Genomic DNA, 72089 nt, shown 5'->3' with positions numbered 1-72089 from the left:
TTTTTGGCTTGACTGTTTCAAATTGCCTCGATAGCGCCCCCTACAAATATTCAAATACGCAGCCCCAGTGCTACGTTTGACCTACATTTATGAAATTTGGTAGGCCCATGTATCACATGGATACTTAAAAAAAGTTTTTTGGGACCATGCTCTAAAATTAACAGGAAGTCGGCCATTTTGATTTTTGTGTGAATTTTCCCTTGATTTCTAGTTGTTATACTTTAACAAACTCCTCCTAGGGAATTAATCAGATCGACTTCAAATTTGGTCAGTACAGTCTGAAGACCCTTGTGATGAAAAGTTACTCAAAGATTGTTATTTCGTAAAAGGCCGTTGCCGTAGCGATGCATTATTCGCCATGAAAAACGAAGATGTTTTTGAGCAACTTAACATGCTCCAACCAGAACCAAACATGGCAAACACATTTAAAATCATGAATGTAGTTTTCTAATGTGATTTTAATGTTTCAGATTGGCAAGTTGGCTCAACAGCGCCCCCTACAAAATTTTGCCGATGCAGCCCTCGAAATACGTTTGACCTAGATGTATGAAATTTAATAGGCACATGTATCACATATAGACTTAAAAAAAAGGCTCTTGGGACCATACTCTAAAATCAACCGGAAGTCGGCCATTTTGATTTGTGTGAATTTTCCCTTGATTTCTATTCGTTATACTTTAACGAACTCCTCCTAGGGACTTTGTCAAATCCACTTCAAATTTGGTCTGTACAATCTAAAGATCTTTGCAATTAAAAGTTACTCAAAGCTTTACGTTTGATGGAATGACATAGCCGTGGTGTGGCGGCCATTTTACGCTATTCGCCATTAAACAACAAGCTGATGTAACTCCACTGGACTTGCTTAAATCTGTCCCAAACTTGCCATACTTGATAACAGTCACTGCCTGAGGATGTCTACAAGCCAATTTTCACTCAAAGTCATAGCGCCACCTACTGGCAACAGGAAGTCAGCGTTATTTGACAGACGGAATCCGATTTACATGACATTGACATGTGGTCTGCACTTGATGTAGAGCAACGTAATGCATGTTTGCGTGTGTTCTGTAGCGCCACATAGTGGATGCAGAAACTGGTGGAATATTTGCACTACATAATTTCCAGCATCGCAGAGTCCAGCGGGAAAAATATGTTAAACTCCGGGACGCGTTGTCCGATGATCAAAGACATTTGTGGCCACGTCTGCGGCGTCCCGCCAGTACCCCCGAGACGCGGGAAGGTGCGAGGGCCCGTCCATCGCTGCTTGCAGCTTTAATTTCTTTTTGAATTTCAATTATCTTGCAACTTTATTGTTTTAATTTTAAAAGCTTAAATTTGACACTTTGGCTTAGTTGCTAAAGTTAGTTCTGATTTGACATCTTAACTACCATTGATACATTTAATTGTAATTCAACTTTAATTCAGCAGGTGTTAAGTTTAATTGTAATTCAATATTTAACTTCCATTGATAGTTTTGATTTTGCTTCTTCAATTGTTACATTAAAATGAATCCAGCATTTTAATTTTGATTTTGATTGACATAGATTATTGAGATTTCGATTCAGTGTTTGAATTTTTTTGATTTTTCATCTTGGATTTAGTTTTGATTTTAATTTTGATTTTTGGTTTTACTTTTGGATTTCGATTTCGTTTGGTTTTGATTTTTGATTGGAAAGAGAAAAAAAAGAAAAAAAAGGAAATTTTAGTTACAGAATTGTTAATATTCACTATAGATTGATTTTCATTAGACATTTTGAAATTTCCATTGTTTTATACATTTTCATTATATAGATTTTTTATACAGTGAGAGCAAAAAAGTACAGAGAAGTAGAAAGCCAATGGAGAAAGAATTGACATGGAACAGTCCATGTGGGAAGGAATGGAAAAGAATGAAGAAAGATTTGAAGAGAAGGGAAAGAGACAAGTTGGTAGATGGGAAGAGGTACGATGACGATTACAAGAGGCGAGATAGAGAGGACAAGCATGTAAGGGAGAAGGACAAGGAGAGACACAGAGATAAGGAGAAAGAGAGGGAAAAGGATAAAGAGAGACGCAGTGAGGAAGACAGGGACAAAAGAAGGAAAGAGAGGGAGAGACGGAGAAACAAGGAAAGTGGAGAAGGAGAACAAGATCGGATGGAAAAGCATGTAGAGAGAGAGATGTAGAGAGAGAGAGAGATAGAGGTAGCGAGAGAGGTAGAGAGAGAGGACACAAAGATGAGTATGAGGACAAGAGGAACGACAAAGAAAGACGAGAGAGAGACAGAGACAGAAAGCATTCGGAAGTGAAGAACGAGAGAAGACATAAAGAGGATGCCAGAAAGGGGGGTATGGAAGACCCAGAGGTGAAGATGACTGTTACAATTGCGGGCAGAGAGGACAATGGGCAAGAAACTGCCCACGTAGCAGCGAAGGAATGCAGTCCAGTGCGCCATTGTGTTGCACTCCATCCCCACCCAAATATCAGCAGTACTTAGAGGCAGGTCCATCAGGACCATCTGCATCTCCCCTCAAAATCAATAGATGCTCATTCTGTCGCTAGGACTATGGGACGATGCTGGCCAACAAGGTCAGTACTGAAGAGATCCAGAAGAATTTCAATTAGAAAAATTAGAATAATTTAGAACTATAGTTACTTATTGTATTCATATTACTTATAGCACTAACTGTTTTTCTTGTTTCTGCACTGTACTTTGGTTCTGAGTTATGCTCTGCTTCATGCTCTTAGATGCTTGTTTGGAAAAGGAATTGTACTTATGACTTCTGGTGACTAGTAGTTCTTTTGATTACCAATGTTGAATGCACTTATTGTAAGTCGCTTTGGATAAAAGCGTCTGCTAAATGACTGTAATGTAATGTAATAGTTACACTATTTCGATTTTTGGCTGAAAACGGTAATAAAACTACCCGTCCAAATTGTAATGTGCTCTCGATAAAGTTTCACATCTGGGACATGTGATCACAGCAGAGGGTAAAACCCTCCCTCCCAAAAGAATATAGACATTTCAAAATGTGCCTAAACCACAAATAAGAAACAATTTATGAGCTCTATAGCAATGACGTCACATCATAGACAATGGATCCAAATTACTCAGAAAGAGAGGTATTCCTCTCTTCCATGATCATGGTAAATATCTTTATGCTCAGGACAATCTGACCCGGACTGAGACATGAGAGAAAGGTTGGTTGGGTTTTGGGCAGCGATAAGTAGCCATTCACATTTTCTGCTCAAAGCTGCAGAATTTGTGGCTCTTACCTAAGTTTGTAAGCTCGCTGCCAATAAAACAGTTAACATGTACACAATTTCTTGCTATACTTAGACGTATTGCACGACTTTGATGCCCTGTGAAAACACAGAGCCTTTCTGACATCATCCTACAAACCCATTTCTCACCACCGTCTCGTGGCTGACTTGCTGGAAGCCAGACTCCTCCCTAAACTGTATGTGATATGGTATGAAATGTGACGCTCATACTGATGCTTTTGATCCCGTTTCTAAAGGAAATACTGCATCTGAGGCGGCAACTAAGCAGGCGATTTTAGATTACTCTTTTCAGCTCAATAAAATTATTAGGTGTTCCTACAGACATATTCCTCACATAAAGTGTTTGATTATTGCAGACATTGACTATCCCTGCAGAGAGAAAGTGTTGTACCACATCTGGTACAGTTTAAAGTAATTAAGTATGAATGAACTTAGATAATTGCCATATGATCTTTTCCATAGTTATGTTAAATTGGTTCACAGCAGAGAGAGCGTTGCAAAGGGGGGATAGGTAATGTGTAATTTGGTTGTAGAGATAGATGTACTTTTAGTACATATGTTATCCACATTTTGTATTAGTTTTTAGGAACGTCATAAAAGACCACAACAGTTTTCAAAATCCTAATCCTGTAACTTTTAAGATTAAATCTCATTCTTTCACTTTGGTAACTGTACCATTCAGGTTATAATTAATTGTTTCAACAGGTTAATAAAATATCGATGTATCACCAAATAGAAGAACAGAACTCAAATACCATTAGTATAGTATACATGTTTTAGAACATTTTACCTTTTATGCTAAATCAGAATCTAATTTCTCACGCACACAGTTCAATAAAAGATACAAAAAGGATGTCCAGACTAGAGGGTCATTGGACGACCATGTTTGCATAGATGCCATAGAGGTACCAAGGGGGGTGCCTAATGAGTTTAAATCCTGAAACTAAATATCAGCAGGTTTTGAATCTGCTTTCTTCTGATGGGTGTCAATCAAGAAAAATGTCAATTGGATCAATTACATATAGTATAACCAGCCGCGTTTTGTAAACTTAATTTATGATGTCATAGCAGGACTCCATGAGCAGTTAGATAGAACTAGATTAATAACCTGGCAAAATAGAATGACATTAGATGTGATTTACCAGAAATAGACCTGCCTGTAGTACTTTCATTCCAAACAACACAGCCTCAGATGGATCGGAGACCAAAGCTCTGGCTGGATTGACAGCACTCAGCCAAGAGCTAGCAGAGAACTCTGGTGTTGATGAACCGTTCACCAGTTGGTTAGATGGTATGTTTGGCAAATACATAAATGCATTTTTGTCAATTTTAATCTTTCTTTGTGTTGTCGCCACAGTCCTGATCCTCTGTGGATGCTGTTGCATCCCTTGCATCCGTGGACTCCTACAGAGGTTAAGTGGTACTACGCTTAGTGAGACAAACAAACAGGGCAATCAGTTATGTGTAGATGATGACGATGGACTTGAAATATTGTTGGCTATGAGTGTTTAGTTAGGGAAAAGTACCCTCGGACTATTAAGTGAAATAAAGGCCTCTGCGGTTGAGATACCCATGCAAGCTTTTTACGAAGGGGGATTGCTTTTCCAGGGATTTGGTAAACTCACTGTGAACAGTGAGTTAGGGGGGAATTGTGAAGTATTTAAAGTTAAAAAGCAATGTTAGTGTGTTTCATAAGCACTCCTAGTGGTGGATATAATGTTATAACATGTTTGTTTGGAAAAGTGTTAAATCATAAAAGTATAATCATTCTATGTATCAAACTATAAAATACAGTTACTGAATGTTTTGAGGGAAAGACCTTTGAGACAGGCTTTTCAGATCCGAAAACGACTGTATGGTAATGAGTTGAGTTTGGTGAGCCGACTTCAGGAATGTGAGGTGTAAACAGTGGGGGAAGGAGATGTATTGATCAAGCAGAGATGTTGATGGAGACAGCCCTAAGAAAACATGGGGGTCGGGAACATGCTGTTTTACGAGGAGGACAGGTCGAACCAGCGGATACTATTCAGACATTATGCGGATCACTTAGACCAATGGAGAGCATTGTCAGAGGACAGGAGGAGACAATCGGATTTCAGCCAATCACAAAGCTGATAATGGACTTTTGAAAGTAAACTACTGACTTTTGGGTATAGAAACATTGTTCGGAGAGATGTTATTGAGTTCTTGGCGATCTTCTTTACTGTAAACTAGCATTTGTCGGGTTCTTGGCAATCTTCTTTACTGTAAACTAGCGTTTGTCGGCCGGGGGGGGGGGGGGGGGGTGTTTGAACTCGGTTTCGCGATTCCTTACTGTCAACAGTGTAATTCAGTTTGGGATTGTCTTTTAGCATTTGTAAATTATTAATACTTTTTCATTGTAAGCCGGATCCAGCTGATTTTTCTTGGTATGACTTCGTTGCTCAAACAACAACGAAAGAGCGAGAGGTCCGCGGCCTCCTGCGAGCAGAGGTCTCACTCCACCACAACTTCAAGTGGCAAACTTCTGAGCAAATAAAATCTGATTTAAATACTGGTGGTCAGCAAGCAACACAATCCCAAGGCAATCCTCATGTACCTGGAGATCTCTACAGTCTGTTACAAAGACAAAATTAAGTAACAGCACTCCTTATAAAGACACAGAACTCTCATTTCTTACCACACAGAGAAATTCCTATTTTTGAGGGAGATCCTCTCAAATTTAGATCATTCATCAGAGCATTTAAACATTGTGTGGAAGCTAAAACTAACCACAAAGGAGATTGTTTGTATTATTTTGAGCAATTCACTAGGGGTCAGCCTAGAGATCTGGTGCGTAGCTGCCAGCACATGGCTCCAGAAAGAGGTTATGCTGTGGCCAAAGACCTTCTTGGAAAACATTTTGGAAATGAAATAAAGGTCACAGCTGCCTATGTGGATAAAATCATTGGATGGCCTGCTGTTAAGGCAGAAGATGTTAAAGGGCTACAGGCATATGCATTGTGTTTACGAGAGTGTTGCAATGCTATGGAGGAATTGCAATATTTAGATGAACTCAATATGCCAGCAAACATGAAAATAATAATGCAGAAACTTCCTTACAAGCTCAGAGAGAAATGGAGAGCGACGGCGTGTGACATCTCTGAAAACCAAGGTCGCAGATCTGGCTTTAGAGACATTATAAAGTTCATCGAGTACCAGGTCAAGATTGTTTCTGATCCAATCTTTGGCAACATTCAAGACACTCAAGGTGGTGTAAATAAAGGAGGCAACAAGGCGAACAAGGCGAAGTCAGAACAAAAATCACAGATCAAAAGAAACAGCTTTGCAACTGCTGTGTTTATGAAACAGCTGTGAATGCAACCAAGAAAAGCATTCAGACTCAAACGCAGAGTCTGTCACCTAAAATTTTAAATGTTGGTTCCTGTTTGTATTTTAAGCATGGACACGCATTGGAGCATTGTCCACAATTGCAAAAAAGAACGCATCGGGAAAAATTGGACTTTCTGAAAGAGAAAAGAGTTTGCTTTGGTTGCCTGCGCATGGCACACATGAGCAAGGATTGCAATAAACGCATATCTTGCAAACTTTGCAACCAAAGTCATCCCAGCATTCTTCACATTGAGAAAAAGGAAAGAAGCAAAGGCGAAGATCAGCCAAAGGAACTGTCAGTGAGTGGCACAGCTGTCTCTACTTGTGGTTATACAGGGGCCGGGGGCAGGAACGGCATCCTTTCAATCTTACCTGTCAATGTTAAGTGTACAGAAGGAAACAAAATCGTACAAACTTATACATTTCTGGATCCAGGAAGTATGGACACTTTCTGTTTTGAAAGTGTAATGGAAAGGCTGAACATCAAAGGAAGAAAAACAAAGATTAATCTACGTACAATGGGTCACAGTACTGCTGTTCCAAGTTGTATTGTCAAAGGTTTGGAAATCTCTGAATTTGCTGACAAGCAGTATTTTGAGCTTCCTAGTATGTTCACTCAGAAGGAAATGCCAGTGTCGACAAACAATATCATTCCTGAAGAAGAGTTGTCGAAGTGGACTTACCTGAAAGATGTACATATTCCCTATTAACGCTGATGTTGATTTGTTGATTGGCACAAACGCCTCAAAGTTAATCGAACCGTGGGAAGTGATCAACAGCCGAGGAGAGGGACCGTATGCAATAAGAACTCTACTGGGCTGGGTGATTAATGGACCTCTTCATGGAAACAGTGCAAAGCAGTGGGAGAGTGGCTACCCTGCTGTTACTGTTAATCGGATTGGTGTTGACAAATTGGAACTGAGGACCTGGAAGTTAAAAGGAACTTCACAGTAAATGCAATTGCCACTGAAGATGATTCAAGTCCCACGCATAAACTGATTACTCACTTTTCCAGTTGGAAAAGATTGAAATTTGCAGTAGGTTGGATTCTCATGTTGAAGATGATTTTGCTGACTTTAAGTAAGAATAGGAAGCAGCTGATTACTGCAAATGCCAGTGGCGATGGTCGTCAACTAATGGATGTTAATTTGGAGATGCAAAATTTCAAAGCCACATTAGGAGGACAAAGGTTGTCTGTAGATGACCTCTTCGAAGCTGAAACTTCTATTGTTCGCTACAGCCAATGGGAAAGATTTCACAACAAAATTGTTGCACTAGCATCTGGGAAATCTAAAGTGAAAAAAGACAGCACCATCTACAAACTGAACCCAATTCATGAAGGAGGTCTTTTGAGAGTTGGAGGAAGACTAAACAAAGCTTCCATGCCTGAAGAAAGAAAACACCCACTCATTCTAGCCAAGGACCAACATATCTCGACTCTTATACTCCGTCATATTCATGAACAACTGGGCCATGGAGGCAGAAATCATATACTCTCCAAACTAAGGAAAAGGTATTGGATTACAAGCACCAATTCAGCAGTGAGAAGGGTAATAACGAAATGCTACTTCTGTAAGCGTCACAGAGGAAAGGTGGGGGAGCAAAAAATGGCAGATTTACCCTCTGAGAGAGTTGTTCCTGATCTCCCACCATTCACAAATGTTGGTGTGGATTATTTTGGTCCAATTGATGTGAAGAGAGGTCGTATCATCCTAAAGCGCTATGGAGTACTTTTCACTTGCATAGCAAGTAGAGCAGTCCATCTGGAAGTTGCTTACTCGCTTGATATAGACTCATGTGTCAATGCGTTGAGAAGATTCATCTGCAGGAGAGGACAAGTTTCTACGATGCGATCAGACAACGGAACTAACTTTGTGGGAGCTAAAAGAGAGCTCAGAGAAGCTTTAGCTTCATTAGATCACAGTAAAATATAAAATACTATGGTACAGGAAGGAATTGGGTGGAGTTTCAACCCTCCTGCTGGATCCCATCATGGTGGAGTTTGAGAACGCATCATACGTATGGTGAGGAGGATTCTAAACACTGTTCTTCGTCAGCAATGTTTGGATGAGGAAGGATTTCACACTGTCTTATGTGAAGTGGAGGCCATACTAAATGATCGGCCTATTACACAGTTATCTAATGATCCTAATGACCTTGAGCCATTGACGCCAAATCACATTCTCTTGATGAAAGGAAACCCAGTTTTGCCTCCTGGACTTTTTTGAAAAAAGGGATCTGTATATAAAAAGGAGATGGAGACACTCAGTATTTGGCTGATCTGTTTTGGAAAAGATAGACATAAGAATACATACCATTGCTGCAAGAAAGACTAAGATGGAATGAGGAAAAGAGAGATTTTTTTTTTTACCTGGAGATATCGTTGTTGTTGTTGATTCAACAGCGCCTCGTGGATCCTGGATACTTGGAAAGATACTACAGACATTTCCTGATAGGAAAGGACTAGTTCGTTCTGTTCGTCTTCAAACCAAGACCAGCATAATTGAAAGACCAGTGACAAAGATTTGTCTGCTTTGTGAAGCAACTGACGTATAAAGAATAATGGTGAAAACCCATAACCATGTTTTCAAGACATGGAAATCCTTATGTAAAACTTATAGATAATTGTTTTTGTCTGCTGCCAGAACCAATTAGGGGCCGGTGTGTAAGAGCCATTTTGTTGTTTTTTGTTTTTGTACAACCTCCCACCACTTGGGGGCGTAGTGCCGGTGTGAACCAGGCACAGGTAATATAATCAGTGGGGTTATTGGTTACAGGTGTTGCTGAACAGGAGGAAGCAAACTATTTTTGACCGTGCTACGTGTAACGTGCGACAAGCCATGAATATGAATGTTAGGTTTTTTGGTTCTTTGCAGAGAAAATGGATAATGACAGATAAAGTGGTTGGCCTCTGTTTATGTGAGAAATAAAATGGCTATATTAGAAACTGGACTTCGTTATTTAGCACACGTCTCAACAAACATTTCAGCAAACGTGGTGACTTTTTTGGGAAGCAACGGGGTCACTACAATACTCTTGGATTGAATCTTGTATTTGTGGAGCTTTTATTTTGAAAGGGTGGGACCGGGTGGGTGAGAGAGGGGGAGAGGAGACAGAATCATGTTTGACACACACAAACAGAAGTTATTTAATGACAGGGTCTTTTGTGCGTGCGTGCATTTGTGAGAGAGCACAAACTGAATTCTTTTTTTTTTAAAACTGCTTTTACAGAGAAGCTGTGTGTGTCAGGTATCACAAAACGACAGACAAGAACCCAATAGCACGACACAGAAAACAGTTCAGGTGTAGAAACCGGGTTTAATAACCAGCAGATGTCAAACCAGGTAGTAACCCGCGTGGCAAACAAATCCAGTGGGAGCAGGCAAAAGAGAAGGTCCAAAGTCCAAAAAGGCAGGTCAATACATGGATAATCAGGATCAGAATCGGAATGACAGGTTGCTGGATAGCAAGGGAAACACACTAGACAATCTGGCAGAGAACTGAGGGAAATGGGCCGGTACATATACACTGAGGGGCTGATTGCTGATGAGGAGCAGGTGAGTATGGAGGTGGGGCAGGCCAGGTGAAATGAAATCAGCAATTAGTGCAGAGCGGGGGGGAGTGGCAGATTCTGAAATGACATGAGAGTTAGTGTGGCAAAACAGGAGACAGACAAATGAAAAACTAAAGCCTGGCTGAAGTTGTGACAGAACCTCCCCTTCTAGGGACGGCTCCTGACGTCCCACCGGGCTGGTCAGGATGGTCCCTATGGAAAGCTGAGATGAGGTCAGGGTCCAAGATGTTACGAGCTGGAACCCATGAGCGCTCCTCAGGGCCATAACCCTCCCAATCGACCAGGTATTGAAAACCCCTTCCCCGCGGTCGTGACTTGATGAGACGATGGACAGAGTAAGCAGGACCCCCGTCAATGAGCCGGGGGGGGTGGCGGGGGTCTGGAGGAGGGCTGGAGCTGGCTCTCCTTTACGGGTTTGATCTTGGAGACATGAAAGGTGGGATGAATTCTCATGGAGCGAGGAAGGCGGAGACGGACTGCAGCAGGGTTGATGACCTTAGTGATGGAGAACGGGCCCACAAACCTTGGGGCCAACTTCCTAGACTCTACCCGGAGTGGGAGGTCATGTGTGGACAGCCAAACCTTCTGACCAGGAGTGTAGCAGGGTGCAGGGATCCGACGGCGGTTGGCATTTCTCTGGTACCGGTTGGACGAACGCAGGAGAGCAGAACGGGCCCGCCACCAGGTGCGCCGACAGCGCTGGATGAACGCCTGGACAGATGGGACCCTGGCCTCTCGCTCCTGCTCCGGGAACAGTGGAGGTTGATATCCCCGAGAGCACTGGAAAGGAGAAAGCCCTGTTGCTGAGCTTGGAAGCGTATTGTGAGCATACTCCACCCACAGAAGCTGTTTGGACCAGGAGGTCGGTGTCTGGGATGCAATGCAACGCAAGGCAGTCTCCATTTCCTGGTTCATCCGTTCCGTCTGTCCGTTGGATTGAGGATGGAACCCAGAGGATAGGCTGACCGTGGCCCCCAACAGCTGGCAAAACTCTGTCCAGAAACGAGAAGTGAACTGTGGCCCCCGGTCTGAGACAATATCACAGGGGAGGCCGTGCAGACGGAAAACATGATGTAACATAAGTTCAGCTGTTTCTTTGGCAGATGGTAATTTTGGCAACGGAACAAACTGAGCAGACTTAGAAAATCTGTCCACAATAGTCAGAATGGTGGTGTTACCCTCTGAGGGAGGCAGTCCGGTGACAAAGTCAAGTGAGACATGGGACCATGGACGATGAGGAATAGGCAGTGGCTGAAGAAGACCAGAAGGGGCATGGCGAGCAGTCTTATGCTGAGCACAAATCTGGCAAGCGGCGATAAACTCCTTGGTGTCCTCTTCAATGGAAGCCCACCAGAAACGTTGCTTTAGCAGAGCTAGGGTGCGCCTAACCCCTGGGTGACAGGCAAGGCGAGAAGAATGTCCCCACTGGAGGACCTGAGAGCGGAGACTCACAGGCACATACAGACGATCATCAGGGCAGGCACTGGGAGCCGGGTGGTCGGCCTGGGACTGTTTTACCTTGTCCACAATGTCCCAGGTAACTGCACCGATGACCACCTTAGTGGGGAGGATACTCTCAGGCTGTGTGGGACAGTTGTCTGACTGGAACTGACGGGACAGGGCATCTGGTTTGACGTTCCTTGTACCTGGGCGATAAGACAGGGTAAAATCAAAGCGATTAAAGAATAATGCCCATCTGGCCTGACGGGAGTTCAACCGTTTGGCTGACCGGATGTACTCCAGGTTTTTGTGGTCCGTCCACACCACAAACGGATGCTTTGCCCCCTCCAACCAGTGCCTCCACTCCTCGAGAGCCAGTTTGACAGCCAGTAACTCCCGGTTTCCGACGTCGTAATTCCTTTCTGCTGGGGACAACTTGCGGGAGAAAAAAGCACATGGGTGTAACTTTTGGTCCTCAGCTGACCGCTGAGACAGGACTGCCCCCACCCCGGAGTCTGACGCATCCACTTCCACAACAAACTGGTGTTCAGGATCTGGAAAGATGAGAATGGGAGCAGAAGAGAACCGTGATTTTAACTCCTTGAACCTCCTTTCTGCAGCAGGGGACCATTGGAAGGCTATCTTCTGGGAGGTGAGGGCTGTCAGGGGAGCTGCCACAGAACTATAGTTGCGGATAAACCTACGATAGAAATTGGCAAACCCAAGGAACTGTTGAAGCTTCTTCCGAGTGGTGGGAACCGGCCAATCCGCCACCGCTTTAACCTTGGTGGGATCCATATGAATACGTCCAACTGAAATGATGTATCCCAGGAACGACACCTCAGTGGCATGGAACTCAGACTTCTCCACTTTCACAAACAGCTGGTTCTCTAGGAGTCTCTGGAGAACACTGCGGACATGCTGCACATGTTCCCGTTCAGTCTTTGAAAAGATGAGGATATCGTCAAGATATACAAACACAAACACATTGAGAAAATCCCGGAGCACATCGTTCACTAAGGCTTGGAATATTGCAGGAGCATTAGTGAGTCCGAAAGGCATAACCAGGTACTCATAGTGGCCTCTAGGGGTGTTGAACGCCGTCTTCCACTCATCCCCCTCCCGGATGCGAACAAGGTGATAGGCATTCCTGAGATCAAGCTTGGTAAACACAGAAGACCCTTGTAACAGTTCAAATGCAGAAGAGATGAGTGGGAGGGGGTACCGGTTTTTAATGGTGACATCATTCAGACCGCGGTAATCGATGCAGGGTCGGAGGGATTTGTCCTTCTTATCCACAAAGAAAAATCCGGCTCCAGCAGGGGATGAAGAGGGACGGATGATGCCTGCTGCCAGTGAGTTGTTAATGTAGTCGTCCATGGCCTTGGTTTCAGGGGCTGACAGAGAAAAGAGTCTCCCCCTTGGCGGTGATGAGCCAGGGAGGAGGTCAATGGCACAATCGTACGGGCGGTGTGGGGGAAGCGATGTGGCCCGTACTTTGTTGAACACCTCCCTTAAGTCATAGTACTCGGATGGGACACCTGAGAGATCTGGGAGCTCATTAGAGGAAGAGGTGTTGAAGGCAGGTAGCAAAGCAGATTTCAGACAGACCGCATGACAATGTTCACTCCATTGTAGAATGGAACCAGTCCCCCAGTCAATATGTGGATTATGTTTTATTAACCAAGGAAACCCCAGGATGATTGGGTGCTGAGGAGTATTTATCAGGTGAAAGGTAAGTGATTCAGTGTGGTTACCAGATATGCCCAGATGAAGAGGAACAGTGCGGTGGGTTACTGTGCAGAGGAGGCGCCCATCCAGAGCAGTCGCCTTGATAGGCTCGACCAAGGGTTCCTGGTTAATACCCAGTTGCATGGCAAGACCACGATCCAGAAGGTTGGCATCGGCCCCGGAGTCAATGAGGACAGAGACAGCGTGTGATTGTCCATTACAGTTGAGCTGGGCGTGAAGTAGTGGACGAGAGGGCATTTCAGAGTTCATGATATGGCTCACCAGCGCCCTCTGGATTCCTGGTGAGCCCTGTCTTTTACTGGACAGGAAGACACATAATGACCTCCCTGCCCACAGTACATGCAGCAGTTCTCCCTTTGGCGCCGCTGTCGTTCAGCCGCTGACAGCCTGGTCCAGCCAAGTTGCATGGGTTCAACCGGGTCGCCAGAGGCACCGGTGGGAGGAGAAAACATTGAAGTGGGAGGCGACGATGGAGGACGTGGAAGGCTCCGGGGAGTACTGATCAGCGCTCTCTCTCGTCTCCTTTCTTGGAGACGCCCGTCAATGCGGATGGCCGTGGCGACGAGCGTGTCCAAATCAGTCGGAGGATCCCGAGCCGCCAGCTCATCCTTGATGCCATCAGAAAGGCCGTTGTAGAAAGCGTCAGTCAGGGAGGAAGCGTTCCAGTCACTCTCCGCAGCAAGTGTCCGGAACTCAATGGAATAATCAGTCACTCTCCGGTTCCCCTGAACCAGGTTTAACAGTCCACGAGCAGCCTCTCGACCAGGGGTAGCGTGATCGAACACCTTCCGAAGACCCTCAGAGAAGGCAGTCACAGAAGAACAGAAAGCCGACTGCTTCTCCCACTCAGCGGTGCCCCAGTCCCGAGCCCGCCCAGTAAGCTGGGTGATCATGAAAGCCACTCTTGACCTCTCAGTGGGATATGTGAGAGGCTGAAGTTCAAAAGTCAATTTGCACAAAGTCAGAAAAGAGCGGCAGGTACCTGGAGCTCCAGAAAAGCGCTCCAGAGCACTTAAGCGGGGTTCTGGACCCAGAACAGTGGGAACAGAAGGACTGGTGGGTGGTGAAACCGCTGGCGTTTGTCTGGGCTGTATGAGCTGCTGAAGCTGATTGCTCAGAGCCTCCAAATGTTGGTTGTGGCGTGCAGAAGTCTCCTGGAGAGCCGTCGCCATAGCGGTGAATTGCTTCTCATGATGGTGTAGGGCAGCAGCTTGTGCTGCCATTTCCTGCCTTATTTTCTCCATGTCGGCTGGGTTCATTTTTGGCCAGATTGTACTGTCAGGTATCACAAAACGACAGACAAGAACCCAATAGCACGACACAGAAAACAGTTCAGGTGTAGAAACCGGGTTTAATAACCAGCAGATGTCAAACCAGGTAGTAACCCGCGTGGCAAACAAATCCAGTGGGAGCAGGCAAAAGAGAAGGTCCAAAGTCCAAAAAGGCAGGTCAATACACGGATAATCAGGATCAGAATCGGAATGACAGGTTGCTGGATAGCAAGGGAAACACACTAGACAATCTGGCAGAGAACTGAGGGAAATGGGCCGGTACATATACACTGAGGGGCTGATTGCTGATGAGGAGCAGGTGAGTATGGAGGTGGGGCAGGCCAGGTGAAATGAAATCAGCAATTAGTGCAGAGCGGGGGGGAGTGGCAGATTCTGAAATGACATGAGAGTTAGTGTGGCAAAACAGGAGACAGACAAATGAAAAACTAAAGCCTGGCTGAAGTTGTGACAGTGTGTGACACACACACACACACACACACACACACACACACACACACACACACACAATGTGTGTGATATATATACATAGCTTCACAGAGTCTTGAACCATAGAAAAGCCAGGAAGACTTTTAAAGAAGTCATATTTTTTAAGTGTTTTTAAATTATATTTTGTTGAATTGTGAGGTTAGTTAGAGTTGTAATTGTTACAGTTTTAGATGTATTAGTTGTAAAGCATTTACATGAAACTCACTTTATTAAAGAAATTAATTAGAACCCAACTTCTGCTAATATCTTCCAGTCAAAAACATAACAAAACTTATAATAAATCTTAGCCTACAGAGATTTAGGCTACAGCCTGCTACTGAGGGATGTTTTTGAGATACATTCAAAGGTGTATAAGGCAGATAGTTCCCCTGAGTTATATCTGTGCCACTACCCTTCACATCACCCCTGGAGATACTCATCCTCTCTGGAAGTAAATTAAGAAAAGTAAGGACAAAAGTTGTTCCCAGAACGTACACAGAGTCCGCTCCACACCGGGGACGCGTCGCCCTGCTGCGGCTTGTGCTGGCCCCGGACCCAGCTAATGCCAACGGCTCCCAGGACGATGCTCGCCACACCGAGGCCCACCTCCACCACGGACAGCAGGAGCAGACTCCACAGGATCTTGCGGCTGGAGCACATCCTGCCCCGGGCATCGCTCCAGCTCCAGCAGGAGGCGGACAGGGGGCGAGACGGGAGTCCGCTTCCCGGTGCTCCGAGGGCGGCGCGGCTCTACTGCTTCATATGCACGGCTGGAAAAAGAGGGATTATCCAAACAAGTAGGTCCGAAATAGAGAAGAAAGGTTAAAGTACACAAAACTGGAGGAGGAAAGCTGGCTCTGCGGTTGGATGTTGTTTGTAAAAAGAAAGCGCTTCGCTGAAGTTCCTCCGCTTGCTCAAGTGTGTCTGTGTCGCCTGGCGCTGTCCAAGGTACTCAAGCACCACTGCAAACACACACACACACACACACACACACGCGCGCGCAACGCACGAATTCGCGCGCACGCATATACACGTTGGCGATCCAGGGCCGTAGCCAAGAGACCACGAGTCGCAGCCTCCGCCCACATGTGGAAACAATCAAACACCATAAAGCCGACAGTCTTCAGGCTCATTGTGCTGCTCGTTAAATGGACTTGATCACTGATTCTTGACCAGTTGATTAAACTGTGTGACTTAAAACAAGGTACGTTTAGCACGAAGAAAGGTTAGAAAACTAATATAAAACCTAAACAGGGTTTAAAGGAGAATCAAATAAGAGAGGATAAGGAAACAAGCTTAAATAGAGTATAAATACAATAAACAGAAGAATTAAAATGACAAAAAAGACCAACATTTGATTTAATAGAAAGGGTGAAACAGAAAAGCCTCAACCTTTTGTGCTAGAAAATTAATGGAGTAATGATGTTAAAACTCCAAGCAACTGCAAAAGTCGCATGCAGCTTTTACAGATCAGGACTGCTCATAGAATGTTGTCGTAATTACAGCAACTAAGACATGTTATTCAATAAGTTTCAATTGTGAAATCTAAACTGAATTACATATTGAGTCCTTTACAGACTCATGGAAAAGGAAGGATCCAGCCTGGACATCTTCAGTGGTATCTACAGCCCTTAATAGCATTTAACATGATATAAATACAAATAGAATATATATGAAAAGGTGTACAGCTTAGCTGCGTAACCAATACCCCCTCCCAACTCCCAGTGGAGCGCCGGAAGACGGCTTGTTCAATAATCTCTGACCTAGGTAACGAACGCACGCCCCAAAATCTATACGCAAGACCGTCCTAGTCTGCTTAGGGAGGAGAAAACTAGGATAACTTAATACCACAAGCCACCGTTGTATCTCTTATTTCAGGCTAAAAAACGTCGGCCTTCCCGACTGCCAAATAACAACGGATTTAAGTGTGTGTGTGTGTAATAGGTGTGGGAGGACTGGATGGACCCCAGGATGGACCCGCTCTAAAGGGCCACCGCTGGGGGAGGAACCCCGTGTGGTTGGGAACCTTGCTTGGTTATGAAGGGCAGCTTCAGGACTCTGGCACTAAGCCCTCTGATTAGATACCAATATGATCCCTATTACCCCTTTATACAAAACAGTTATTGCATAATCGCTATAATCACACTGCAATGTTATCACCACACTGCAACATCACTTATGACTATATCAACAGAGCAATTAACATAAAGCTGAGTCCTTCATCCTTCATCTTCGTCCGCTTATCCGGGATCGGGTCGCGGGGGCAACAGCTCCAGCAGGGGACCCCAAACTTCCCTTTCCCGGGCCACATCAGCCAGCTCTGACTGGGGGATCCCGAGGCGCTCCCAGGCCAGTTTGGAGATATAGTCCCTCCACCTGGTCCTGGGCCTCCCTCGGGGTCTCCTCCCAGCTGGTCGTGCCTGGAACACCTCCCTAGGGAGGCGCCCAGGTGGCATCCGAACCAGATGCCCGAACCACCTCAACTGGCTCCGTTCCACACAAAGAAGCAGCGGCTCTACTCCGAGTCCCTCACGGATGACCAAACTTCTCACCCTATCTCTAAGGGAGATGCCAGCCACCCTCCTGAGGAAACCCATTTCGACCGCTTGTACCCGCGATCTAATTCTTTCGGTCATGATAGTCATAAAGCTGAGTCAACTAAATTAATTAAGCATAACAAAACCTTTTTCAACACTATTCTAGTCTTAGCTTACAAAAGGAATGTCATACAACATTAAACATCAACATTTATTGACTACTGTCAGCCTATCCCAGGAGAAGAGCTCTCTTACCTTCTAGGAGACTACGAGGGCACCAGCAGAGATGAGTGACACTGGACTTTGGTAGGACTGTACAACATACAACCCAGTTTTATTTGGTTTTACAAAAAGTTTTAAAAAGCTTACAAAAAGGAATAATAAAAGTTCAGAAATAAAAGATCATTCAAAATCACCAAGTTCTCATGGAACCAGGAACCCCAAAAACCCAAAGACCTCAAGCCTAAAAGCTCAAAGATTGAAGACCTAAAACCTCGATCCTTTGTTGTCTCCCCCTATTTGTACCCCCCTCCTTCGTGCTCTCTTCCACCTCTGCTCATGGCACCTCCGGGTCCATATAAGATAAACATCAGATCATTCTTAAAATCATTCGACTAAATAGTTCTCATACACAGTAAATTTTGCAGTGTTAAAGTAACACTTAAAGAGTCAAATTTAACACTATTGCAGAGTGTATATGTTCCCAACCGGAATTGGTGTTAAATTAACTCTTGCCCAAGTGTTAAAATTTTAGAGTTAAATTAACTCTAAACAGAGTAAACATTTAACACTACCTTACACTGTATAGTGTTATTCAAATTTAACACTACAGGTTAAATAACTCTGGAGAGTGTAAATATCATTCTCATTAGTTTTGATAATTAACTCTTCTGTGATAACAAATCTACTCTAATTGAGTTAAATGTAATACTGCATGGAGTTATAAAAAGTTAACACTGGAAGGTCATATAACTCTGGTAAGTGTTGATTTTACACACTACTGTGTTGATCATTTACTCTATTACTGTGAAAACACAGCACTGATAGTATAACATTCTAAAATCCATTAACACTGCACAGTGTCACTGAAACTTAACACTATTTATAATTTTACAATTAATTTACTCATTTGTAGTGTCAAATTACATCTAAGTTGTTTTCTATATAGGTGTTTGCAAACATACCATTAATTGACAAGAAAAATTACCAGTTACCACAAAACAATGCATCTCACAACTTTATTGTGCAGGGCAAAAATACAAAACATTTCATGGAGAAACCAAACATTGACCTTAGATCTGCATAAAATGGCAATAAGGAACAATGTACAAGGAGGAATCTGCCATTCCATACTGCATTTGAACATCAAATGGTTTTAAGTACAACAGCTCATTTATGTGCAACACCTTTACAATCCTGTCAGGATGCAGCCTGACCTTAAAGGCATGTAAAGCTGCATCTTTAACCTGACTATGAATCTCAAAAAACACTTCTTCCATGGGTGAGACAATACTATTTACAGTAGACTGACCTAATCCAGCTGCCTTAAGTTGTGCGACTGCAGAGGCACACATATCTATTGGACATTCTCAATTGTTCAGATGTTGTGGCCGTCTCATCTACATTAGCCGTCATCAACTCTCCTGCACTGCTTAAATTAACACCAGTGTGAACTTCTTGGTCAATATACTCAGTATGTTTGGTGTTTAAATGTTTCCTAAAACCTGAAAAAGTACCAAACACACAGCCACATCCAGTCTGAGCACATTTAAGGCGAAGATTTTTTCCAGGCACGCAACCATGAACCAATCGTAAATGCCTAACAAGCGTATTTGAACTAGTTAACTCTGACAAACAGAACACTTCATGATGTTGGAGTAACTTCAAGCACTAATGAAGCAACCTCGCCCTAACTTCAGCAACACGAGGACTCTCTTTGACTTTGCCAACATCAATGTTGTACACAGTGTTTTGGATGAACGTGTACATGTTGTGGAGCATGGTGTTGTATGATGTGCCAAACACAAAATGTGCCTTCAACAGTTCATCAAAAGCACCAAGAGAAGAGGTTGACCAGCAAGGTATGGCATTCTTGTCAAGGATGATGAAGAACTGGTGGATCACATTCTTCCTAGCTCCAACAGCCAGGAGGTAGGGTTGAGTGCTGGTAGTGATGGCATCAAGGTGCTGTTGGATGTTCGTTCCAGTCTGAGAAGACAAACACACAGGGAGAGACATTAGAATTACATAGTTGTAATATTATCAGTATTGGGCAAGTTATTGTAATTAGTTACTTGTCTCAAAAGTCAGTAAATTACTTTACCAAGTACTGCATATAAAAGTAATTAGTTACTAAGGAGAAGAAGAAACTTTTATTGCCTGTGGTTTACTCAGTAGGATTTTGATAGAAGTTGTTGGATTTACATTAACCAAGTGTTTCTACAGTAGTTAATAATCATATGATAAACAGTTTATATTACACTACCCTATGGTTGGGTGACATTGGGCCCATTTAAATTTCTGCGTTATTAATTTGATCAAGTCATTATTTACATGTCTAGTTACCACTAGGGCTGCAACTAATGATTATTTTCATAGTCTATTATTTTTTTCAATTAATCAATAATAGTTTGTTTAAAAAATGTCAGCGTTTCCCAAAACCTAATATGACGTCCTCAAATATTTTGTTTTACTCACAAGCCAAAGATATTCAGTTTACTGTCAGAGAAGAGTAAAGAAACCAGAAAATATTCACTTTCTTTCTTAAAGAATTACTAAAAAAAAAGTATCAAAATAGTTGGTGATTCATTTAATAGTCAATTAATCATTGCAGTTCTAGTTACCACCAAAAACAGTGGAATTATAGTGACATTAATCCCACCACTAATCATAATTAAAAATTCTTGTCATAAATTAGAAAAAAATACTAACCTTCTTGAATGCCACAAGATGCTTCTCTGCTTGGGATGACGACACCTTTCCTGGTTTCTTCCGACCCTGAGCAGAAGGTGGAATCAGGTGCAGCAACAGTAACACTGAAGACAGGTCACTGTCCCAACCTGTAACACAAGTTTGTTGTTAACACACTTCAGCATATCTGCAATGTCAAAAAACTGAGCCAAACACTTACAGTATACACCATGTCATCTTATATTTTTCAAATACATTATTTTTTATATCTCAATCCAGCTTTACATATTATGCTGATATGCAATTGTTTACACATGTTGATATATTTAAAGTCTGAGTGCAATAAAACAACAAACAGCTTACCAAAGTCAACATCCACTTCAGTCCCATCCTCAGGAGGATCAGCTGCCAGCAGGTGTTCCTCAAGCTCACTGACGGATGGAAGCTTTCTGCATTGTTGGATGATCTTTTTCTTGAATGCGGTTGGCCACCTCTCCAGAAGCTTGCCCGATACATCCTCTCCAAACATCAGAACGAAATCCTGTTCCACCTAGGGTGGGGATGTTGGGGGACAGTTTCAGGATAGCCAACCAAATGTAATTGTTACTTGTTGTTTGAGTGTCACTACAATGCCCATTTACTGTCTGTCTAAAATGTCAGATATTTACCAAGCCTTTGACATCTTTGAAACGTGGAAAGTCGGACAGTATGTCACTTGACTGCTGGGGGTCAAGGATCATGTTGCGGCGATAGACAAATGTCAGTTTCATCTTCTTCTTGATTGTGTCCTCATCAGCTGAATGTTTCATCAGTGAAATGGCTTCTTTGCATTCATCGTCACTCAGGGCAGTCTCTGAAACAAACTCGGACTCTCGTCTGACAGTTGGTCCTCCAGACATGTCATCACCAGATGGTCCTTTGGCTGATTCTACACAATATAAAAAATACCTTATCAATACTGATCACAACCATGTGCATTTTTAAAACACTTTAGGTAACTTAGATTTGACCTAACTTTTAAGAAAAACATATTGTTTAGTATTGCCTGGAGAAACACATGCAACAAAAAGCAATCACTGATCTTGTGACTGCTTTGTTCTACATACATTTTTCCAGTATTACTACAGGATTACCTCCAAATGATGATCGTCTGTCTTTAGCAGTGCATCTCTGAATAATTTTAATCCTCCAGGCAAGGTACCCAGTCCCACTCTCGCCATCATAATAATGCTCCTTGGAGAATGAACGGACAACAAAACAGACACTTCATTAGTAACATTTAAAATTGAAAAACATGCTCTGGTAGAATTCAAAATGTTTCAATACAGCATTTCACATAACCACAACCATTACTGTGTGTAACTCACATAGCCATTCTTAGAGTACGGGTCACCGAGGTAGGGGAATAAGGCCACAATTCCTTTGGCATACATTTCTTTCACCTGTCTGGGTGGTGATGTACTGCAAGATTAAAAGAAGAAATTATTTTTCAGTCTTATTTCTAGGATTTAATGAGAGAGATTGAGAACACAAGGGCTAACTAAAAACAATTAGTAAATTACCCATTTTTCTCTGTCATGTCAGCTGATAGTAGGTTCACCATTTTCCTTCTGCTTTCATCCACCAAGGACTTGGTTCGGTTGTATTCCTTTATTATAAGTTCCCCACCAGATTTCTTGGTAAGAATGGATTCCACCAACTTAAAACACAATGAAAAACAATTCACTATGTTAGGAATATATCCTTTGCAATTCATAGTTGGCTTGAAGTCACTAGAAACCCAAATCCACAATAGCCAAACAATGTAATTTAGGGACTTCTGTACATTACAATCTGTACATTAGTAAGCATAAAAGTATTTCAAATTAGTTTTGGATATCTAAAATACTTTTTAGATGCCTACTATTATGTACAAGATACCCTAAATGACATGATTAGAAGGCTATTGTGGATTTGAGTTTCCAGAGGCTTTAAATGCTGGAAATAAAGAAACATGACTTCAGCAATGCCTTCAGACCATGTAATATAAAATCTCCAATTATGCCATCTTCATCAGGAATAGATTTCAATGTGTCATAATGAAGTATTGGTGTGTCAACTCTCACATGCTTAGCCTCTGTATCCAGCCTCTGGCGTTTTCCAGAAGGGCTTACTGAAATGATGGCTGTATCCTGCGAGTCTGAGGAATCAAGGGATGATGGTTGGGACTGCTCAAAAGATGCTGCCGTGGAGACAGATTCTAGCCATGATTGGAGAAGCAAGAAGAAGATGAAAACGTTATACACAGTCCCCACAAATTTGTCCCTTATCTAATTAACAAATAAACATAAGCTTCACATGACAAAGAACTAACGTATCTATTAAATAATATGCATTACAAACTTAACTGAAACAAACCTGTATCATATTTGATGGTTAGCACACCAGTTGATGGATCCTATACTATGTCCTCAAAAACATCGTCATCCAACTCAGTTCCCGAACGGTCAACAACTTTCACCCCTTTGGTTACGACTGGGACACCAAACTTTGCAAATGCTAGGAAACAGGCACAAAAGCTTGTATTATCATAAAGGTCATTAGATATGGAACATTAGTATATATTAATATATATATATATATATATTTTTTTTTTACTCCTATCACAGTAAACTGAATATCTTTAGGTTGTGAGTACAACAAAACATTTGAGGACGTAATCTTAGGCTTTAGGAAACACTGATCAACATTTTTCACCATTTTAAAAACAACTATTAAATCAATTCATCAAGAAAATTATTTACAGATTAATTAACAATGAAAATAATTGTTAGTTGCACCCCAAGCAGTGTCATAACTATATCTTAAGCAATGCATCCATAGTTAAGGGGTTAGAGAAGGGAACCATAGAAGACGTTAATACATAAAAGATTCATCATACTTTTTTTTTTTAAACTGAGGACTTTAAAAATGTATCATAATTTTACAGATATTCCAGTATATAAATAGCTAAATTCTATTACGATTATAACTTAACGCTCTGTGAAAATCTTGATTCCACAATTTCAATTTCTTACCTGCAGCCAAGAACTCTGTCAGATTTGGTTCTGTTATTCGGACAAATTTTTGGACACCACCAAGTTTTGCTTTCAGCAGCATGGTTCCTGTAAAGAGTATCAGCACATTATTTCTCAGTTAAAAGTCTCACTAGTTAAATACACACCGCTTGCACTGTTAGCGCTGAACACGGTTCTCTAATGTACTGACTTAAGCCCGCTGTACTGTGCGCTGTTAACTTGACTGTAAATATTAGCTGCTAGCACTATTTTGAAGGCCAAAACGTTAACTTCCCTCCTGCTGTTCCCTTCAGCCATGATGCTGCTCTGAACAAATGGAGGCGTGAGTGTCAGCAGACCTAAGACCAGCTAACTTGAATCAACAGATAACTGCATAAAATAATAAATGAATGCAGGACGATGAATATATTAAAACGTAACGGATTAAACGTAAACAGTTTCTCTTAAAATTACCAAGTAAGAGTAAAAAAAAAAAAATGCTGCAGCAATACCACTCTGACAAGCACAATTTCTAAGTAAAGTAGATGTATGTCACTTCTTACTACCCACCTCTGCTATCTTCCCCTATATCTATTTTCATCCCAGTGCCGCCTTGGCCGCAATTTAGCTAATTAAATAAATTAAAACGTCATTGTGTGCGGCTGCAAAAATAAATGAACAGTAACGCTACTTTGAGTAGTAACAACATGATATGAAACTAACTTGCTCCTGTCCTGGCGTTATATCCTGTGGTGTTAGGTAGGCTTTCCCGCCCGCACAAACCTACCTTAGCCATTAGTTAAGCTAACATTAGCTAATTTAACGTTAGCAAACTCCCCACACATACAGTCTTAGCTATTTTAGTCTACCCATGGACGTTGCAAAGAATAAAAATCACCCCTCCACACTGTATTGACAACGTTGCATCTTGCTGTTGAGTTTGAGCTAGCTAACGTCAGCTTGTTAGCCTTAATTGCCTGCCTTAGCCAGGAATAATTAGTTAAGCTAACATTAGCTAATTTAGCAAACTCCCCACACATACAGTCTTAGCTATTTTAGTCTACTCATGGACGTTACAAAGAATAAAAACCACCCCTCCACACTGTATTAACATTAACATTGCATATTTCTGTCGAGTTTGAGCTAGCTAACGTTAGCTTGTTAGTCTTAATTAGCTTAATGTTGACCTCACATAAGCTAGTCCCCAACTCGGTCATGTTTGCCCTTTGTAATTTGGCATTTTAAAATGCAAAGACAAAGAAAATGGCGCTTTGAAAAATCCAGATCGGTTAGAAATGGGGCGAGGAGGTGGGCGGGGCTTTTCAGAGTACTTCTGACACCACCTGTTTTAACGATGTAAATTATCACCAACACTAGGGGGCAGCTTACTCAAGCTGTTGTTGAAATAACTCTGAAAGAGTCCATGGACTTTGACACTGCATATTTAACACTGTGGATTTTACTGTGTAGTCTTATCAGTTCTATCATTTAAGTTTATTACACTTTTCTTGCTGGCTCCCCCCCCTCGTGGAAGGTGTCTCTGTAGCTCTCACTGAACAGGATGTTCCCTATCTAATATAATAGTTAGTCTCTGACTTTACTACCTTTATCCTCTGCTGTCTAGCATTCATCCTGTCAGAATGGGTTTATCTCAAAGTTCACTTATTCCTTTAGATTCAACATACAATTTATACTTCAATTACATATGATTACATTTACATAAAATGATAAACAGGTCACACATTAAAGCACTTTTAATATTTGAACCATCTCTAAGCAATATGGGATTATATGAAACGAGTATATGGTTCTTTAAAAATAAAACACTCTTAGCTCAATACAAAAAAATAGATTGTAATTCATCATTGACAACAGAAATAAAGAAAAAGAACAGCCTTCATAAGATACTAATGACATCTTGATATAGGACCTCCGGTCTAGCTAGAGGTCACAACGGTCATGTCTCGTACATGTCCGTTAGGTGTTAACCACAAATGCGCTTTGAAGACTTCTATGTATAAGAGTCAGCCAGATGCTCAAATCACAAGATGTTGTCTCAACGCTTTTTGAGGTCTTGCCTCTTGCTCCACTACCAGGGGTTTTAGACAACATCAAAGCCTACCCGCATAGGAGTTTTAGTAGTACCAAAGTTCCTCTGCAGTGTGCAGTAAACCACAGTTTCCCCTTGTTACATGTATCCGCTTAATCATTTAATCAAAATCGTATCAATTATTTTAATAGAGAAATAGAAAGTGGGTTGCTGGGGTGTAGTGTGTCTCGGACATTATTGTTGCATACCTCAACACATATAGAATACATATACAATGTTTCATAGGTTTAATAACTTTAATTTCAATGCATTAGCAGTGACATATTATTCCACTATAAGTATTATCATCATGCCCGCAACCACATACACATTATTAGTGACACCCTGTTGTTTAAAATGGAGAGAACTCATTTTGTAAATTGTCGGTATTAACCCATTAGAACCCACAGTGACACAGTGGTCACAGACACTTTAAATATTCCAGAAAGTTCCTTATACAGTATTATCCTTGATTTTAACTCTCAAAGTCCCTAAGTGACACATACTGAACATCCTGGTGAGGTCATGTGACAGTGAGTTAATTTGTGTGCTAATGACATCACTTCCAAAATGGCTGCCTGGCTGGTCAGCACATTTGACAGAACTAGCTAATTTAAAAAATATTCTGGAAGAATTTTTGCATATTAGTAAATAAAACACACAAACAAACAAGATTTAACTATCCTATTTTGGTCCTATTTTAAAGAAATGTCATTATTTTTTGCAGTATGGATTAGAATGAAAAGTTATACTTTTGATACGTGTTGTTGAAATACAAACAAAAAGGCATAACTGTGTTACTAAGCAAAGTCCAAGTTATTTTCCAATGAGTAATACATGTATGCATAAATGCCTAGTGTGACATTTACGTAACATTTCAGATCTTTGCCTCTAGGGGGTAGTATTTAGAAATACTTTCCGAAATGTATTCCATGTGGTCCATTTAGTCTGTTTTATATTCCCTATAAGTTTCCTTTAAGGAACAAATTGGTTTAGGTTATTGTATGACAACATTAAAACATCTGAATTAAGGTAGGTGTATTATATCACCAGGTGTAACATATATAGTACATAACATGACGAATGTTTGTAAAATCAAGATATATTTTTTTCTGTTGTTGATTAACCAAATTAACATTTATAGGTGTCATCTACCACACCAATCGTCCAAATATTGTGATTTGGATGTTTTGAGGTAAACTAAAGGATTATGTGCTACTTTATGGGCTGAGAAAAGTCTCTTACACTTTTTGAGCTAAATAAACAATTTTTATAGCCCTGTTGGATTATCTGAATGAACAAAAATAAACGCAGGGCTGTTTTCTTTGTCATGAAAAGCTCTGGAGGCAAGGCAAGGCAAGTTTATTTGTTTAGCACATTTCAACAACAAGGTAATTCAAAGTGCTTCACATAAAACCATTAAAAGCATCAAAACATAATGCAAAAGAAAGGAGATTTAAAAACAATTAAGCACATTCATTGAAACAATAAAAACAGTCATTAAAACACTAAAAAGCAGTGTAAGAAAATAAAATACAGTAGTAAAATGCAGAAATGCAGGAAATTGATTAATATCCTTGAATGTGGTTCAATCAAAGGCAGCAGCAAACAGAAAAGTCTTCAGTCTTGATTTAAAGGAGCTGAGGGTCTCAGCAGACCTGCAGCTTTCTGGGACTTTGTTCCAGATATGTGGAGCAGAAAAACTGAATGCTGCATCTTCATGTTTAGTTCTGACCCTGAGAACAGAAAGTAGACCGGTCCCAGATGACCTAAGGGGTCGGGATGGTTCATAAGGTAGCAGCAGATCAGAAATGTATTTGGGCCCTAAACCATTCAGTGCTTTATAAACCAACAGCAGGATTTTAAAGTCAATTCTTTGTTGGACAGGAAGCCAGTGCAAAGACCTCAGAACTGGAGTGATGTGATCCACTTTCTTGGTCTTAGTGAGGACTCAAGCTGCAGCGTTCTGAATCAGCTGCAGCTTTCTGATTGACTTTTTACAGAGACCTGTAAATACTTTTAACAATGAGCGGAGCCAAAAGTTGCAAAGATTTACATTTTTTTGAGGGTAACTTAATTGATAAGAATGTAGGATAGGCATATATAAGCAATATGCTTCTGCCTATGCCTTTTGTTTACTATATTGTATATAGGCTTTATTTATTGTGTTGTGTGTGATGGCTGAATAAAACACTACTACTACTACTACTACTACTACTTTATAGATGACAAGTATTTCTCTGAACAGATTCTATTTGTGTTTTTAACCAGTTCAGAGGAACAGTGCATCAATAACAGCATTACAATAACAACCACTTGTACAGATCAGGTACAACTCTGTACTCCTTGTACAAGCCAACGTGACGACAGGCCTGGCAGATAGCGTGTGCAAACTCATGCTTCTCCTCAGTAAGATGACGCCTCACAGTAAAGAATTGCCGCCAATTAAAGTATCTCATATAAGCCTCATTATCCTTATCCAGCCCCAGGAGGAACTGAGCCAGTGCTAAGGCATCAGGAAAGTCGTTTACATGTATGAAGGAAGTACCTGGGGCAAAATCCTCATAGTTCTTTCTCGGTGGGCCCAAAACTATTGGCACAGTGCCGACCGCAAGAGGTCCATTAAACGTTTCTGTAATGTAATCTCTGTGAATTGACTTCTCAAAGGAAAGGTAGAATTTGCAGCTGCTGATAGTCAGGAAATAGTTCTCGCCGTTGGTAGAGGAGCTGTGAAAAACCTCCACCTTGATGTGTTTTATAAGCTCTCTGTAATAGCTGTATCCCTCCCCTGATTTTGTGTGGAGGTCGTTGCTATCCACAATCCAACAAAGCAATCGTTCCTTCTTGGGAAGAACAAAATCTTCACCTGAATTCTTCTTGAGAGTAGGTCGCCAGCGAACGTGGATATCTGCATCCTTCCTGTAGCTCAAGGTTAAGTTAAAAAGGCCTTGAATGCCTTCTATCCTGCGCGTGTTGTTAGGCAAGTCTGTGTTGAACCAGATCCACCTCTGAATCCTGGCTCTAGGAGAGGTGGGAAGGTTGGAGAGGTCATCCTGGATAGCTCTGTGAAACACCAAAACTTCATGAGCTCTGGAGTATAAAGATCTATCATCTGTGAGGGTGCAGCCGTCGATTTTGAAAAGCGTCTTACAGTCTTGAAGATCAAACCTTTTGTTTTCAGGCCAAAACCAGAGCAGCATTAAAGGCTTGTCTGTCTGTTGTTTCACTGCCACTGTCATCGTGTTGGAAAAATTTGCCTGCTTTGTCAGCCGCCCTGACTGAGCCGGGGGAGGATGGCAATTTGGAGATGGCGATGACAGACAAAACATCAAAACCAGGACTATGATTCCAGCCAGCAGGAGAATCCCTTTCAGGGAGGCTCGTGAAACAGAAAAAAGAGAGGCCATATTAAACCTGCAAGGAGAGAGGAATTGTCATAATCATTGGCAATATATTCACAGTCATTTGTTAAATTCTCAAAGTAGTAAGAGAGTAACAGAGTTTAAAGTCGAAACGGGTAAATCAGAAGCAGTAAGTCATTTAAGAATGTACTCGAGTAAATGTACTGTTGCTTTGAAAAACATATAGTCATCAAAATAATACCGTGAGAGTATAAAAGTATTTACTGAAAAAAAAATACTTGAGTAGCAAGTAACTTCAGAAATAATAATAATCCTAAAACACTGACACACTAGTGTACTGGGATGAATTCCTCAGGTAAAGTCAAAGAAGTTAACATACAGCTGCATTTATTCATGATGAAATGACAAGTCATCATCTCCTGATTGGATTACCTGCCACATGTACACTAGACAATATTTCTCAAGTATGATCACTAAATATTACGTTAATATTATACTGTATTAAGTACATCAACAGATAAAGATAGTTCTTAAATTACATTTACTTTATATTATAGGTTAGGGGGCAAATAAATCAGCAAACCACATACAAAATAGACCATATTTTTGTTGTGTCAAAAAGTAGATATAAAAAGTGCCAACATGTTGCAGTGTCCGTAAACTTTCATCATTCCAGTTTAGATGTTTTAAGTCCCAGTTCACATCACAGACAGACACAGATAACATCCAAGAAAAGACAATAAGATTAGAGAAGTGGACAATTTAGTCTCTTATCTTTCTTAAAATGTCTGATTTCAGATGACTCATTCAGGCTAATTAGGAGATTATGCTATGATGTTTCATCATTGACTGTCTATTAAATACAGGTGTGTTCATATTATCACTTTGACCTGAGGAAGACCATCTATTTGGTTGAAACATAAGCGCCTAACGGTCAGTAAACATGAAATAACAGCAATTTTTTGAGTGCATAATTTGGTCTCTACCTTTCAGTTTCTCTTCATCAGGCTACATCAATGAACATGACTAGTTACCTTAAATGCACATGGCTTGCACCATTTTAATATTTACATTACGACAGAAAGCAGTAGTAGAAGTAGTTTTGAAGCATGCTATATTATGTGTATATGTATTTAAATGTATTAGCATTAACACAACAGACTCACTGGCTGTCGGCACAGTTCTCTGATTCTCTTCTCTGACTGACTTCAGACCAGCGTTAACAACCGCAGTGCGCGCTGTTAATTGTTCTGTAAATATGTGCTGCTGCTGTAGCGCTATTTGAAAGCTATGACGTTAATGTATGGGGTGGTTCACTGGGTGGTCTAACAACGCCTGGAAAATGCCAGCCATGTTGTTGCAGCTTCAGTCATGTTGATTTGAACAGAGTCATGTGAGCCGTGGTCAACAGAGTGCCAGCAGACCTGAGACCAACTAGTCTCCCATAATGGACCTCCATAGCACGGAGTCAGCGGTGGAGGGGACGAGCTCACCAACTGCCTCTTAACAGATCATGGAAATATTAAATAGTAAATAATTTTTTTTTTTTTTTTAAAGTAACGAGATAAATGTAAACAAATGTAAAAGAGCAAACGTAATATTTTTACTCTAAAAATCTGCTTGAGTAAGAGTAAAAAGTATGTTGCATTAAAAGTACTCTGATAAGTTAAATTTACTAGAGTACCCTTCATTAAACAGAGTACATTTAAGTCGTCACTACCCACAGCTGATAAACTACATGTAGCATGTGAAGACAATTGGATGGTTCTACAATTCACAAGTTTGTTTGGATCCAAATCAGCATAATTTTACTGCCAACTGTCCCTCAAATAAAAAATGTAAAGCAGGTGGAAAATTTGGTCAAAATACTTGCTTGTCCCTTTAGAGCTGATGGTGAGTGTGTAGATATTCTGCAGGACCCAGACTGAAGCTTCACAGCAGCACAGGTCAGGTTTGACTTTAAAATAATTTATTTTCATCAAAGTTAAATATTTACTTGCAATGCGTTTTGCATCGATGATTACATTACGGGTGACCGTGGCTAAGTGGAGAGCCTTTCAATTAGAGGGTCGGTGGTTCGATCCCCGGCTCCTGCTCCACTAGTCTCATGTCAATGTGTCCTTGAGCAAGACACTTAACCCCAAAATTGCTCCCTGTGCCTACGATGTGTAGATAGATAGTGAATTGTAAGTCGGTTTGGATAAAAGCGTCTGCTAAATGACTGTAATGTAATGTAATTACATGACAGGGTTGAGAAACTCAGAGTTTAAAGGAGATTATCAAAATTGATACATTAATAACATTAACAAAATCAGCCTACCAGCACCTCTAAAGCTCACCAATTATTTTATTTATTTTATTTATTTATTTTATTTGTTTATTTATTTTGCAGGGACAATGCACACCAATCAACAGCGAAACTGTAGGTGAGCCAGAGTTAGCCAGAGAGGCTAGTTTTCATCTGCTGTCCCCGGCCAGATGTTCGAAGGCTGCCTAAAAATGACAAAATTTCAAATAAAATGGAATTAAAATTCATAGATAGACAGTAACGTATAGACAAAACTAATACACATATAAGCAAAAGAAAAGTGTACGACACTAGAGCAGAGCAGAACAAACCCACCTACAGTACAAGCACATATATAACACTGAGACACATGACACACATCAAACTTGGAAGATAGCAACGCTGAACAAGACAAATGCACATATAGGCAAAACAAGCAGGCAGGACAGACAGTACATCAATGCTTTCACACCTGATTGGCATTCCTTAATTATTAATTAACATGTTATAACTTGTTTAAAAAAACACAAAGAATTTCAAGCTGTGACTATAGGGGCTTGTCAAACAATCAGTTCTGACAATTATTTAGCATTTAAAATAATCTCTTAAAGCAACACATCAGCTATTAATCATTGTTGTGAGCAACAGGCAGAACAACAGCTGTGTATTGTTATTGTCCCAAAAATAATTATTTTGTAATGCTAAAGATTTAGACATTCAACATTACAGTCGACATTCTCATTCAGTTAAGATTATCTCCACTGAATAAACATTCTGTTCTCACCTTTCCACAGAGTATAAGGAGTAGATGTTTCTTTCTGGTAGTCAGTGGGCCAACTGTGGCAGCCGTTTGACACGTTAACACACATGTTATTGTACTTTTAACTTCACGCAAGCTTCTGTGGACTAAAGGTTGTGATCATATTCACAGTGACGTACACGCAAACAGAATCAATGAACAAACAGCTTTCAAACCGACGTTGACGCTGTGTATTCAGAGCATTTAAAACATGTGGAAAACCCAGCCCAGAAAAACAAATAAGAGGCAGCAAAAAAAAAAAGTTTACAAAGTTGACTTGCTGGTTCAAGAAGTCAAATGCACTTTATTGTCAGCTTTTGGAAGAAAAAGTAGCTAATTAATTAGATAGTTAAAATTATTGAGTAAAACAAATCATTGGTCACCTTGCATTGATGATTACATGATGGGGTAGAGAAACTAAGAGTTTAAAGGAGATTATCAAAATTGATACATTAACAATGTTAAACAAAATCAGCCTACCAGCATCTCTAAAGCTCACCAATTAACATGTTATATCTTGTTTATTTAGCCTGTAGAAAGTAGTAAAAACAGGGTTATGTGCTGGGCTATTATTATTTGTAGACAGTCTAGTTGGTTCTCATGTGTGAGCCACTATCAAAGGACGTTCTCATTGACGTTTTCATGTAAAGTACCAGTCATAGAGGTCATGAACTACACTGAAATCTTTGTCTCTTGACATGTGGTCGCAGGCAAGGCAGACAGGGTGAATGAATTCATTGTTGGTTGACTGCAGATGAGGAGCAGCTGTGTAGAACTTCCTCCACTCAAAGTAACGTGCGTACGCCTCATCCTTCATGTCCAGTAGAAAGTCTGCCAGGGACTTTGCATCAGGGAAATCATTTATGTGGATGAAGGCGTCGGCAGGAAGGAACTGTTCGTAGTTTTCTCTTGGCGGACCCAAAACTACAGGGACCGTCCCCGCCACGAGGGGCCCGTTAACCTTCTCTGTGATGTAGTCTCTGTGGATCGAGTTCTCGAATGAGAGGTAAAACTTACAGCTGGCAATGGTTGAGTAATGGTCCTCATAACTCAAATGTTGCCCTCCATAGGCCTTACCAAAGACGTGGATCTTAATGTGTTTGGATAGTTCACGGTAATATTGTTCTCTCACAGCTGTTCCAGTTGTGGGGCTGTGGTTACTGACGATCCAGCACACTAGTTTGTCTTTCATGGGCAGGACAAAGTCATCTTTCATTTCTGTCTTTCTGATCGTGAGCTCATTCCTCACGGTGATGTCAGCATCTCTTCTGTAGCTCAGCGTTAAGTTGAACAAGTGTTCCAGACCCGGTATCTTCCCTGTGTTCTTCGGCGATTCCACATGGAACCAAATCCACTTCTGAAAAGCTGGACGTGGCTCCCGCGGCATGTTTTGCAAATGCCAGTTTATGTCTTTGTGGAAGAAGATCACTCCCTGTGCTTTGCTGTAGAGCGCTCTATTATCTGTCAGAACACAACTATCAATGTTGAAGTAAGTAAAGCAGATTTTGAAATCAAACTTCACACCGAGAGGCCAGAACCACAGCAGGACAATGGGCTTTCCATTTGGGTCCATGCCTTGACGATTTCCCTCATGAGCTAATGTAGGGGGGCAAACAGGAGATGGAGGCTCAGAATACAGAAAAAATGCCAGAATAGAGCCGATGAGGCAGATAGCAGTTATTATTGATAAGTACAATGTTTTCTTGGAAGCTGGTGTCGTCATCTGTGGAAGTAGAGAGTGAAGCATACACTTAGATAACTTCCTCAGGAGTTGCAACAAATAGAGTTAAATTGAAATTGAAGGTAGTATAAGCAGGAAGTATAAAGACCTCAAAAGCTCACACGGTGGGGGGGGGGGGGGGGGGGGGGGGGGGGGACTATATCATGCAAACCGTTATATGAGGATACGTTGAACTTAACGTTTACTACAACTCCTATTGTGCATTTCAACATGAAAAGTCCAATCACCGCTTACAATTTTTTCACATGCTTTGCTAACGACGGGCGGGAGCTAAAGATTACAGTGTTGAAAAACTGCGTAAATCTGTTCATTTTTAATTTCTGTGTTCATTTTGCAGGAATACAGCAATTATAACACCACGTTTTGTGGCAACAGCAAAGCATTTTTAATTCATTCTGATTCACGCTTCTGCCTCTGGCTTATGGGTGTTGTAGTTTTAATTAAGACTCGTCTGCCATGTTAAAATTACAAATAAAACATAATTTCTCAGAGAGAAAGGTGAAATATTTACAACTGGTGTCCATAAACATAAAGCTACAGGTGCATTACATTATCCAGGATATTGACGATATGATTTAACAAAACATTTGGTGAATGGTGAAAAACAGAGCAGCCCCTCCCACAAGGTTTTTTTTTAGCCAGCTAGCCAGAGCTGTTAAAATCTGCCAGGGACAATTGTCATTTCAGCCAAAACAATTGTGTTTTGTCGGGCCCTCTGAAATTAAAGACTCATTGCTTTAAAAAAAACAACTAAGATTTTCAAGCTGTGACTATAGGGGCTTGTCAAAAAATCAATTCTGACAATTATTTAGCATTTAAAATAATCTCTTAAAGCAACACATCAGCTATTAATAATTATTGTGAGCAACAGGCAGAACAACAGCTGTAGATTGCAATTGTACCAAAAATAATTATTTTGTAATGCTAATGATTTAGACATTCAACATTACAGTCGACATTCTCATTCAATTAAGATTATCTCCACTGAATAAAACATTCTGTTCTCACCTTTCCACAGAGTATAAGGAGTAGATGTCTCTGTCTGGTAGTCAGTGGGCCAACTGTGGCAGCCATTTGACACGTTAACACATGTTATTGTACTTTTAACTTCACGCAAGCTTCTGTGGACTAAAGGTTGTGATCATATTCACAGTGTTGTACACGCAAACAGAATCAATGAACAAACAGCTTTCAAACCGACGTTGAAGTTGTGTATTCAGAGCATTTAAAACATGTGGAAAACCCAGCCCAGAAAAACAAATAAGAGGCAGCAAAATGTTTACAAAGTTGACTTGCTGTTTCAACAAATCAAATGCACTTTATTGTTTGCTATTGTAAAAAAATGTTTGTATGACTTGTGGACAATGTAAGAGCAATGACTTAGAGGGACAGTGACACCACAAAGACCACACAATGGATCGCTTTTAGCAGTGAGCAAACCCTGCTTTAAAAATGAACTGTGGTGAGCACACACCCTCTGACACATGCTTTGGAGTGACGAATGTGATAAATAATTTAAATAATTTCATCCCTTGAGAGTTGCTCTCAAGGTCACTCACTTTGCTGTAAGTAGTCACTTGATAAATGTGTAGACCGTTCTGTTGAATACTTGATTCTGATTAGTCAATGACGGCATTCTACGGTGTTTCTGTATGACAGTTCACTTCTATGAATAACAGACCGTTGCTATGGACGCAGTTCTGACTCTGGAGGAAGTAATACATCATCTTTCAATCAATATTTTGCGTAAAATTATTTATGTCTTTGGTAAATAGCCATGTAATAAGTGGGGCTAATGTGTCAGGGTCCTGCATCGCTCTAAAACAAGCTAGCCTGCCCCCTGATCTTCTGGTAAACTTCTACAGAAGCGTGATTGAAAGCATCCTCTGTCAGTGCTGTACTGTGGGGTAATTTTAATTTGCTTAAAATCAGAAATGTCTTATCTTAATGTTTTTATAGATTTTTTACCTTGTTGCTGCTGTGCTGACTGATGAGTCGCCAACTTAATTTCATTGTATGTTTTTACGATGACAATAAACATCCGTCGGGAGAGAATTTCAAAGGGTTTTCTGGGCTACCAAACTAGCATCTTCTCTATACTGTATATGGAGACACTGTATCTTAAATAAAGATCCCCACTAAAAGCATGCCTTTCCCAGCCCTCTCTAAGAAAAGCTAGAAAGTTCAATAATCCCACATACGGTAGATTCCTCTCAGCCTTAAATAAAAGCGTTTGAACCGTCTGCGGCAAACACAACCCAATAAACACGCATCAACTAATTCAGGCTTTCTACGTGCGTGCGTGTGTGGGTGAGGTTTTTAACTGATCAGTGATCAATAGAATCGCTACAGAGTAAAAGCGGCTACCGCAGGATAGAAAATCATCCAGTTGTGTGTTACAACAAGCTGTACTGTTTAATGGGTGTGTTTACATCTGGAGTTCATGTTTTCAGCACCAGTTCAAGATTCTTAAAAAAACTCTTTGGGTGACTCCAGAATAAAAAGAAGCGATGACACACCAGATTAAAACCAACAAGGCTTTATTTGAACACATGGGTTAATGCCTGTTTTGTTACTCTTTCTCCTGTATGAATGATCAAATTATCACATTAGATACATTTTATTCAGCACTTCTCTGGAACGGTTTTAACATTATAACCTGCTTAATTTATTGCAGGACTGTTGTATTTGTCTACATTCGTTTTTGATGGTTTTACCTCATAAACTGGCAACTGAGTGTATCTCTGACAATGGATGACATACAGCGTTTACTTTCCAAGGTTTTACTGGAACAGCAGTGTGCTTTGTTGAGCTGCTGTGGTCTAACAAAGGCTTTAAATTACACTAGTGTTGTTTACATATGTAGGCTATAGCATGTAATGGCAGATGGATTAAGACAGATTGGCTTGCAGGGTGTGAGAATCTGTTAGCAAGGTACTTTGCATCTTTGTTTCCACTTAATGTAAAACAGGTCAAACGAACATCCACATTACTCCGTTTTCGTTTGGAAACGGAGTTTTCAAACGAAAACGATCTCCATACACACGGCGTTTCAGCCATCGTTTCCGAAGTGATCTCCGTCCATATTACACGCCTGGAAACGAATATCACGTGACTCTTCACATTCACTGGGCATGCGCTGATGTAAACAGGAAGTAGATTGTCGTATTTTGTAACTAAGCAACCAGAGTAATAAAGTAGTCTTTAATGATCGTAAGTATGTGTTTGATACTTAATATCTTCTCTCAAATCTTCCTCTATAAACTCAAACAGATACAGTTCATGGAAAGTTTAATACGTTTTATGTCTCCAGACTTAACGTTAGTTACAGCGCTGCGGGTCGGTCTCTCTCTCTCTCTCTCTCTCTCTGCTCACTGATCTCTCTCTCGCCGCTCACCGATCGCTACAATAACAGCTGTTTCCTCCGCAGACATGCAGACTTTAACTGGACAACAGCTGCTAGTAAAGACAACAAGGTCAGCAATGCCTGTAATCAGTTGTCAGTTAACCTGGTAGTCGATCGCGGGTGTTACGTCATCGTTTCCAAACGTATGCGTTTCCGTCCGTCCACACGAATACGCTACCCGGAGTTTCCAAAGTTATCCGGCTTCGGATCGTATCTAAACTCCTCCGTTTACGGTGCTCCAAAACGCCGGCGTAGTGTGGACGCTCAGTGTAACCGTAGCAAAACATGTGTTTCCAAACGAAAACGGAGTAGTGTGGATGTACTCAGTCTCTCATTGATGCCTGCAGAAGGATTCTTCTTGGTCCATGTTTGTTAATGTAAAGCAGCCCATGCATAATGGAAATCCTTTGATTTGTATGTTTGTTGTTGGTTTTATGACACAACAAGGCATCTAAGTGCTGCAGAGATGCTGTATTTTTTCTCACACTAGTTTCCTCAACAAAAAATCAATGGGATTATTCCACTGGATTTTGGATTATTGCGGAAAATCTGTGTCAAAGATAATCTTCATACTTGTTAGCAACCGCCTTTTTTCAGACGTCAAAGCTTCAAAATTCACGGCAGGGGTATCTACTGACATATTTTAGATTGTAGATCTCATACGTTAAAATCTGTTAAGCTTGTGTTAACCACAGACCTTATTTCAGTCATCTAACCAAAACACAGTAAAAAAAACAGCAGTGACTTTCTAGACTAGGGAACTTGAAGTGCAAAAATGGTAACTAATTTCCGTTTAAAGACATTAAAAAAGACATTCTTGCAGCACTCTGTAATGATGTAGAAGAGTCACAGGTTAGACGAAGAGGATGATAGATATAAGAGGTGTCGGGCTGATTTTATGTCATGCTATGTGCCATCACAGGGATTTAAAGCAAGAGCAGGAGAGATTCTAATAGTAAGAGCTGTTACAGATACTCGTTTATCTAGATGGATCGTAAACCTCAGGAACATATTTCCCTTTGCCAGAAAACTCTCAATGAGAGATTGCATTAAGTCTCTTCTGGCTACTTTGGAATAAGTCGTCAGGCGATCGGCTCTCTGTCACGTTTCTGGAACGGTTACATAATCATGTTTTATAGCAGCAGCTTCAATAGCAAGTTGCTGTTCACTTGGCCAACAGGGCTTTTATTAGTCAGGGATGAGATGCAGCTTTTGGCCCGTTGCCTGAACCGTACAGTAGCTTCTAATCAATGGCAGACTTGATGACACACTGAATTTCTCTCTCTCCATTACTGCCTTTCAAACCAACACCCATTCACCTCCTCTGTCTCCAGCATCTTAGCCCCATTTTTGTTGTTTTAACCATAAAGAGCTGAACTTTTTGTTAATTTTCCAACAGTCAGAACAGCATTCCTTTTCTGCAGTGAGTTAATAAAAGGGCTTCATTTATGATCCTTTGGCCCCCTAATGGATCTCATTGACGATAACAGTGACTCAAAGGTTCACTGAAGACAGGAGACAGTTTGTTTAGCTAATCTTAACAAAAAAATTGCAAACAGCAAGCCTGTCATTTTCACACCACTTTTGTACAAATTAAACAAACAAGATATAACATGTTAGTTAGTGAGCTTTAGAGGTGCTGGTGGGAGAATTTTTGTACCTTCGGACGTAGCCAAGCTTGCTGTTTCCCCCTGATTTCAGTCTTTATGCTAAGCTAAGCTACCCGACTGCTGGCGGTAGACATATATTAACCATACAGACATGAGAGTGGTTGTAACAACCACTAACGAAGTTATTTTATTGAAAATGTTGAAGTCTGTTGTTAATAAAAGAGCAGACGACAAAGCATCATAATTGTTTTACTGTTATTATTCTCATTTCAGCTCAACACATAACACAGGCTCCCATCCATCTTTCAGATGTGGTTATGAATCAGTGAAGAATAACGAAATATCAATACGACCACTACAGTGGTATCGGTCTTCTCATCTAACTCTGAATCTTTACCGCAACATATTTACTATTTTTATAGCCATAATGTTTTTATGTCTCTTTCCTGTTGCACTCAGACGCTCGAGGAGCTCGAAAGAAATTATTAAAATCTGTTTGACTCATTGGAGCAGGTTGTCATTTTAACGGATAATCATTCCTGCACTTTGTAGCAGGCTACCGTCTTCACAAAGAAGAAAGCTCAAACTCCTGGGAAAGAATGACACATACCATTCCTGCTCTCCCACACATTTCTATTGTGTTGGCATCAAGGCAGCAGAGGGAAGATGTATAAACTTCTATCCAGCTAAGTGGATAAAGAGAAGATTTAGCATGAGGTGCCTGGAACTATGGTGTCCCCAGAGGCCCATTATAAACTTGTCTGACCTATAGGTCAGACAAGTTCTTCTGCTGTTAAATAGTCTCCAAAAGGAATATTTGATGTGCTTTAATCCCATGTTTTCTGACGCTGGATCATTACATCTTTCAGTCTGTTAGATTACACCAATTTAACTTGTGCACAAAAAGGACAGAGACTCAGATGCCAACACTCCACTTCCCTCAGTGGACTGAATGGGAGACTTCACACTGGTTTATTGTTCTACCATAGTATCCCTGTCGTCCATGTTGGAAGTGTGCCCTCTTCCTTGAGTTTCAAATTTCCTCAGTGTGTAAAAAAACACAAAAGAGACAGATGCTATTCTAACAACTAATTCTTAGGCAGTGCACAAACACATTTTTTAAGAAAACAGATCTCTGTTCTACATGCGTTTCCGTGTTCGTATTGTCACCATCATGACCTGCAGACTAGGAGGACTGGCAGCTTTTAACACAACATCTGCATGTAGAACTATGTGGTCATGTATTATTAACTTATTAACTAATGTAACTATGTGTATGTACAGCAACTTAGTACAGAGGAAAACATTGTCCACTATATTTATCTAACATCTATCGTTATTACTTTGCAAAATATTGTCAGATAGAAAACATATGATCAGCGTCTAAAATTGGACGAAGCTCCAAATTTGTTAGATTAAAGCAGAGGTTTTTAAAAAAATTTCAGCCAAGGATCCCTTACAATATAGATCAGGGGTCTTCAACGTTTTTCAGGCCAAGGACCCCCAAACTGATAGAGAGATGGAGCAGGGACCCCCTACTATATATATTGTATAAAATTGTGTTTTATATTAAACTAGGCCTTGTGCCATGTATAAACATACCTGTTATTGTGCATTCAATACTAAGCTATTCAAGTAATACACAGGTTCATATATTCATGTTTTTATTTTAAACATGTGCAAGGTACAGTGAGTAGGGTGGCCGTGCCACTGCCATTTAGAAACATGATGATAATCATGCAAACAAGCTATTCAAATTGACGTTTTTATTTTAAACATAAATGTGGAAACGAAAAATGAGTGATGGCCTATTAGTGCCACTGCCATGCATAAACATGTTATCTTGCATACAATACTGAACTATTAAAATAATGAACAGATTCATGTTTGTGAAGAAAACAAAAAAATGGTCTAATCAACCAAAAATTTTGCGGATCCCCATCCGCGGACCCCCTAGGGGTCACGAACCCCCTGTTGAAGACCTCTGATATAGATAATATACCAGGGAGCTCCTCATGTAATACTTTTGGAGTAATTTGATGTTGCACGTCTATAGGCTTAGTTATGTGAGAACACAATAACTAAATATATACAGTATATATATATATATATATATATATATATATACCCCCTGGCAGAGTGTCATACTTCAGTCCAGTAACATGCAACACCCCCAACTACAAAAGTGAAATGCATATGAACGGGGCCATTCTGTATGATATATTTTGTACTTTTACTCTAATACATTAGGTGCATTTTGCGTGCACACACACACACACACACACACACTGTTTTCGAGACATCCTGTTTCCTGTTTTCTTTTGATTTCCCGTTGCATAGTTTTTGTTAAACATTTCTTTTTCTTCTGTCAATGAGTGAGAATAAGACGGGAGAGGTCGTGTTTCACTTCCTACTGATGACTATGGCAAAGTGCTGAAACCTGAGAGGACGGTGTGTATCAGTGTGCGTCTATGTGTGTGTGTGTGTGCGGAATAGGGTTGGGTTGGCAGAAAAAAGAGGGGAAGGTATACAAAAAGCAACGTAAATCCCTATAGAGGAATGGAAGGACGACAGCAGATACAGGCACAGCAGAGGAATAAGGGAGAGAAAAGCTGAAGGATGAAAAAGGAGGGAAATATAAAGAGAGATTATGCAATCAATCAACAGATTCTTACCGTGTGAAGCATAGCGTTAGTTCATGCAGGAAACAGGAAGTCATACACACCCAGTTGTAACCAGCTGACAGCCAGCCAATTGAATGATAGCTTCCTATCAGCTACACACCAATCACAGCCCACTGTCACTTCAAGGAGTTTTATTTAAATATGACTTCCTCCTCACTGATTCCTTCTACACCTATGCTGTTACAGACCGTACTGCTCCAGGTCAAAAGTTTTGATCATTTGAAAAAATTATTTGAACCTGAAAGTTCAAGTTATGGTCTTGAACATTGAAAAATACAGCAATGTATTCAAAATAAAAATAAGTGAATGAAAAGTTTTTTTGGGTTGAATGTCATTTTGATTCAGTTCTGGAATTTTTTTAATACATTTATTTTTTTCATTTTTCACTTTCATATATATTTTGATATTTGAGGTCTTGTATTTTTCAGTTTCAGATTTTATATTTTCAGATTACATTTTTTTTTTTTGGTTTCAAATCTTTTTTTCACTTTAAGATCGTTTTTTTCAGTTCAGACTTTTGACCCTGATCTAGCGTGGGGGCGTGGCTTCAACCGAGAGGGGCGCGTCATCATGAGTGACAGCATCACAAAGAAGGCTAAGGACCTTCCTCAACAACGTTGCCTTCAGGTAACGTGGGCACCACGAGAATTATGATTGAACACTTTCTATACACCATATTCACGTGAATGCAGAGGGGAAAAACTGTGAGCGTCAGCTGTCCTGAAGGAAACTTCGGAGGGAACCAGCTACTGGTTCGATTGGTTTTTCGCCCCTATACCCATGGGTCGGACGACCGATTTGCACTCAGGACCGCTATACCCTCGCCAGGCGCATATCCTCCGTGGCGGTGCGCCGCGACCCCGGCACTAGGTCGGATTGGAAAGGCTCGGGGCGAAGGTGCTTTTCAGCGCTCCTCGCCCAGACCTCGCCGCTTTCCGGGGCCGTGGACTAAGTGCTCGCTGTGCCCGCTCGCCCTGCGGGGAGAGACAGTGTTACGTCCCTACTGGTTTTTAAACCTACTGGTTTCCCTTCCATGCGCAGCAGCTGTTGTCTGCCTCTGTCGCCAAATTCGTCACACATTCACAAACATATTGCTGGAGATCTATAAACCACATCTCATATGCGACTGTCGCACTGACGACAGCCCGCCCCAACCGCGTCGCCAGGGCGGGGATAAGCGTCAGGGGTCTGCGGCGATGTCGGCAACCCACCCGACCCATCATGAAACATGGACCAAGGAGTCTAGCGCACGCGCGAGTCACAGGGTGAAACAACTGCAAACCCCGTGGCGCAATGAAAGTGAGGGCCAGCGTGCCGGGTGAGGTGGGATCCCGATGTTACGGTTTAACTAGGGACCCTGTTAACTGGCGACCTTCAGCCGAATGCGTCTGTTGTTGTCGTAGTTACGGCAGCTGTTGTAAATAGGCAGATAACACGTAGCTGTCCTCGTGAATGCCGCATTGATTAGTTTTGCATTACAGTGTCAAACCTTCTCATTTACAGTCTTTGGTCAAAACATACCGGATTCCACGTTGGAGAGTCTTTTGAGAAAACAACAAAACAGGCTCCAAAGACGTTTATGTGTTTTTTTTTACCAACTTTATTATTTCAAAGGAAGAGCAACGTGCTCTCTTCCTGTTTCAACACAAACAACACGCGACGTTTCAAACTCGAGTGGACTCGTTTTCTCAAAAGACTCTCCAACGTGGAATCCGGTATGTTTTGACCAAAGACTGTAAATGAGAAGGTTTGACACTGTAATGCAAAACTAATCAATGCGGCATTCACGAGGACAGCTACGTGTTATCTGCCTATTTACAACAGCTGCCGTAACTACGACAACAACAGACGCATTCGGCTGAAGGTCGCCAGTTAACAGGGTCCCTAGTTAAACCGTAACACCGGCCCCGTGGGGTCGGGTCGCACCACCGGCCCGTCTCGCCCGCACCGTCGGGGAGGTGGAGCGTGAGTTTGTGCGATAGGACCCGAAAGATGGTGAACTATGCCTGGGCGGGGCGAAGCCAGAGGAAACTCTAGTGGAAGCTCATAGCAGTCCTGACGTGCAAATCGGTCGTCGGACCTGGGTATAGGGGCGAAAGACGAATCGAACCAGTAGCTGGTTCCCTCCGAAGTTTCCTTCAGGATAGCTGACGCTCACAGTTTTTCCCCTCTGCATTCACGTGAATATGGTGTATAGAAAGTGTTCAATCATAATTCTCGTGGTGCCCACGTTACCTGAAGGCAACGTTGTTGAGGAAGGTCCTCAGCTTTCTTTGTGACGTTGTCACTCATGATGACGCGCCCCTCTCGGTTGAAGCCACGCCCCCACGCTAGATCAGGGTCAAAAGTCTGAACTGAAAAAACCGATCCTTAAAACGATCCTCCCCCCCGTTTTAGTTCAGAGTTCATCTTTTATGGCAAATGGTTGAAATATATTTAAAAAATGTACTTCTGGCTCATTCCTGTAAACCCTTGGGGGTTGATGCTCGGTGCTTCCCGTTTTGGCTTGGTAGCTGCTGGCTAATCCGGTGGGCATTAAAGGAGTGCTAAGTTTAACTGTATTTCCATTTGTTGCAATACATGGTTAAAATCTATGACGAGAGTGTTCCTGACTGAAACAGGAGCTCAGGCTGGGCCAGTTGATGAAGTCCAAGCTACTGCTCCAACATTTTGTATATTCTGTAGTTTACAGTTATTGGTGTCTCAAAGATGTTAGAAGAAATCACTGGAAATGGTCAGAGTTCAATGCAGTAGAGTTTATTCTTCAAGTAAAGTAACCCGAGGCAGTGTTGGAGCAACACCGTTTTATATAGTTTCTCCGTCTGAGGCCAAAGCTTGTCCTGACTTGTAAAAACTAGTTCTCTGTTGCGTTGGGGATGATGACATTTACATAATTTGTTCTTCCACCCACAACTCACACAACTTTATCCAACAGTATCACAAGGTGGCATATCCCCATATTGGCATATCCCCAAGTTTCACTGCCAGCTTATCATGTTACAGCAGTCCAACAGGTTTCAGTCAGCCAGATGGGTTTTTGATTACACTATTAGAACCATGGCGATGCAGAGTGCATTTTTTAAAAAACATTAATACTTCCAAGCTGTACATTAGAAAGTAAATTTAACAAATACTGTGTGAAACTTCCTGATAAATTCATAATATTAAATTACTTTACCTCTTCAATCCATCTTGAAAATACTTTGCCACCACCAACGAAATGTTTGTCATCGTATATTTTAATGTATAGTTTTCATATTTGAATTGTACATTTTCTATTTATGTTCCTTACTTTTGCAGTACTTTGCCTGCATTTTTATTTCCTCTTTATATTTATTGTATGCACCAAACACTATTAATTGAATTACCTACTTGGCAATAAACCTTATTCTGATTCTGAAAATGTTTCTACAACAAATGTAAACTGAGCAAATGCTATTTATCATGAAAAGTTCAGTGTTTTAATCAAACGGAGAGAAATATCAGCAGCAGTAAGTAACTTGTCAGGTGTCATTTAGCTGCTTTTTTTCTCTCCTGCGGCTGCGTCAGATATTCACAGGTTCACAAAATTGAAGCCTCTTAAAACAGTAGCACATACAATTAAATAAACATGACATCCATTATCATTACTCATAAAAAGATACTGTAATTAAAAGAAACTACAGCAGTTATTGGTCACACAGTGGTGACTGAGTATACTGTGTATCTACACTGAACTGTAAGTGAAACTCTACACCTGCCTGTCCATTAGCATGTCCTGCTGTCTGTCTGCATGCTTTTGTTCCTCACATTTTATTTGTGTATTTGTCTCTCTCACCTCCATCCTCTCCCCTGATGTGAGCTGCCTCACCTGTCAGTAAGAGGTGATTGTTTTGTTGAGGTCACATTGTCACCCTTACATTTTAAACACCTCTTCATGTATTATCCATCTCAACAAACACACAGGGTGCCATGAGGCTGTGCCTCTCACCTTATCCTTATATGACCACATTGGTGGTTTGATGTGTTTTAGTGCGTTTACTATTGAACTGATCTTTACGTTGGTTCTTTAAGTTATGAATACAAATGAACAGCTTAAACAGCTACAAAATAATGTCATAGGCTGAAAAGGTGCAGGCTGAAAGCAAGAGCTCATTACATTACACCTAGCCTTATCACAAATCAAAAAAATATTTTTTTTTTTGGGTAGAAACTACACCTTAAAATATGTATATGTGACTACAAAGACTTTGTTTTACATTACTGCATTTGTGGTGTTTTCCTCCCATCTGCATGGAATGAAAATTAAGTTATAGATAGCTTCACTCGGAATGTGCTTTGAGTCACAAGTTGATATCCACATAGTGAAATAAATGAATACATTCCAGTTAACCCATTGCTGACTAAAAGGCAGAAAACACATACAAATATGAGTCATGTGATAAGACACAAAACAAGCTGCTAAACAAAAAAATTAACTTCAAACTTTTTGAATAGCCAAACAACATTGAGGAAAATTGATGAGGATTCATTTCCTTTATGACAACTTTGTGCGTTTGTGGGAAGATGAGAAAATCCTGGTGAAAAGCGATGACATATATGTGCTGCTTTCATAGCGGGTTTAAGTTAAAATTATGAGGTTGTGTTGGGAAAAGTCATCTTTCATTCTATTAAATAGTTAATGCAGTGAATAGAAACACACATCTTTCTAGCATTTTCCCTCTTCGTTTTAAAAACAATAATATTTTCTCAAACAAGTGAGGGAGACTTTGTGTTGACACTGTTGAAATATCCAAACTATGTTTTGTATCTATTTCCTGTATTTCCTAAATTGTATGTCTCTCAGCATTTGAGCAGCATCTGCCAAGTAAACAAGGCTCTTATTAACTATTAAACACTTCACAGCAGGGACTGCAAAACACACACACACACACACACACACACACACACACACACACACACACACTTCTCGCACACACACACACACACACACACACACAAAGATAAGTTGGAGGAGTGTGTGAGAGTCCTAGTGCAGAGTCAGGGGCCTCTTTTTTTCCTTCCAGTCACAGTGAAATTGGATCTCTCTCTCTCTCTCTCTCTCTCTCTCTCTCTCTTTCTCTCTCTCTCTCTCTCTCTCTCTCTCTCTCTCTCTCTCTCTCTCTCTCCATCCTCGGTGAGGAGGTTGTACATTTAAACACCAGCTGGTCCGCGGCCCTCTTGGTCTCTAATGGACGGACAGATAAATGACTTAGTAAGCAGAGCGTGAGCCAACCTGATTCAGCTCCACTACAGACATCTGAGACCTCAAAACATGCTAATGTTCAATACTGTGAGCGGTTACAGAAACCGTCTTTTAGCTGATTCAAGGGAAAGTGTTCAGTGAATCTTTTCACTAAAAGTCCTGGACCTTGACCTTTTGACATGCAACTGTAAAGTCATAATAATCACGTTATCATCAAAGGCCAAAATACCACTCCACCTGTTCTTGTTTTCCTCTGAAACCTCTTTTTACTTGTTAGCATGAATGTTTCAGGGACACAGAAGGGAGAAAAGAATGAGTTTCAGGATATTTTGATCCCTCTTCCTTTCATCATGTCATGACTTCAGTTTTCAATGTGGCGCCACAAGAGGGCCCTGTCACACAGCCAGAGCCTGTCAATATCCACCATAAGACCATTAGTGTAACAGAAGCTCCAGAGCAAGAAAGATTACCATCTAGTGGAAGAATGTCTCTTTTTAAATCAATTATTGTACGTTTAAAGTAAAGGAATGTATGCATATTGTTGTCAAGCAGAATTAGATGTGATTGGTTTTTGCTTTAAGGCTGCAACTAGCAAATGAAAAAATATATAGCAAAATTAAAAACAAAAAAAAGTAAAAAAAGAGTAAAAATGGGAATCAAAATTAGCAAAAACAATGTCGGTGAAGTTTTAGAAGGAGATGTTAAGTGTATGAAAATGAGAAATGATAAGAAACATGAAAATGAAGGAACAAATAGCTTGTATCCACACTGAGAACACAGACAACGACACTGTAGTCTTACAGTCCTGTTCCTCCTCAGCCACAACAAAATCCACACATCTCCTATCCCTCCTCTGCCTGTGCCTCGGCTCCCCCATCAACATCAGACCTCAGCCCGGAGGCTTCAGGGCGGTCTCCTCGGATCACTGGGCCGTCTGTTGAGTCCCACACACACCAGAGCAGGTACTATTTATTGATTAACCTACGACCCTAATACAGTTTATTAAAAAGCACCAAGTAGGTTGGCAAACATGTAATCTGACAGAATGCTATGTCTGTGGAAAAGAAGGCCATTGGGCTAGAGAATGCAGGCAGAGGGGGGACGGAGGAGGAGCTGGAGGAGGAGAACGACAGGACACGGCATGACTGACTGCACCCACTGATTCAGGTCATATACACACACGCACGCACGCACGCACGCACGCACACACACACACACACACACACACACACACACACACACACACACACAGACGTACCAACGTAGACACAGACTGATAGTGAGGAAGAAGAGACAGAAATATTAGAGCTAGAACAAATAGAGCTATGCCTAATGCAGGAAGAAAGACCATTTGTAACTCTAAAAGAATACTCTTAAACGGTGAAGCCTGGTAACAAACGGAGGTGGTACCAATAGGGGCACTTGTCTCAAACCCAGTAAAGAAAACATCAACATCCAGAGGCCTAGAGAGTGTTTGTGGCAGAAACCAGAATTGAGTCTCACTAAAGGAAACTGGTTCACACCTGATAATGCCGCCCCCTAGGCCATGGCACCCATTCAGACACCCAGGACTTTGTGGTTTAAGGGGAACTATGCGTTTCCTCACTTTTGCAGCTACCTTACAATTGTTTTTTTCTCCTCAACTGCTTAGTAAGAACAATTGCACCACTCTACACTATCTGTTGCTACCTGTTAACCTGTTACCACTCCAGTAAAATTAGCCTAAAACGCCTATCCAAGGCATATCCAAAGTAAATTGAAAGCTGTTCTTGAACCATTTGGAGTGCATGCATGGTTTTGGTCTCTTTTGAAAGGTAACACTCTGAAGTCTTTTTCAGAATCACTGTAAGTGCTACTGGCATTGAGTAATAGAAGTTTGAACACACTGAAGTGGTAGGTTTTTATTTCCACCTGAATATTCTTTTGCAAACAGATGCCTGCAGATGATTATAGCTGGAAAACACAATGGACTACAGCATGAAGCCTTACCAAGTTCAAATTTGATAACAATACCACAGAAAATTAATATTTTACACATGTTTTTATAAGATTATGTCTAGGCACTTTCCAAAAAAGGCCATTTGGAGACCCATGGTAATCATGGTAACATACCAAGGTTGTGTAATAATGTGTATTCATAGTTCAAACTAAAGCTTATTTATGTCGATATAAAGTAATCTATAAGTGATTTCGTTATTATTCACTCTCCTAAAGTCTCCATAAACCCCAAAAACCACACTTTGCATTTAACGCACAGACGCAGGGACCTGACTCGCGGTTACGCAGTGACTTCCGTGTTCTGGCTGTAAAACTAACCCCTGAAGCTGTACATCGTTATTTTCAGTGACGTGCGGTGAGGTTCGTGGCTGGTGAGGCACTGACACTACACAAGTCAGATTTACAAATATATGAACCCAATACAGAAGCTTCAATCACCATTCAATTGGCAGCTTGCACATTGACTACTGGTTGTTTTTCATATCAGCTTATCTACACACATATAGGTAAGGTACATATTTGATTCCACCGGGAGCGTTTCAGAAGCGGAGCGCTCTCGGGCACCACCCGCGAAAATCGTGAGATTCTGCAATAATCTGCGTAACAACCAGGATATATAAAGAGAACAACAAACACATCAAAAGTTACTTTACCTGTCCGACGTTGAATTACTGTTGATTTGGTCATATTTCCTTGTTTTTAGAGACATTTTTAAGCTTGGATATAGAAACTTACATTTTTGTGGTCAAAGCAAAATAAAAGAAGAGAAGTGTAGAAGAAGAGCAACGACAGAACAAGCATAAACCGACCCGTGGGCTCTCGCTCGCCCCCTTCTTTGAGGCAGAGTAGTGTTTGCCTCTCTGTGCTTTTTCACTGCGGTTTCTGTCAGATCAGCATCACTAAATATGTTCTACACAGACGTGAAATACATTACCTATTCTATGTAAAGAAAGGACATATAATAAAAGTGTTTACAAATATTACAGTGGTGACAAATAATGAGACAGCAAAAGACACGCGCTCAACCCAGTTAGTGAGGGATTGCGCAATCTGAGGTGAGGCACAGCTCGTCGCTGCCTCACCTCACTGTCTCCTCTGTTTGAACAGGACATGCGCTAATTCAGAGATTTAGATTATAAAAATGCTTGAAATGATTGGAATCATACAGAAATTACATTTATAGCACAGATCACTAGAGAAATAATAGTTATTTTATTTTCATGTCTCTGGTTATTTTTTAAATTCCGTTGGCTATACGAAGAGTCATCAGAACGATCGGTTGCAATTGTCTCGAGCTTTACGCGAAAGAAGATTGGCAGACACTTTCCTTCAACGCGGACTCTCGTTGGCTATTGTAGGCTGTAGACAGGACATGGCGGCTCCTATTGGGTCAAATGAGGTGTCAATGAAAACGTCAGAGTGCAGCCGCCATTCTGAGACCGAGAGACCGGCAAAGTTGACATGCAAACTGAGGTTACGTTCGAAAACTAATTAGGCATATCTGCCAGCTAATTTAAAATGATGCAACAGCTGTCTGTGGGTATTTATGGACGTAATAATGTGTTTTAGATTAAATATTTTACTGGATTGGATCGTCTGGACCTTTGGCAATGTAATAAGACTGTTTTCGTTGGAATATTATGGATGGGTGGATTTCTATGAAGCTTCATCAGTGAGTTCGGTGAGAAGCTACAATCGTTGATTGAACCTGCTGTTGTGATTGTATCTTGAAAGGGTTTGCATAAATCGAATCACAAGAATCTTAGCTTTCCAAAGATATGTCGGATCAGTGCCTACCTATACATAGCAGTTGTGTACATGACACGGGCCATCGGAGTGGTAACAGGTTAAACCCAAGATACCACCCTATTTCTCACCCTGTGCAGCAAACTAGACACTAAACAACTGATGGGTATGGACAACGCCCAGGGCTGACACTTGGTGGTTCTGTGGAGGTAAGAGACTTCTGTCTACACTTCCTAAGCAGTGGAGCGGTACTTGTGCCTTGGTACAGTTGGTGATGCCATTCTATGCATTGTGCCTGCGTAACCTCCTCGAAACAGACCACCACCATAAAAGGTCAGTGCCATCTGCGCCATCTGGCAGTTTCAGTCAGTCTGTGTACATAGATGACATCGGGGTCCCTAGGGGAAATCAAATTACTGCAGGGTTTGAATCGGTACTATTTTGGTGGGCAACAATAAATAAAAATGTTGATTGGATTAACTATATTTATTATAACCAACAGAGGTTTGTCAATTATACTAGAGATGCGGTAGAGGGGTTACATGGTCAATTGGGCAAGACCAGTCTGATGGCCTGGGAAAACCGAATGGCATTAGACATGTTGCTGGCGGAAAAGGGAGGGGTTTGCAAAATGTTTAGTTCATCATGTTGTACTTTCATACCTAACAACACTGCACCTGACGGTTCGGTAACCAGAGCATTGCACGACACATGCCCGGTCGTGGCCCATAAGGGTTTTGAGTCCCACTTCTGACCGTCAAAGACTCCAGATGGTGTGTGACCACGCCTCTTTATGCTACGGTTGGAGGGGATATGGCGAGCTAGTCACCCATTGCAACCCTGAGCTCCAGATGTTTCCAAACACACACACTCACACACACACACACTGTAAATGCTTTGCTGTCAAACATGAGTTTGGATTTTTCATTGCTTATTTCCTGTTGCATTTTCTTTTGTTAAACATTTCTTTTTCTTCTGTCAAGGAGTGAGAGTAAGACGGGAGAGGTTGTGTTTCACTTCCTACTGATGACTAAGGCAAAGCGCAAAAGGAAGGGGTATACAAAAAGCAGTGTAGAGACCCCTGTAGAGGAATGGAAGGACGACAGAGGACATAGGCACAGCAGAGGAATAAGGGAGAGAAGAGCTGAAGGATGAAAGAGGAGGAGGAGATAAAGAGAGATTATGCAATCAATCAATAGATTCTTACCGTGTTATCTTGTTGGAAAACAGGAGCTCAGGCTGGGCCAGTTGATGAAGTCCAAGTGCTCCAACATTTTGTCTATTCTGTAGTTTACAGTTATTGGTTTATCCAATAGTATCACAAGGTGGCTTGGCATATCTCCAAGTTTCACTGCCAGCTTCTCATGTTACAGCAGTCCAACAGGTTTCAGTCAGCCAAATGGGTTACACTATTACACTGTTACACTATTAGAACCGTGGTGATGCAGAGTGTATTTTAAAAACATGAATACTTCCAAGTTGCACATTGAATCCCACAGGTTATATATTAAATCACTTAAATCACCAGTTGTGATATACCGAATTCATAAACGTTGCCAAGTAGGTTTGAGATCCCAGAAGAGCTGCCTTAAAGTTAAAGGAATAAAAGTACGGACTAAGAAGATCAGGCCGAAGAACACAGAGCATATATGATTAAAATAAAAGTATAATCTAATAGTGAATTTATGCATTTATATATTGTGTATTAATATGAAGTGATTTAACAGCTACAGCTGTAAGGTGATTATAATAATGGGTCTGTTGACAGAAAGTACTGGTGATCATACTCGGTGTGTGTGTTTTCAGAACGATTGAGTTAAAAAGAGGAAGTGCTGCTGCATATGTCAGGATGTGGTAATGGGTCTCTCTGTCTCTCTTGATGAGACAGAAAGCGTGCAGCTGCTGTTGACCCTATAAAGAAGTGTATCCTTCCTGTTCAGATCTGTGTCTGTGAGAGAAGAAGAAATTAAGTAATGTTGTTCCGATTAACCAAATAAGGAATGTCTATCCTGTTAAATCGTAATGTTATTGTGTAAAACTCAATACTATGACTAAGGCCATGTCCATACTACTCCGTTTTTGTTTGGAAATGGAGTTTTCAAACGAAGACAATCTCCGTCCACACAGCAACCATAGAAAACGCATATCACGTGACCATTAATGTTCACTGGGCATGCGCGTGAGGGTGTAAACAGGAAGAAGATGATCTCTACACTGCAGTTGGTTTAGTTGCCGAAAATGAGCAACAATGGCCAAAAGAGGGACCAGAGACTTTTTTGCATGGACCGACGACGAGGTCGAACTGCTCCTGAAAGTCACCAGGAGTACAAGGTAGTCAACGCCGCACAAAATACGGACTGGGAGTTCATTCACAATCAGTACGGTGACATAATGGAACGTTTCCGTGGGAATTATCCCACGCTGGCGGACGCCACGACAATGGGGAAAGAGTTCCCACACCAACAAGAACAACTTACCAAAGGTATGGTGCCCCAGCTACAAAGTTTTGGCTTGAAATTTTAAAGTAATAAAGCATGAGCCTGTTTAAAAAAAAAAGCATGACTGTTTTTTTAGGGTTCTGTTTCTTGTCTTTTACCTTCTTAACCTTTTAAGCTCCAGCCCTATTTTTAGGCTTCTGCTCGAAAATTGCATACAAGGTTTATTTTAATTAATAATTAATAGTTTTGGTGTTATAGTAAAGGTAACACTTGTGAGATTTGTTCAGATGTGTAAATATCAGTGTATATGTTATTGGTTAAGAGCAAATGAAGATGGCACACAGCACAAATTGAAAAGTTTCAGGTTTGCTTGAAAAAAAAGCACTTTTATTGTTATTATTTCTTTGAAATGATGCTGCTGAGAGTCTAAAAACTCTCCCAAATCATAGCACAACATGTTAACAGTCTCTCTGCATTACTTTGACTTTGATAAAGAGGTCAGCACAATTGTCATTTTGGAACCGCATGACAAACCACAGGGCGGATGTGGACGACGCAGCCGGGAACTCAGAGGAGAAACGGAAAACTACCGGGTGGTGAGGACCCGAACAGCTGAGCGGATCAGCAGAGTGACGGTCTCCCCAACCAGGAAGTGCGTGCTAGTGTTAGGGTCTCAACTCTCTCGCAGACAAAGGGAAGGCCGCATGTCTCCCACTGCTGCATCTTTTGTCAGCAAAGCAGTGGCAAAAAATCACCTGGTCCAAGTTAAAATCAAATCAAAAGATATTTAATAACTACAGAAGCAAAACAGTTACAAACCAAATACACTATTAACAACAAATCAAATTCATGAAAGTGAGGCCCCGTCTGGGCCACGCGACAGACATGTATGTCTACCCCATGGTCAGGAGGAGGTCTGATCTCTCCTCAGATTTACAGTTCTCTTGTCCCCCCAAAGTTACATTCCTCAGCACTATCGATCAGCTCCACGATTGGCTGAAGTCCAATGAGCTCCCCCTTGGCTGATAACCCATTGTTCTGGTCAAACACCTCACACAGCTACTTTCTTCCCCCGCTCCTGGGACATTCCTCAAACCCCCCTCACAGACACTCAATATACATACAATTCCTCACACTAGTAATAAGACAACGGACAATGCGCCCCCTCTCCCCCATCCTTCCCTCCTTACCCCCAGCAGTAGTGTAAAGACTGAGTTTTATTTCCTTTTTTTATCTTGACAAACGGTCTGGATTATAGTTTGTACAGTTTTTAAAGTTTGGAACTCTATTTTTGCCTGTACAAAAGAGAGAGTTTACTATTAAATATAAAAAGACACTTTTCTGTTCCGAAACAATGAAAACTAATGGCAGAGCGGTACCTAGTGCGTCAATCTCCGATGCCAAGGGGCACTGACCAAGCGTCGGTATTTCAAAAGTTTAGTGTTTCAATCAAACAGGGAGAAATATCTGACAGTAACTTGTCAGGTGTCAGTTAGCTGTAAACCTGTTTACATCCTCTGAAACCTCTTTTTATTTGTTAGCATGAACATTTCAGGGACACAGAAGGGAGAAAAGAATGAGTTTCAGGATATTTTGATCCCTCTTCCTTTCATCATGTCATGACTTCTGTTTTCAATGTGGCGCCACAAGAGGGCCCTGTCACACAGCCAGAGCCTGTCAATATCCACCATAAGACCATTAGTGTAACAGAAGCTCCAGAGCAAGAAAGATTACCATCTAGTGGAAGAATGTCTCAATCAATTATTGTATGTTTAAAGTAAAGGAATGTATGCATATTGTTGTCAAGCGGAATTAGATGTGATTGGTTTTTGCTTTAAGGCTGCAACTAGTAATCATTTTTCATTCAATAATCTATCAGTTTTTAATTTGTTGATTAAAAAAGGTCTGTGAGACCAAGATGAGTTCTTAAATTTCTTGTTTTGTCGGCCCCACAGGCTGAAACCTAAATATATTCAATTTACAATAATATAAAATAAAGAAAAGCAGCAAATCCGCACATTTGAGAAGCCAGAAGTAGAGAAACTGATAAATTGTTGCTTGATTAATTTACTAAAACAATTAATCGATTGTTAAAATTGCTGCTTGTTGATTTTCTGCTGATTTACTAGTTGTTTAAACGACCATTTGTTTTCCGCTGTCCGTGTTATTGTCAGATTTTCTGAAACAAATTTGCCTGCACAATAAAAAAAAATACACAAAACATCACAATACTATACAAAAAACTGGAGTGCTACAGTGCATTTTATAAAAATTAATTTGTGATTGATTGCTTGCTTTCACAGTGAGTGTCTTAAACATACAATGCAGTAAGTTTAAGTATACGCATGAGGTGGAAAGTAACTTTTACTCAAGTACTGTACAATTTTTGGCTACTCTATACTTCTACTTTATCACACTTCAGAAGGAAATGATGTAAAAAATTAGATATCTATCTGAAAATCTTGAGCGTATGCGTTCACTCTGAAGGTGAAAAGTTTGCCTTGATGTTTTCATTCTCCACCTCCGAGCCCTGACTACAGCAGCAGCCCACTGAATGACACAGAAACTAGTTCACCCAGGAAGGAAACTCCCTGCTTTCCCAAAGGACGTCAGCCCAAAGTCATACAGCAGCTGCTTGTTTGTGTGCATGTTTTTATGAGAGAGACGGAGGAAATATGGGGACTGAGTCAATAGACATTAGCTGACTCCCTCAAGTGTACCGCAAAATAATCAAAGGCCGACATTCATAGCGATACTCGCAGCAGTTTATTTCAATAAAAACAATCCCTCCTCTCTTCCTTTCTCACAGCAGATTCTCTAGTATTTGCAGCTCTGCTGCCTGTATGAAGAAGATCAAGGAACTTGCTGACATGCAAACTATAGATGAGTAGTAAGGATGACGTATCCATGAATGACGCAGAGGGAAGGGGAGGGATACACACCATTAACCCTACTTGGACAAATACATTTACAGACTGACACCCACACACAGTTGTAGAGGTGATGCAATAGCTTCCTGGAGTTGCTGTTTCCCATAGTGAATATCTTAGTGTTGGTCATGACAGTCTGCTGCTGTCTACGAAAATAACAGTAATATTCTCTTTAAATTGAGATGATGTCACATACAAACAAATATTTTATGGTTCAACAATTCATAACACAAAGAGTAATAATTAACCTTTATTTGTTGTAACACCTGTTCAACAACAAGGCAACACAAAGTGTTTAAATAAGTAAAGTAAAATAAGAAATAAAAGACATTAAGACAAGAGACAAGTCAAGTCTTTGATAAACAGAAACCAGTGTAAAGATCTGAGAACTGGAGTGATGTGATCCACTTACTGGTCTAAGTGAGGACTCTATGTGTTTTTTAAAATCCTGCTTAAGCCCTTAAATTCTTTATATATTGTAAAGGATGTGGGTTGTAGGCTGATTTTGTAATTGTCTTGATGTGGATGTTCAAATTTAAGTCACCAAGATTCTGGCCTAGTTTTTGGTCTTTAAAGGTAGCGATTGCTAGTGAGCTTTGGCTATGAATCTACTCTGCTGAAAACAAAATCAAGATTTTGCTTGATAATTAAATCATTAATTATTTTACTGCCAAAGACCCGTGGCGTTATTCATAAAGCTTCCTAGAACAAAGAGTTGCAAATCTAAGAAAATTCTTAGAATTATGATGTTTTCTAAGAATTTCCCCTTACAGTTAAGAAGCGATCCTATGCAAGCCTTTAAGAGAGCTCCTAATGTGAAAAACTGTCAGTGTGGAGGAGGACTTTAAAGAGTCTTAAGAGTTTCTTAAGCAGGGGAGAAAATGGTGGAAAGACAGAGAGGTAGGATAAATATTCTCTAAACGCTGAATGACAGTGAGTTAATGAAACGCAACCAGTGACGTGTGGTGAGGTTCGTGGCTGGTGAGGCACTGACACTACATAAATCAGATTTACAAATATATGAACCCAATAGAGAAGCTTCAATCACCATTCAATTGGCAGCTTGTACATTGACTACTGGTTGTTTTTCATATCAGCATTATTTACACACACATAGGTAAGGTACATATTTGATTCCACCAGGAGCGTTTCAGAAGCAGAGCGCTCGCGGGCACCACCGAACATCGTGAGATTCCGCGATAATCTGCGTAACAACCCCAGATGTATAAAGAGAACAACAAACACATGAAAGGTTACTTTACCTGTCCGACGTTGAATTGCTGTTGATTTGTTCATATTTCCTTGTTTTTGGAGACATTTTTAAGCTTGGATATTGAATCTTACATTTTTGTGGTCAAAGCAAAATATAAGAAGAAGAAGAGAAGTGTAGAAGAAGAGCAACGACAGAACAAGCATAAACCGACCCGTGGGCTCTCGCTCGCCCCCTTCTTTGAGGCAGAGTAGTGTTTGCCTCTCTGTGCTTTTTCATTGCGGTTTCTGTCAGATCAGCAACACTAAACATGTTCTACACAGACGTGAAATACATTACCTATTCTATGTAAAGAAAGGACATATAATAAAAGTGTCTACAAATATTACAGTGGTGACAAAATAATGAGAAAGCAAAAGACACGCGCTCAACCCAGTTAGTGAGGGATTGCGCAATCTGAGGTGAGGAACAGCTCGTCGCTGCCTCACCTCACTGTCTCCTCTGTTTGAACAGGACATGCGCTAATTCAGAGATTTAGATTATAAAAATGCTTGAAATGAATGGAATCATACAGAAATGACATGTATAGCACAGATCAGTAGAGACATATTCATATTTATTTTATTTTAGCATTATTTGTTGTTATTTGTACTCTGCCTCACCTGCCTCTCCTGACCGCACGTCCCTGAACGCAACAGATTAGAGCGTGCAGGGATGATGCTTGAGGTCGATCTCAATTAGAGATGCGTTCACATCTCCACCCAACGCTTTAACACCAGAAAATGAAAGTGATCACAAGACTTAAGATATGTGGCTACTGGAAACATTTAACTGTGTTCGCTGGTTTATGGATTTACATGCCAAAGAGGCTACTTGTATAGACTGGCCAGTAATCACTTATCATTAGATTACTAGAACCTTACTCTAAGCAAATTAACTTTTTGCATTCAATTTAGCACGTAAACACATCACACAGAACTGCAACCTGTATAGATACAAGGTCAGTCAGAGTGCAAGACTGCCTATTGAACGAAAAGACATGATCACAAACCCTCGAGAACAGATACAAACTCTCCAGAGTTTTACACAAGACACATTTCCTTTCTAGCCACAGCCATAGCTCCTCACCACTAGATGACGCCACATCCTACACACTGCATCTTTAAAGTTGTTTTGTGGATGATTAATATAAAGTTTGATAAATTAGCAAAATGAGTTGAGTGCGTTCTTCTACTATTAAAACAGAATAGAATACATGAAGTCCAGAAAAAGAGCCTGCTTCTGATTGCTAGGAGAAGGAAGAGGCATATTGTAGGTAGAAGTGGGGCTAGGACTTGATCTGTCTATGGCAACTTTCTGTTGTCTGCATTGGCACCGAACAGATTTCCTTGGTGTTGATTTGAACGGAGTTGATTCGAGTTGCAGCACTGCTGCTTAATGTCATCAGTTATCACATAAGGAGATTAGCACCGTTGAAAGAGTAACTCAAGTAACAATTAATAGAGTAAAACCAATTAAAAAAGTAAATCATGCAAAGATATCTGGGCCGAGGCACTCCTACTTGATGAACTATGCAATCTGACCTGACATTTCTTTATCAGCCAGTAAGAAATGCTTTTGAACTCGCTAGCTGCATCATGAAAACTAGCTTTGGCGCCAATTAATTTCTACTGAAAAAATGTGAAAGTCTGTATGAAACTGCTATCTTTGATGCAGGTTATTGTTGACAGTGTCCATGGCACATTTCATGTGAATTAACTGGAATGCCTGCTGGGAAGGAAGAAGTAAAAGTGATGGGAAGTGAACCAGAAAACTGATGCTGATGATAATTTGATGGATTTTCCCAATCTTTTCCCATAACAGTGACACTTCTTTCTAACGAGCAACACTTTTTAGGGTGATGGTCAGATATAAGTTTGTCATAGATTTCTTTCTTTCCATCTTTGACAAGGCCAAAAAAATGTTTATCCTCCTCTTCTACCATTACTGATCCTTTTTGTTGTTTACATTAATTACAGAATTTTGCTTGTGTCCAAATGACCATAATACACACTAAGCACCTATTTCTGCTGGTCTAATCTGTAATTGTGTTGCCTTCGGGGAACACAACCGGTTACTTCACGGCCCTGAGTTAGAAGTGGACACAATGGCTACATTGAGGCCAAATTAATCATCTGCAGCAGAACTCCCTTGCTGCATTGATAGCGGGTGAATTACCTAAAAATCAAAGCCGATTTCCACGTGAGTGCTGGGCCACTTCACATCACGCACCGCTCAGTTGTGTCAGGGAAATATAAGCTGGGTGGAGGTTGAGAGAAGCAAGTGGTGAAGTGGGTGTGTATGTGTGGAATGGACTGCAAACTGAACCACAGGATGGTATATCATTCTTACTCCTCCCTGCTGCCCAAAATGTGTTATTCCCCTGAATACAGACACTGTGGCTGAAAGTCCTTGAGACCAGTGACCTCTCTCTCTCCCTCGCTCTCTCTTTCATTCTTGTGGTGAGGCTGGCACTGAGCCGGGGAGCAGCTCTGTGGGCCATGATAGAATTACAGTTGCAAAGTGCACAGCAGCTGGCACCAGGGATGTGGGTGAGAAATACAGGGACTCTCCAAGACTCCCTAGTGAGTGGAAAAGGTCGCAATGAGGAGAATAGATAACCAGGCCCTCTGGGCACTCTCTCCTTGCATTTCACTTTCACATTTCAAGGACAATAAACTGAGTGTTTCTGAAATGTGCCACGAAGATTACAGTAACAGGTGGTCATCCTACATGGTTTCAACGGGAGGAATACAAAGTGTTTAAAGGGAGATTTTATTATTTTATTTAACTTTGTGTATTCTGTTAGTATTTCGATTGTTAAAATTGGTCTGTATTTATCTAGATTAGATGTGTTTTAGTAGAATGTCTACATGTTTGTCTAGTTTCATTTCGAGCTGACCGAAGCAATCTAATAGCAACTTTTGTTGAAATGGCAAGAAAGTCAACCAGTTTTGGAAAGATGTTTTTTTCTTAAAAGGGGCAGTCCACCACGTAAACTTCAGTTTACTCATCACAACGATGATGTAGGGAATTTTTTGTTGACCAAGACCAAAATGACACTCACTGAAATGAAATTTTCTCGGAACAAAAAGGCAGTAAGATAAAAAAACCATGGGTCACTGTGGTCTTGGAGTGTCTGTTATGTGCCGACGGTCAGGCTGGTGGTTGAGTGAAGCGTAGGTGTCTGCGTGTATCTGTGTGCATGACCACAAGGCCAATGATGGTCAACGTAAATGTCAGCACTGACATGATACGAACCACGGGGTTTCCTTGGTTATGCCCAGTACGCAGCAAACGGATGTTTTCCAGAATTCAAGTGCATGCCATTATTCCAACCATGAAACCGCAAAGGAAATATTTGATCCAGTTTGTTCCCATACTCTGATATACATCTAAATTAAAACATCATAAACTTGTTTTTCCATACATAAAACAATGTAAGGGCAGAACTTTTTTCTTTCCTCATAATGGCAGGCAGTTAAACAATTGTAAAACATTTGTAAGTAAAACACAAACTCATGTCATGTTTGTAGTCCTTAAGAAACTAGTAGATGTAGAAGGAAATTGGACAAGTTGCATGAATGTTTTTACAACAGTAAGCTACAGGATTTATGGGTATTGTGGTCTCGATATGGAAAACCACCTGAACAAACAATACCACTGGGATAAGAGAGTCTGGGATTTTCTATTTATTATGATTGTATCAAAGTATCCCTGACATTTTGTGTTGATATTTAGAGCTCAGACTTAAAAGAGGTTACACTATACTGTCAGTGTTGCTTTCACTGTCACTTATTATCTCACTGCTATAATGACTTAATGTTTTACAGTAAAGCACTAAAAAAAAAAAAATCAACACTGAGAGGACTGAGGTCAGTGACCAGAGGTCTTATCGCTTTTGGTATCAGCCTCTAGTTCAAGGATTTTGATCCAATTTATCATTTTTAGCAGTATTTTCTTATTTGGTATGATTGAGTTAATGACTTTTATGGTATACATCTCACGGTAACACGCCACAAGTATGCCAACGATGGATTGTTATTAATCACCTAACATTACTGTTTTGATGTCACATTTTAAGGTGAATAGACACCTGTTCATAAATGTGTTTCTAGTTCAACAAATGATATTAATTAAAGCCTTCAATGTTTCTGTAATTATATAATTGTCTTGAAGATCTGCTGAAGGAGTTTCTACATACCCTGCAGTATTTTGTGACTCACTGTTCTGCAGGTCAACAAATACATTATTCATAAAGAACAGATGCACATTTATTTCCCAAAAGACAAACAACCAGCACAGCTGCACAACATGTATTTTTAAATAAGGTGCACAAATCTTACTTTAAATGGAAGAGAGAACATTTTCACTGTTGTTGTCAGTGTATATTTATCCACCAAAACAAAACAAAAAAACAGCTGAAATGTTCTGACATGTTCCTTCATTACATTGAACATGGGCACCGTAGTCTATTTTTGAGTCGACCTAATAACAGCAATCTGGTACCAAATATAATCACCTGCTCATCAAATCTGCAGGTGAAAATCCCCAATAAATGCTAGAGATGCATCAATCCACTTTTTCAGTTCTAATCCAATTTTAATACCTGCATTTGGATGTCTGCTAATATAAATATAATAATTATAGATATATCAAATACAACTGTACTAAAATGATATAGTTCTGATATCAGAACTCTTTTTGCATAATCTTTGCGATTTAAATGTATTCCAAAGCAATGTATTGTAACTGTATGTTAAGGTCTAACATACAGTTACAAATTTAGGGGAGTATAAATTGCCATTGCAACTCCTTTAATGATTTGTATACATGAGTTCAAAAGTAATAGGAGAATTTACTAGTGCAATGGCAAGTTGAAAACTCCTTCATAAATTTTTCAAAGTGAATATTTCAAATAAAGTGCAAGAACTGTGTAAAGAAAGAAACATCTACAACATCAAAAAACCCTCTCAAATAAGTTAAAACAACAATGTGCGTGACTGCTTCTTAAGTCTGCTTGTTACAAAATAGCGTGTGGTGTCCATGACCAGATGTTTCTATACACACAAATCCATTTTGATCAATGTATCGGACGCTGAATAGAGGAAGAGGTGAGTGGTTTCGGTTACCATGCAGAGTTAGACATCAGATAGACTAGCGGTATGACGTGAAGTTTAATGCTAAATGGTAAAAGCACCGCAGGTTACTTACTGATCTTCACTGATTGTGACAAAACAAACTGCAGGCCATGTCAGACACACACACACACACACACACACAAACTAGTTTAGCATTTGCATAAATCTTGATTGAGAACACCACGAGTGACTTTCACTGCCTGTTTAACAAGCCGCGAGACCATCACTGTGACAAAACAAACGGCCAAGTTAGATAATTAGGAGGACTGTTACAAAACAAATTCTAATAATTGTCTTGTTTATCATGTTTATCTCCTGTTGCTTGGAGCAGCCACTCGACCGCCATGCTAAAGACTCGAGTGTAGCTAACTAACACCATCGTTATTACAAATTTGATCGTACGCGGATCAGTAAGCTCAGTCCGATTTGTGAATTTCGTAATATGGGAACCCAAACCAATTGGATTGGATCAGTCCCATCGCTCATAAGTGCACAATTTACTACTGTTTGAACAAGTTAGCTAAAAACTACAGTTCCCAGCTGCAAATTGTTTAGTTTGTGACCCATTTTTAAAGATTGAAATTTTCAGTAACAATTAAGTGTCAAAGAAGTCAGAAAGCAGTGCGAGGCGATTAAAATTATTGTTGGTTGTGGTTTCTGAAATTCTTTGGACATAGCAGAAAATTGCAATTTATCTCATGGTGACATTTTCCTCAATCAAAGATGTACTTCAAATTGTTGTTGGCCCTTGAAATGTCAGCTTAGATCTCAAAGTCACACAAAAATTAGACCTCGTCTGTAAAGTCAAGACAGTCATCTATAACATTACTTGAAGAATAAGGATCCAAAACAGATTACCACCTCACTGAGGTTTCCTAAGCATTGGGGATATAGTTCACACAACAACCTGCAGATTGTGGCCACTGTGACATTCAAAATAGTGAAGTGGTTACAAGAGAAACACGAGGACTCAGACCAGACAATGTGACTGTCTGTAATAATTGACCCTTACGATTACCTAAAAGATTTCAGTTCTACGTTGAGTTTCCACGGAGGACACTCTTTGATTTAATAGGTAGAAATACATGAATACACACAAGCAATAAAAACAGGAACATAGAGTTCCTCTGTGCTATTTTGGGACTTTCATGTCGTCACAAAATGAAATGTGTCTGTCTGTGGTTCGAGACTGAATAATAGCAGATGCCAAATTAAAATCTCTTACCTCATTCCTGATTTGAGATGTGCAGTTTTGACATAGGCCCCGCTTAAAGTTAAACTCCTCTTGATTTGAAAACAAATATGACTATTGAGTTGTGTGTGTGTGTGTGTGTGTGTGTGTGTGTGTGTGTGTGTGTGTGTGTGTGTGTGTGTGTGTGTGTGTGTGTGATGTGTGTGCATGTAAATGTACCGTATGTGGGATGGAAATACTCTGCTTTGGGGGAATTCAATTGTCTAAATGCCAGATTTTTACATATAGTACAATAGGGGAACTCAGATTAGTGTTTTTGTAACTAGATCATGCATGTAGGGCACTTTTTTAGGAGAGGGAATTATACATAGCCTTCAATAAATTTCATTGAGACACACAAAGAAATGTTTTACCCAAATGTGTTGTTTTTCCAGAGTAATGTTATAGGATGCTACTGTTGAAGTAAATAACATATTTAGGTTAGTTGAAGTTAGTCTTGCCAGTGTGTCAGTCCTCCGTAATCTGCTCCTGCTTCAACTTGTCTACTCAGTCCTTCTCAAGGCCTAATAAAACCGGTCCATTCGTCCTCTCTGGTCCCACTGCCCTCCTCTCAAATGTGAGACGTTTTGAGGTGAATGAGTCTCTGCCATCACATCGCCGATTAAAAGCCTCAAACAGCAGAAAGTCCTCACAGACCTCACTGGAGATAAATTCCTTGGTGAATGGAGGAGTTTCCCCTGAAGGCCCCAGCATATTAGCATGTTGGCATTTAGTATGTCAGCTACACCCGGCGTGCCCCATATACTGTTACATTATCATCATCATCATCATCATCATTAATGAAGATAGATACAACATTTTCTTTCAACTATGTTGAGGTACAACAATGTACTAATTATATCCACAACCCATAGTGATTCTTAATTGGATTGTGCTTGAAATACAAGCGCCTGTGCCAACCTCGGCCCGTGAACACAACCATGTATTATCATATCCGGAGTGCAGAGCGCCTCCTCTCCGGACCTCTGGCCTCCTCGGCCGCAGACACACCAGCAGATCCTTCTCTGCTTCAGCTGCTGATTTATCTCCTTTCTTCTGTTCAATCTCACAGCTCATCACTTTGTGACTTTCATTTTTTACTCTGTACTCTGACTTAAAATGTAGAGAAGTAGCCTACAATACGTGTGATACATCTAGGCATAGAATGCTACTTAAAGTAAATATATATATATTTTGAAAAAATACTGCAAATGTACAAGTAGGCATACACAAAAAATGACTTTGTTACAATAACGAGAGTGATTTTGTTACTTCCACCCCTGTGCATTGGGAAGCCCCACTAGTTCCCACGTGATCTTGTACCCCTACTGCTTATGGCAGAAAGGAGAGTGTGGGAGATACTTCTGAAATTAAAATCAGTGAGATGACTCTACTGTTAAAGGGGCGATTCGGAAAGAAAGTTGTGCAGGTGTTAGAGGGGGAGTTTCGAATGTGGACATGAACTAAGATTGTCTGTGTTTGTGTGTGGTTGGAGGGTGATGAGACCAGACCAGCGTGATGGAAAGCCCAGCCGACTGCTAACACAAACACACCACGGGGAGAGAAAGAGAAAGAAGGGGGTAAAAAAGGTGGGGGAGGAATGAAAGAGAAGAAGAGTGTGTTGTGTCAGCTTTACAACGATGCCAGTTGTCATAAAGATGCTGATGTTAACCAGTATTGACAGGGTCGAGAGAGTGTTTACGTTAGAGTCCATTATCAAGTAGCTCAGCAGGGAACAGATCCATGTTTCGTCCTGCAGACCCCCCACCCCCCTTGAGTGGACGACTTGGAACCTGCATTTCAGAGACATTTCACACACTTAAAAAAACAGAGTGGTGTGTGTTTGCATCATTACCATAATTGAGAGTGACTGGTAAGAGGGCATGGACGGGGAGGTGTTGGCACTCCCCCTCCAAAAAATTCCTGTTTGACAAATTATGTGAATGAAGAGGGTAGGCGTGGCTGGCTCGGCCCCAGGCCCCTGACCGACAGATGGGGGTCAAACAGAGTAGATAAGGGACTTGTGTGTGTGCTTGGTGAGCTTACTTCTGGGCATTGGTTGGCACACTCACAATCACGGTTTAGGCTGCGTGCCAAAGAAAACATATCCACTTTATGTGGTAGACCTCTGCCGGAGACATGCATATCATGCCAAAGATGGTAGACTATTGTGCCTTTTGTCCTTGAGCGGATCTGTTTTCCTTCAGCTTAAAATGTTGGGTTGTTTAGTAAGTCTTTGGCTCCTGCTCAGTGGAGCAGCCGGCGAGGCGAGGTTACTCCATGTCATTGGAATCTGTGCACAATGGACTCAGACCCCCTCCTCCTCCTTAGCACCAGCCTGTGGACCCCTCTGCAGGAGCTCTGGCTTTATCAACCCCTCCTCCCTTTACCCCATCATCAACACAAGGTCCCCACACACAGGAGCCCTCAGTATTAAATGAGAGAGAGAGAGAGAGAGAGAGAGAGAGAGAGAGAGAGAGAGAGAGAGAGAGAGAGAGAGAGAGAGAGCGTCGTTGCCATGGCACCGCCTTTCCTGAGTCAGTACAGCGGTTAAAACACGGTCACTCTCATGGCTTTCGTGTGGGATGTTCAGTGTTCAGTCAGCAATGTTGGTGCGCACCGGCTAAACGCTGCGCCGGTACTCGAGTGTGTGTGTGCGTGCGTGCGTGTGTGTATATGTGTGTGCGTGTGTGTGTGTGTGTGTGCGCGTGTGTGTGTGTGTGTGTGTGTATAACTCAGCTCCGATCCGTCCCGGGATGAGACTTCGCCATCAGCTGTGAGAGGAGGACCATAGTGGAAACACGCGGGGAAAACACACCTGCGGCCGGATGGAAATAGATGGAGGGACAGCAGTGCCGCTGTCGCCGCACTCGATCGATTACTCCACCTCCTCTCGTGGTCCACGGGGGAGCGCGTTCGTAAGCTGATTTAACTCCGGTCGATGTGAATATCTTTCCGGGATTAGAAGGTTATTGGGTGAACGACAATGCCCCGTGGCTCGGTCCGGCACTCCCTGCTATTGTTCGTGCGGCTGCGGACGCAAGGTGCCCGGTCTCCCCCGGTTCATCTCCAGTAGCTGCACATCCTCCTGTGCCCGCTCGCTGCTTCGCTCCGGTCGTCCCCCCCGGTGTGGATAGGATAATATGACTTCCTGGTTCCGCACATACGGCAGCGTCCCTCTGTGTCTCCTGCTCTGCTGCGTGGTGGCTGCTGTCAGCGCTGAAGCCTCCGGCGCCGGTGAGTGGAGGCTCATTAGGGCCAATTACCTAAATCACAACCCAGCAATTAGCCTGCTTCTTGTGTCATGTCAAGGCATCAGCTCCCGTGCTGTGCTCTCCGCAGGGGGCAGATAGCTTCCCTAATGTGCCATGTAAGCGAGCCACTTTATGAGCATAACAATGATATTTCTACACATTTTTCATCGTGGCATATGTTTTGGGGGAGACTGTGGACCTTTGAACATAGCAGACCTAAGCGGTCTCATTTAACATACATCAAAGCCTATTAATTTTTGAAGGGAAACATCTAAACCCACAACCAGGGGACCCACTGGAGAAGCCTAGACCACATCGACCTCTTGTTTCAGTATGTATTGATCAGTTAGAAGTTAAACGCTTCACCTATTCTGAGGTTTGCCAGAGGCCAGGAGTGCTAATTGGGTCAGAGCTGCTTGTTAGTGGGCTGATAGTGGTGCTATAGGACCTGCAGCATTTCTCTGTCCTACATTACAGCCCTGCAACTCACTGAAATGACTCTGGAAAATTGGATTTCAGCAGACAAATCACTCCAATGAATCATTAATCCCACTACAGTAAACTAAAGGTTTATTTTGTGCCCTTTGTTACCCTGTAAAAACCTCCAGTGTCTACATCATGCTGTATTTTTCTCCCAATAATTACATTTGTCACAGTGTTGTCACTCCATTAAAATTAATAATTTGTGTTGCATTCAGAGATTGTCTCACGATTAGTCATCGCTGTGCGTCTGTGTGTGTGGGTGTGGGAAATTATCCTTTGCACCACTCCAACAACTCAAGCACCTGTTCCCACACTCACAGCCGTTTTCCCACTACACGGCTGGCTGATACGTTCTGAATAGCCTCACGTGAGATGCTAAGTGGTGCTTCCGCCATCAGAAGTGTGTGTGAGATCTCTAAATATCCACAGGGGCTCGGCTGCATGGCTAATGAGTGTTGACACACCCTTTCTTTCATATGCTAATCATAGACTCTTCTCTTCATCCCATTTCTCCTTCATCTCTCTCTCTCTCTCTCTCTCTCTCTCTCTCTCTCTCTCTCTCTCTCTCTCTCTCTCTCTCTGCAGTTGACAGTGCATGTTGGTCTCCTAGTGTCACTTCTTGTGCAGATTGCCTCAGGCGTGGACCACAGTGTGCCTGGTGCTTCAAGGAGGTAGGAATGTGTATAAAAAGTGCGTGTTTGAGTGTGACAGGGAGAGGGATAAAAGGAGAACGTTGCAGCATTCCTCAGATGACACACACCGAAGCTTTGATGCCATCCACAGATGCGAATATAATGTGTATGTTCGGGCTTAGTGGCATGCTCTATGACCTGTGTGTGTGTGTGTGTGTGAATGTTTCCATGTGTGCTTTCTCATGCCGCAGCAGAGACAGAGCCACTTTCTATCCATGTGTTTAGTCTAGGCGCTCACACATATCACTGCACTTTTTCCTCAAAGTGTGCCTCTGCCTTTGTGTTAGTCTGTATCTGCTTCCTGGGTGTCAGTCTGTCTTGTAAAGAGCCCACCCCGAATCAACCCTGAGAAGCTGTAAAGCCTTCCAGTGCCACACCAGTCACAAAATATACACATACACACACACACACACACACACACACACACACACACTCACACTCACACTCACACTCACACTCACACTCACACTCACACACACACACACACACACACACACACACACAAACTGCACCGTCTAGACCAGACTGTCAACATGTGTGTGTTTACAGACCTCAGGTGCTTTCCCATCCTGTGAGGCCTAACCTTAACTGACATCATTAAGTGGGGCCGGGCTCGTTGGTGTGTGAAAGCATTCAAACGCCAGATCTCTAACCTCCTACACACACACACACACACACACACACACACACACACACACACACACACACACACACACACACACACACACACACATAGACACACACACAAAATGTCACATAAGCATGCTTGGACACGGTTTGAATAATAACTACAGTGCTTGTAAACATTCATGCTCACTTTTCTCCATTGACATTCAGTGTCAGGAGAAGGGGCAAACTCTGTTAGGAAAGTCCGGGGAAAGTCACTGTACAACCCTCTGGGACAGCATGGTCACATAACTCGCTTCAGTTGTTTACTGCAGACTGTTTTGCTTATCTGCAACAGTATTTCTTTTTTAAAAGGAGCATTAATCTCATTTAATTGCACCATTTTATTCCTTATTTGCGTGATTTTGTTGGTTGTATCAGACTTATTCCAATCAAGCCCATGACATGCTGTGAATACACACATTTAATGATCTAATTTTTTGTTGCGAGTGCTAGTCACTGTGTTTGTGAGCATGTTTCTCACAGAGGAAAGTACCAAAGGTCACTAATCCACTCCAAAGCTGCAATGCATGACGCTGTTGTACTGTACTGTCGGAGGCAGTGGAGTGGTTGGATACAGAAAGATTCATTCAATGAAGCGATGATTTAATCCAATTGGAGCATTTACTCTTTTCTATCTATCAGAGTTGCTACTTTCATTAAAATATACTTTCCTCTGTAATCGGTTTCAGAGATATTAGATCTCGACACAAACAGGACACTTCTTCCTGACACACTGAACTGATGAGTAGCTTCAGAATCACATAATGATATGGTAATGGTTCTCATGTCACTAGGCCTAAACCTACGTCAGAGATCAATACAAACATCATGGAAATGACTGAAACGAAACCAAGGTTGAGTTATTGTGAAACTGGTTTCAACATGCCGTGTGTGAAGTGAACCAGCATGTTTTATCACACTTTACGTTACAGAGAGAGGAGGAGGGTGAAATAACAAATTACACACTCTGTACTCTGGAGTGTGTGTGTGTCTACTTCTATATTTGTGAATGGATGTAGTGGGCAACATTAGAAGAGGAGTGGACAGTAAGTAAGGACTACAGGCTATATTTGGCAGCATTATTGCATCTTGCCCCTTGGGTCACAGAGGATAATGTGGTGTTCAACTTGACCCACTTCATCGTGTCACTTGTTCTCATTCCTGAAATGCGATTATCATGATAACAGCTTAAAATACGGCTTAGTTGTATTATCTCTACAACTGCTTGTAAGCTTTACTGCTCTACTGTGCCTTGTTTAGCATTGTTTGTGTTGCTTTCTACATTTTTTTTTATTGAAAACTGCAAATAAAATATATTAAAAGAAGATCATATGGACAGTTTTCAAAAGTCACCATTTCCCTTCTTTACCAGGACTTCCTGGATGGGGCGGGGCCGAGCCAGCGCTGCGACCTGCCAGTGAAGCTGTTCAGGAGAGGCTGTGATCAGGAGTTCATGGAGCAGTCAGAGATCAAGGTGGAGGTCAACGCCACCATCAGTAGCACACAAGTGTCCCCACAAGACATCAGCATCACCCTCAGACCAGGTAGACGACGGGCAACTCTGGGTTTCTGCCTCGATTGCAACATTTAGTCAAGCATCAAATGGTGTATCTCTGATTTGTACGGTTTTCTTATTGTCTAAGTGTGTTATGAAGCAGCTGAGGTAAAGTTTTAATGAATTATTTCATCATAATATGTGTGTGTCTGCCTAGGTTCAGAGGCCAGCGTCGTAGTGGCTGTGAAGCAGCTGGAGCGTTATTCAGTGGATCTGTACTGCCTGGTTGATGTATCGGCATCTATGCAGGAAAACCTTGATCATGTAGGTGTTCATCAGTGCTGATGTTTTTCACTTATTTTTCTAAAGGAAAGAGTTTATTTCCAAAGGTTTAAACTAATTTCTGGATCATCACAACCTTTTTTTGATGGTTGGAAAAACCCAAGACTTATAAAAACAGTTAACAGTTTGGTATTACATCATTGGGGCTTATGAGATGGCTACTGTCTTTACATTTGGCATTGAATACACTGCAAAAATGTCAGAGCTCAGACCAATTTATTTAAATGTTTATTAAATTATTTAAGATATTTGAATGAATCTCTTTGAAGAAAATGTTTTCTTCTCTTGACCCTTATCCATTCTGTCTCACCCTTTACCTCTTCATGCTTTTTTACTTCTCCCCCTCACCGTCCTTTACTTGCCCTCGGCTGTCCCATTCTGCCTCGGCATGTTTTCTGTGGTCCAGTTGAAGACAGTGGGTGTGGCGCTGTCTCTTCGTATGACGGAGCACTCCTCGGACCTTTGGCTGGGTTTCGGCTCGTTTGTGGACAAACCTGTCTCCCCTTACATCAATGTCCACCCCTCCAAGATCAACAACCCCTGCAGGTAAGACACACCATATGTAGGTTGGATTATTGATTGTTACAAAAGAAAAGTAGGGTTAATCCTCTCTATGTAGAACATTGTGTGAATGTTCGTGCTATGTATAAAATAGATAGTTGACACTTTCAAAGTTTGTCTTGTAATACTCCTCAGCTAACTTTTTCTTCTTTTAATGAGACAAGAAAAGTGGTGATTTGAGTGAGTATTTAAAAATGCATACAAGCAAGCTGCTCCCGTTAGTTGCTCCCATGTGTGACTCAGTGAGAGACTCATCAGTTGTTAGGGGGCAACGAGCTATGCTGTGAGACAGGCTTTTGCCATTCATTTGTCCTGACATCTACATCCTTGAATGTTTCAATCCAAAACTTTCTGGGCCGTCTCCGTCTCTCACCAGTGATTATGAGATCCGCTGTCGTCCAGCCCACGGCTTCCACCACGTCCTGAGTATGACCGGTAATATGAGCGAGTTCACGCGTGTGATCAAACGCCAGCGCATCTCCGGAAACATGGACACACCTGAGGGAGGACTGGATGCTATGCTGCAAGCCGCTGTCTGCCAGGTGTGTATATACACACACACAAGCTGGAAAGTCATGCTCACAAGAGCTACTTGTGTGTGCAACAAAGAGAAACAGAGTTATCTAAATACTTTTTATGGTTGGTCATTTTCAGTTTCCTTGAGAATCTAGGAAATGTTCAGAAAAATTAGGCATTACCCCCAATTTGGTCGTAAGTCTGCACGCTGGTGAAAGAAGCATTTATTCTGGGAGAATGGTGGCACTCTGACTCAGCATTGGATATTATCACTGGAATCCCACTAAGTAATGACACCACTGCTGGGGCATGGCAGACACACAGACACACACACACAGTTGCTTATACTATGGCTGCAGGAGGGCTTTGAGTCACACCATGCAGGGGGGCCCTGAGTAACCAGCCTGCAGGGAAACACCATGGTGGTCATCACTCTAGAAATAGACTCTCCATTATGTCAGGCCTACTTATGAACTCACTGGGTTTCCTTAACTACACACACGCACACACACGCGCACACACACA

The 72089-nt window shown here is 41.3% G+C and overlaps 4 protein-coding genes across 12 annotated transcripts in view; 1 reads left to right on the top strand and 3 right to left on the bottom strand.

The window, feature by feature from the left end:
• Window positions 1-18896: 18896 nt before the first annotated feature.
• LOC137866540 (uncharacterized) lies at window positions 18897-24840 on the bottom strand. 2 transcript variants are annotated; one of them, XM_068702521.1, is made up of 11 exons: window positions 24188-24840; window positions 23639-23725; window positions 22980-23120; window positions 22688-22821; window positions 22145-22281; window positions 21950-22043; window positions 21716-21815; window positions 21251-21510; window positions 20946-21132; window positions 20604-20731; window positions 18897-19880 (listed from the first exon to the last, which is right to left on the bottom strand). In XM_068702521.1, exons 5-11 carry the CDS (start codon window positions 22183-22185, stop codon window positions 19563-19565), a joined length of 1128 nt encoding a protein of 375 aa, XP_068558622.1. In that variant the 5' UTR covers window positions 22186-22281; window positions 22688-22821; window positions 22980-23120; window positions 23639-23725; window positions 24188-24840; the 3' UTR covers window positions 18897-19562. The 2 variants fall into 2 exon arrangements, with proteins under 2 accessions (XP_068558622.1, XP_068558621.1); XM_068702520.1 differs by having other exon boundaries at window positions 23639-24840.
• Window positions 24841-27052: 2212 nt separating this feature from the next.
• Window positions 27053-51825, bottom strand: LOC137866522 (4-galactosyl-N-acetylglucosaminide 3-alpha-L-fucosyltransferase 9-like). 6 transcript variants are annotated; one of them, XM_068702484.1, is made up of 3 exons: window positions 30938-31428; window positions 28875-29120; window positions 27053-28769 (listed from the first exon to the last, which is right to left on the bottom strand). In XM_068702484.1, exons 1-3 carry the CDS (start codon window positions 31045-31047, stop codon window positions 28007-28009), a joined length of 1119 nt encoding a protein of 372 aa, XP_068558585.1. In that variant the 5' UTR covers window positions 31048-31428; the 3' UTR covers window positions 27053-28006. The 6 variants fall into 6 exon arrangements, with proteins under 6 accessions (XP_068558585.1, XP_068558587.1, XP_068558586.1 ...); XM_068702486.1 differs by lacking the exon at window positions 30938-31428 and adding an exon at window positions 51771-51825 and having other exon boundaries at window positions 27053-29120; XM_068702485.1 differs by lacking the exon at window positions 30938-31428 and adding an exon at window positions 41587-41624 and having other exon boundaries at window positions 27053-29120.
• LOC137866523 (4-galactosyl-N-acetylglucosaminide 3-alpha-L-fucosyltransferase 9-like) lies at window positions 32414-51817 on the bottom strand. 3 transcript variants are annotated; one of them, XM_068702491.1, is made up of 2 exons: window positions 51771-51817; window positions 32414-33877 (listed from the first exon to the last, which is right to left on the bottom strand). In XM_068702491.1, exon 2 carries the CDS (start codon window positions 33875-33877, stop codon window positions 32795-32797), a length of 1083 nt encoding a protein of 360 aa, XP_068558592.1. In that variant the 5' UTR covers window positions 51771-51817; the 3' UTR covers window positions 32414-32794. The 3 variants fall into 3 exon arrangements, with proteins under 3 accessions (XP_068558592.1, XP_068558591.1, XP_068558593.1); XM_068702490.1 differs by lacking the exon at window positions 51771-51817 and adding an exon at window positions 41587-41626; XM_068702492.1 differs by lacking the exon at window positions 51771-51817 and adding an exon at window positions 34904-34965.
• A 14021-nt stretch (window positions 51826-65846) lies between the features above and the next one.
• Window positions 65847-72089, top strand: part of itgb8 (integrin, beta 8) — a 16175-nt gene continuing 9932 nt past the window's right edge. The window contains exons 1-6 of the mRNA XM_068702540.1: window positions 65847-66789; window positions 67875-67960; window positions 70023-70194; window positions 70363-70469; window positions 70894-71033; window positions 71425-71590. Of these exons, the coding sequence (XP_068558641.1) occupies window positions 66696-66789; window positions 67875-67960; window positions 70023-70194; window positions 70363-70469; window positions 70894-71033; window positions 71425-71590 (765 nt within the window). The 5' untranslated portion in view covers window positions 65847-66695. The remainder of the gene's footprint in view (window positions 66790-67874; window positions 67961-70022; window positions 70195-70362; window positions 70470-70893; window positions 71034-71424; window positions 71591-72089) is intronic.

Source organism: Cebidichthys violaceus, unplaced genomic scaffold (assembly GCF_023349555.1).
Source record: "Cebidichthys violaceus isolate CVI_PGR_0920_01 unplaced genomic scaffold, fCebVio1.0.p SCAF_85, whole genome shotgun sequence".
NCBI classification, from domain to species: Eukaryota; Metazoa; Chordata; class Actinopteri; order Perciformes; family Stichaeidae; genus Cebidichthys; species Cebidichthys violaceus.
Note: the sequence above shows the minus strand (reverse complement) of the source record. Positions and strands in the feature narration are given on the sequence as shown.

Bases quoted from the DNA above. Each gene is read 5' to 3' on its own strand.
- LOC137866540 (XM_068702520.1), bottom strand. From the start codon at position 22,185: ATGGTGAACCTACTATCAGCTGACATGACAGAGAAAAATGG. The intron at 22,044-22,144 runs GTAATTTACTAA...TTAATCTTGCAG, and splicing joins GACATGACAGAGAAAAATGG to TACATCACCACCCAGACAGG. The intron at 21,133-21,250 runs GTAAATATCTGA...TCCCCACCCTAG, and splicing joins TCAAAGATGTCAAAGGCTTG to GTGGAACAGGATTTCGTTCT.
- LOC137866522 (XM_068702483.1), bottom strand. From the start codon at position 31,047: ATGAAAATAAATTATTTTAAAGTCAAACCTGACCTGTGCTGCTGTGAA. The intron at 29,121-30,937 runs GTATTTTGACCA...CTCTCCTTGCAG, and splicing joins AGCTCTAAAGGGACAAGCAA to GTTTAATATGGCCTCTCTTT.